The sequence below is a fragment of the Gastrolobium bilobum genome, unplaced genomic scaffold (genome assembly GCF_033153095.1).
Source record: "Gastrolobium bilobum isolate Gb01-03AN ecotype WA unplaced genomic scaffold, APGP_CSIRO_Gbil_v1 utg7436, whole genome shotgun sequence".
Lineage (NCBI taxonomy): Eukaryota > Viridiplantae > Streptophyta > Magnoliopsida > Fabales > Fabaceae > Gastrolobium > Gastrolobium bilobum.
Window position 1 is genome coordinate 318 of NW_026898850.1, and position 64,311 is coordinate 64,628.

A 64,311-nucleotide genomic window follows, 5' to 3' on the forward strand; every position below is an offset into this window, starting at 1 on the left:
GGTATGAATTATATGTGCGATTAATATGATATTTGCAATAATATGTCATATAGGATAGGAAGGTGCCATATTGTTTCATGATCACATGTCATACGTGCATATTTACTATTATGTCATTACCGACTAGTATGATAGTTTTTATGCACGTAGTTTTAGATTTTAAATATTCCGGTAAAATAAAATTATGATTATTATGATTTTAGAAACAAAATCTAGATTAATGGTTATATTAATTTCGAAAATTAATTAGTTATTATGATTTTGGAAAAATCTAGAATAATCAAATTGATTATTTTTGGAGTTTAAAATCAAGACAAATTGGCAAGATAATTTCCTAAGAGAAAATTGTTTGACGAAAATAAATTTTTTGTGGGTTTTCTGAAATGGTCATGGAATAACACACGCTACATACAACATTCATGTATCATGATTGTGTGAAGCACACGCTGACGTAAAGTGACAGGATTTCAGGACCTTAATGCTTTCAAAATTATGTTAAGTTAAGTGCCCGTTTACCAGCGCACTTACTTACATAGTTTTGAAATCAAACAAAATAAATTTCGAATGAATTATTTCTTGGAAATTGGAAAATTCTAAAATTTTAAAATATTGAATGGGTGAAAGTTTTTTTTAAAATTAAGTTTCAAAAACCTAAGGGCTCCAATTGTGAGTTTATTAGTGAATGGTTATCGCTGAAGCCCCATCGGATAAGGATAATCAGATTTCACTAGATTAAACCTTAATATTTTCAAAATTTTAGTAAAGTTTTGTACGGCCCATCGTCGGCAACACTTAGACACTAAAAATAATTTTGAAAGTAAATAATGGTTAAATACATTCAACTTAGGTAAAGTTGTTAACCCTCCCATCGAGGCTCTGGCAATGGAACTAAAGGCCCAAATAACAATGTTAGTTTTACAAGTATCTTGCCCATCGTAAGCCTTGTAAAGATAACTAATGGATTGTTAAACAATAAACGATTAGTAGTTATTAGAATCTACTAGCGATATTGTTTTGTTGTTGTTAATACTAGTTTGTAATTAGTGTGCTTTGATTGTTTTTTCAGAAAAATGTCTTCATTCAATCCTTTAGCAACTATTTTGAGCCAAAAACCTATGGATGGTACCAATTACAAACAATGGAAAACTAATCTTGATATTGTCTACAATATGAAAAGCTTAACTTTGTACTGACTACCCCTATACCAGCGCAGCCTGCTGAAGATGCGCCTGAGGCAACAAAGGCCCAATTTCAGCAGGAGAAGGAGAAATGGGAGAAGGCAAATGTGGCAGTTCCCTGTTACATTTTAGCCAGTCTTGCCAATCACCTTCAGGAGCAGGTAAGCATAGTTGAGAGTGGAGCAGCTATGCTCCAGACTCTTTATGACGTGTTTGCTATGTCTAGCAGCTCTGCTAGGCAGATTGCGTTGAATGCTGTCACTAAGACAGTAATGTCTGGAGGAAGTGTGCAGGATCATTGTTTGTCAATGATTGCAAACTTCAAGAAGGTTGAGGATCATGGGGTTAGGTTTGAACAAGAAGTAAAAGTTGACCTTCTCTTACAATCACTCCCTGATTACTTCAATCACTTCAAGATGAACTATAATATGAACAAGTTGAATCTTGATCTCACTCAGCTGATGCACGAGCTTGAGAGTGCTGAGCAGTCTCTGGTCAAGTAGGGCAGTGCATTTTTTGTTGTGAGAGTTCTGGTAAACCTAAGGGGAAACCTAAGGGTAAGAAAAAGAAGAAATCAGGGATTCCAGTAGCCAGGCCTGTTGCAATGAGGCAGCCGAAAGGCAAGTGCTTCAAATGCGGACAAAAGGGGCATTGGAAGAAAAATTGCCCTCGTGTGAATCAGCAAGGTATAGGTAATTTATTTGTGATTAAGGCTTGTTCAGTGGAGAATTACAATAATATATGGATCATTGATTCAGGAGCCACTAACCATGTTTGTTGCTCTTTGCAGTTGTTCAAACATAGCTTGCCGATCAGTGAAGGACAAAGAGTGTTGAAGCTTGGCAATGGGGAACTTGTGTCTACACTAGCAGTAAGACAAGTTATTTTATCTTTTAATAATTGCAGAACTTTGGTTTTGAAAGACTGTTTGTTTATTCCGGATTTTAAGAGGAATTTGATTTATGTTAGTTGTTTGTTTAAACATGGTTTGACAGTTCAATTTAATTCCTCAGTTACTATTAGAAGTTCATCTTCTCTTATCTGTTCCGGTGAATTGTCAAATGGCCTGTATTTCCTTAGTCTTGCACCCTGTGAAATTAATCATGTTGAATTAGAGGATGATGAGCATACTCATTCTTCAAAGAAAATAAAAGTTTCCAATGAAACTTACCTTTGGCATTTGAGATTGGGTCATATTAATTTTAATAGGATACAAGGTTTGGTGAAAAGTGGGATTTTAAAATCCCTGGACTTTGAACCTATGCCAGTATGTGAGTATTGTTTAGAAGGAAAAATGACTATGCGGTCCTTCAAAACCAAAGGGAATTTTGCCAGACTTCAGCTGGAATTGGTATATACTGATGTATGTGGACCAATGAATGTCCAGGCCAGAGGCGAGTATCAGTACTTCATCACATTTACTGATGATTACTCTAGATTTGGACATATATACCTGATGCGTCATAAGTCTGAGGCTTTTGGTAAATTCCAAGAGTTCCAGGCTGAGGCAGAAAAACATCTTGGTGTTCAAATTAAGACTCTTCAGTCTGACCGAGGGGGTGAATACCTATCTGGCGAGTTCAGATCTTACTTGACCAAAGAGGGGATAGTTTCACAATTATCTTCTCCTGGGACACCCCAGCAGAATGGAGTCGCTGAAAGGAGAAATAGAACCCTTTAGAGATGGCAAGATCGATGCTCAGTTATTCACCTTTGCCTGATTCATTCTGGGGATATGCCTTAGAAACTGCTATGTACCTTTTGAACTTGGCTCCATCAAAATCTGTTTTAAAGACACCAATAGAATTATGGAAAGGGTGTAAGCCCAGCTTGAACTATATTCGGATTTGGGGTGGTCCGACACATATCTTACAACAGAAGCCAAATAAGATGGACTCTCGTACAGAAGTGTGCATATTTATAGGCTATCCTAAAGGAACCAGAGGCTGGTTATTTTATAGTCCGAAAGAAAAGAAGGTCTTAGTGAGTACACATGCGACTTTCTTAGAGGAGGACTACATGGAAAATCACAAGCCGAGGAGTACGATAATACTTGATGAGCTAGACTCGGATCAAGTTTTGCCTCAACCTCAAGGGGTTCCAGCTTTTATTCCTGTATTTGTTCAAAGAGGGGAAATATGCCTGAAGTTGAACATACACAGGAACCAGAAACAGAACCAGAAATTCAGCATGATGAACAACAAGTGGAGTTACCGCTTGTGTAAGAACAAAATCAAATAGTTAATCCAGAAATAAATTAGGGTCCTCCTCCTAAAATTGTTAACCCACCAGACTTGGATCATCCTGTAGATGCTCAACAACAAGTACATCAGAGTCGTAGTGGGAGATTGATTCGTAAACCAACAAGATATCTCTTGTTGGGTGAATCGAGTCAGGATGTCGTCATTGAGAAAGATGATGATCCCACTAGTTATGACAAGGCACTAGAAGATGTTGATGCTTAGGAATGGCTTGAGGCTATGGATCATGAGATGGGATCTATCTATTCTAACTCAGTTTGGACTCTTGTAGAAGCACCTAAAAGGGCAAGACACATTGGATGCAAGTGGATCTACAAGAGAAAGAAAGGATCAGACGGAAAGGTTCAAACCTTTAAAGCTAGATTTGTGGCGAAAGGGTACACCTAAATAGAAGGTGTGGATTATGAAGAAACTTTTTCGCCGGTTGCCATGCTCAAGTCCATCCGGATTCTCTTAGCTCTTGCAGCAAATCTTGATTATGAGATTTGGCAAATGGATGTCAAAACTGCTTTTCTAAATAGAAATTTGGAAGAGGATATCTATATGGAGCAGCCAAAAGGGTTCATAGCCAAAGGGCAAGAAAATATGGTATGCAAGTTGCAAAGGTCCATCTATGGACTTAAGCAAGCATCCAGAGCATGGAACATCAGATTTGATCAAGCTATTAAGTCTTATGTTTATTTTGAAAAGTCCTGATGAGCCGTGTGTGTATAAAAGGATCCAAGGTAATGCAGTATCTTTTCTAGTGCTTTATGTGGATGATATTCTCCTCATCGGAAATGATGCAGAGGTATTGTCAGGCATAAAGACCTGGCTGAGCAAGCATTTTGATATGAAGGACTTGGGAGAGGCCAATTATATTCTTGGTATTAAACTCTTGCGAGACCGTAAGAATAAGGTATTGGCATTATCCCAAGCTAACTACATTGACAAAATACTTGCCAGGTTCAGCATGGAGAATTCCAAGAGGGGAATTCTACCCTTCAGGCATGTGATTCATCTCTCTAAGGAGTAGTCTCCTAAGACTCCTGAGCAGAAAGAACGCATGAGTAGGATACCTTACGCTTCAGCGGTAGGTAGTCTCGTGTATGCTATGTTGTGCACCAGACCAGATATCTGTTATGTAGTGGGAGTAGTAAGCCGGTACCAATCTAATCCTGGAGAGGAACATTGGATAGCAGTTAAACATATACTCAAGTACCTATGGAGAACGAGAGATTATATGTTGGTGTATTCTAGTGGGAGTCTTAAAACCGTTGGTTACACGGACTCAGATTTCCAAGGAGATATTGACTCAAGAAAGTCAACCTCAGGATATGTGTTTACCCTTAATGGCAGGGCCATTTGTTGGAGGAGTGTCAAATAGTCATGTGTGGCGGACTCTACAATAGAGGCTGAGTATGTAGCTGCTTTTGAGGCAGCAAAAGAAACCGCATGGTTAAAGAAGTTTCTAACGGATCTTCAAGTGATACCAGGTGTTACTCGTCCCATTGTACTTTACTGTGATAACAGTGGGGCAGTAGCACAGTCCAAGGAACCAAGGTGTCACAAAAGGAAAAAACACATAGAGAGGAAGTACCACTTGATCCGAGATATCATTGAAAGAGGAGACACAGTGGTTGCCAAGATAACATCAGATAAGAACCTTGCTGACCTTTTTACTAAGAGTTTGCCTGAACGTGTGTTCGAGAGGCATGTTACATCTATGGGTCTTAGGAGGATTCCAGATTTGCTATAGCTTTATGAGTTAATTTTTTACTTTGTTATTTTGTGCATTTTGAGCAAGACATTATGGCATTGTTATTTTTCTGGATGTTATAAATGAGATATTTTTCATTTATTTCGCACACTATTTACAAACACTAAGGTCCGGATCAATTGTGGAGTATATGACCATATGAATACGTTCATGGACGACATGGTCATTGGTTCTCACAATTGATGAATAAGTTCACAGCCGTTGATAAAGTTGGGCATTTTATTTAGGGTGCAATATTTCACGAAATGGTTTTGTCCGAATCATTGTAAAATATTGATGTGAATTAATAGTCACATTGAAAGGATCAAGGAGAGATTTGATTAAAGTTGTTTTCTGTCATAAGGAATCAAGTCTCCAGTTAAGTGTAGTTATGTAATTGCTCTAAATCCTGAGTTTATTTTAAATAGGTAATTAAATAGTGTTCATTCTTTGATTTACCAACGGGTGAGGTTCGATCAATTGACGGCCAATAGCTCGGTATTTTGGGATTAGGATTATCTGGTTATCATTATTTATGAGATAAACAACAAGAAGTTTATAGGAAATGTCTTTTTGATATGTTTCAGTACTTGGATATTAAAGACACTGGCCAGTGCAATTAATCCATTAGAGAAACTATCATAGTCAAGTGAATAAATAATTGATCGGGTTACCGAAAATTAATCAATCAATTATAGACATTCTGTAAAGGGGCAATGCATATTCATGTTATAAAGGTCATTAATATTGGAGTTCACGTTCGAGCTTTTAGTGGAGTAGCGCTGAATTAGATAATCTTTCAAAGCTTATCAGGAGCCTTGATGAGTGACAAATGGTAGATCCTCAGGCTAGCTTAAGATAAGGGATGAGTTGTATAATCAGATGTGATGGCTTATAGGCTATATAGTCTTGGGTCTATGAACTCAAGTTTGTGTCCAAAAAAGCAAGTGAGAGATTGTTGGGTTTAGTATGCTCTTTTCACTTAAGCCCGATAACTTTAGTGAGAGTGAGCCCAAAGTCTAATTTTAACCCATGAAGCTTAGGGTTAGTTTTGGATTGGACAGGGTATATAAACTCTCTTTTCTCTCTAGTGCCTAATAGGATTACAGACATCAGAAACACACAAAAGAGGCAGGCGTTTATCATCTGAACGGTTGCCCACACGACCCCCTGATCCCCTTGAGTCATAGCCTGGAAGATCAACCGTAGAGCGGAATTGTGACCGTTCGTGGAGCGTAGCTGCAGATCGTGAGGCTTGAGAAGGAGAACTGAACGTGAGAAATTGTCACGCTCACTACTTCACCCCAGGTAATCAAAACGGTGTCTCTCTTCTTCATCGCGTCGGTACGATGCGCTTCCGCGTTTCTGATGATATACCTTTACATCTTATAATGATCTCAAAAAGTTAAGTGGGGATAAATACTAATGGTCTCATCTCAACTGTGGACACTTTATCCTTTGTGTATATTTTATGCCTGTCACTTGTTTTCATGATTTAGTTTATTTGTGTTATGTCAAGGCACAAAAGGTGCATTTAGCTTACAGTGTAACTTTAATCCAATGTTAGGATATGGTCTAGAGCTAAAAGTCTAGAAGTATATAATATTTGCTATCATTAAGAACCAATTTATTTTTTGAAGCTCATTGATAGTTTTTTTATGTGAATTTTTAATATAAGTAATAATGTGGACAGTAAATCTGATTGAACCCGGTTGATCTAATGACCCAATGACCTAGTACCTTGACAGAGCCGATGACCGATCCGAATTTTAAACCACTGCTTATTGGGTTACGCAGTTTAAGCAGTAACACTGGTTAAACTAGTGGTCCAGTACCTTGACTGGATCAATAATCGGGTCAAGTTTAATAACATTAAGTGTAACTCCTTTTCCCATTTATATTGAAGTCTTATAAAAAAAACAAAAGGATATAATTAGTTCGTGAAGAACTAGACTCTTAGAATCCAAATTTCAATTGTCTTCCCCTCTTTCTTTATATTTTCTCATCATATTTACGTAATCTTTTCCTGTAAATGAATACTTTTCAACTTTGTTTTATATGTATTTTTTTTTTTGGGGGGGGGGGGGGGGGGCGTTGTAAAAGTATATTATTGGCTAGTTTTTATATAAATTATATTGAAAAAAATAGGATTATTATTTAGGAAGATCAATTACCATAAAAAATAAACTCAATTAATTAAAGTTAGAAACACCTCCTTAGAACAATTCATTAGATTTTATTTTACTACCGTACCATTTCATAAGTAGTTTATTTATTAAGTTTTGTGGATTAGGGTTCATTGGATGCCCTTTAAAAGGACACAAGTTAATTACCAAAAAAAAGAACACAAGTTTGCATCCTTTGAGTGACTTATTTATTAAATTTAAGAAGTTTTTTTTTTCACTTTACACGTCAGCAATGTGACTGAGGAGACAAGAAAAAAAAAACTTTTCATATTTATACAAAGTCTAATTGATAAAACTTTGTGTAAGTCACTGAAAATACGCAAGCTTATATCCTTTAAAAGGATACTTCTTTTTCCCTTTTATTAAGTTTTGTGGATTATAACAATAACAATACAATTCATTTCATCATTTTATATGATTGGCTAAATGATTTTTTTATGGTTTGATCAGCTATATCCTAATCGATAATAGAATCACCATATAATATATTTGAACACATTGTTACAAAAAAAAAATCTGATCAGATATATTATTATATTTTTGTTCATTTTGATGACAAAAGTTTCAATGTACATAATGAGGTAAATAATTCAACAAATATATACAATAAAAACTTAAAACAGTAGTTACACATTTCATGGACTTTTTTTTCTTGCCACTAATCTTTATATCTGACATTTGTATATTTTAATTGTTTAAAGGAAAAATAAAAGTAAAACTCAGTTGTAATTTAGTAATTTTTCATTCTTTTGAAGATAAATAAATATGCACAGTTATGTATTCTAAGAAAAATAAGTGGAATTGTATTAGAATTATTATTTTGATGGAAAAGAATCATTTGCAGTTACAAAAATAACAGCATGAGGTACAAATATACATCTAATGGTTGATGTTCGGTCCTAGAGAATCGTAAATCTATATTGTATGGTATGCGTTTAGAGATATCTTTGAGATAGATATCTTGATTGACTTATAATCAATACTTCAATCACTCCGCATAAGCAATAGGCTTATAACCAAGAGGGTGTGTGCATAGTATTGGGAGTAATAGTAAATAGGTAGTATTGGGAGTAATAGTAAATAGGTTAAAAATATATACTGAGGATCTTTAGCCTCTTATTTATAAGAATTACTTTCATAAGCTTAGACTTTTGAGATCTTCCAATTGATATGAAATCTGTCTTGATTGATGAGGATATGGATCTTATTCCTTAATCCTCTCTAGATTATATGATTGTAATATTTTTATCCAATCTTGCTAGTAATAAGATTATTAAGATATAGATCCGGTTGATATTTTGTTATCAAGTTTAAATGTATCAGATTGTATGGAGTTATTTTTTAAATGAAGGAGATCGCCATCCTTATTTGGATTGTTCTGATTTGATGTTGTTGGAAAAGTAAATATGGTGCGTAGAGTAGAGTATGTGATCTTGCTTTGAACGAGAAGAATAACATGGAGTCATAATAATTGTTTGTTTCCTTCAGAATAAGATATGTCTTAATTTACACTATTAATTTTTGGAAAAAGTATTTATTCTTTTAAATGATATAACTTATATCATTTTGCTCTCACAAAGAGGTGGAACCTACATTTTTTTTTTTTTTTTTGTCAAATCTCTCTCCTCCTTTATCTATATCTTTCTCTCTCTTAAAATAACACAATTTTACATCCTTTAAAATGACACATATTTTTCTCTTAATGGTTTAATGCATCAATTTTATATGTTATTAATATCTCTTACTTAAATCTTATTTTTAATGTTATAATAAAAGTAATACTCAATTAATTATACAGGAGTAGAAATTTCAAAAACACCTTAGAATTTCAATTTAGAAGAAGAATATACCAAATCCAATTGTGGCTGGAGTAGTGCAATGAAATGAAAGAGACCGTTGGACCTGTAAAGCAGCTAATGACGTATTAATTGGTGCCCCTTACGGATACGTTGAGGAATCTGTCTGCGAAAATGCATAGCATAATATATGTGAGACAATTTTCTTCATTATTATATGGTTGATGTGAGCCTTGTAGCTGATATTTTTTTTTATCTTTTGTCAATGATTAATATTAAAATTATATATATATAATAAATGGTAATGAAAACAATATAGTTAAAGTGACATATACTAAGTGGGATTAAGGAAAGAAATTATTATATTTGGTGCACCAAAAATTTATAGATAAGAGAGAGATTGATTTTGAAATATATAAAATCAGTGTATATAAGTGTGTGTGGGGCTTAACATCGTGTGAGTCTTCTACTATATTTGTTGTAATTAAAAATTAAACAAAGTATTTCATGTCTTTCATGTTAAAAAAATAAAATTATCTTTTATATACATATAAAAGGCTTTTTGACCCTTATAACCCTTAATTAATAACTAATTACCAAATTGCCCTTCATTCAAAACTATTTCGAAAATTTACCCTCCCCAACAAACATAACACCAATCTGCCCCTGTTTGACCGTTGACCACGAAGCCTACCCGGGTATACCTACCCGGGTAAATTTTGAAACTTTTTATCTACCCGAGTATGTAGGGGTGTACCCGGGTAGAGTTCTTGAATCTGGGAAAATGGTTGAATTATTTACCCGGGTAAGGAGCAGTGTACCCGGGTAAACATCGACGGTAGGGTTTTAAAATACCCCAGCAGCCCCATTTCGAAAACCCACAAAAGGGGTACCCGAGTAGAGCTGCTGGAGGAGTGTCTTCTTGAGCGATTTCAGGCATAATCTTGCACCAATTCGTCTTGTTTCTGATCATCATTCGCGGACCTTGCAACCTCTCTGCCTTCTACCGATTGAAATCGATCAAAGGTGCATTTTTTTTTCAGTTTTTTCAATTATGTTATGATTTCTGTTCTGATTCATTGTATTTTCGCTTATATCATTTGATTCTGTCCGAATTATTTTATCAATTTGTATATCATACGCTTACCCTAACCCTAACCCTAACCCTGAATCTAACCCTAACCCTAACCCTAACATGTATCTAATTTCTGATTTTGGTTATTTTTTCAGTTTAATAGTGTGACACAATGACCTCTCGACGCGTTTCAAAGCTGCCAGTGACCCATTCCGAGAGAAGAACCAAGAGTCGTCACGATGGGTCGTCATCCTCTCAGCCCCAGGCTGCTTCGAGTCAGGCTCCGGACTTGACGTTCGGATATTTGTTTGAGGATGACATACCTTCACACGAGAAGTTCGTGAAGTTTTTCATGACCCGGAAGATCTGCGAACCAAAATCACTGGATTCGGCATTCTTCAACCTAGAGCGTTTTGACATTGTGCCGCTTCTTGAGCAGACACATTTACTTCACCTGGCGGAGATGCGGTGCCCATACTCGGAGGTTATGGTAAGAGCCTTCTACCAGAACCTTGGCTACTCGCAAGGCGAGCTGACTTCCCGTGTCTGCGGGATTGATATCATCACGACTGCTCCTATCTGGACGGAGCTACTGGGGTTCGATTTTGATGGTGTCACAGGAGCAGCACTATATGATGGAGACAGCCATCATATATTTGGTGATTATAACCGGGAGACCATTGTTACAGAGACTAGGAGGGCAGACGCTGAGCCCGGTCATTTTGCTCATTATCCTGTTAGCAACTTGTCAGTTTCTGCTCGCATTCTTCATTATGTGGTGACACATATTATTTTCCAGCGCCCGCATAATCACTCAAAGGTGCTGGAAGGGGACTTTGTCATCCTGTGGGCCCTCCTTCACAGTCAGCAGGTGAACTGGAGGCATTACATATGCATACTGATGTGGAAGGCAGCCAAGTCAAAGAAGGCTGAATTGCCTTTTGCATTTCTGGTGCAGAAGATTCTGCATAGATTTGGAGTGCCTATGGCAACAGAGACCTTGAAGACCGCCAGAGGCTGGAATGCTATATTTGGTGAGAGGCTCCTGAAGCAGTGTGGGATCCTACCGAACAGAGCGGGTATCTGGACGTGGAAGAAGGCACCAGAACCACCTGAGATCCCATTCCACCACGATGCTGAGATGGAGGATGCACTTGCAGGTGATGTGTTGGTCTTTATGAGTTTATGCAATTTTGTGTTGTTTAATTTTTAATGTGGTATTTATAAGATGTGTTTTTCATGGTTTATGATGTAGGCCTTGATGATGATGACGATGATGATGGCGTTGCTGAGGTTGATGTCAGACCGACACGTCCCACCCGCAGTCGGCGACCACCAGCTCCTCCTGAGGGTGGATGGACACTTGATCATGTCATGACATCCATATATGATCTGACTACTGACTTTAGAGGATATAGACAGAGCACGAGCAAGTGGCGAAACCAGATGGACACAAGGGTTGCACGGTTGGACACAAGGGTATTGAAGTTGCTTCCGATGTGACGTAGACAAAATACATGATAAGCATATGGAGGCTGCCACCCTCCGTGATCTTTCACCGCCCTTATGATGCTTCGATGACGATCGGATATTAGACAAATACCATGCCTATGTGTGACATGAAAACGTAAAAGGCTAAGAAACCATGACCAATCATCCAACCTCTCACCTGGAGGAACAACAACAAAGTCAATAGGGATGAGCTCAGAAATTATTTACAGTATGAAGTGGCAAAGAAGGGTCACATGCTTTCACATACCCCAAAGCAAAATTATTTACTCACCTGGAGGAACAACAGCAAAGGCAATAGGGAGCAGAAATCCATCTCCATCCTGAGATGTTGCAATCAATAGAGTACCTCTGTACTTCCCATACAGATGAGTGCCGTCAATTTGAATTATAGGCTTGCAGTGTTTGAATGCTTCAATGCATTGGTGAAATGTCCAAAAAACCCTTTGAAATACGGCCCTGTCTGTATAAACCCGACGTTCATCAAAACATTGATTTGTATCAAGCTTGAACACAAAATCCACATTCACCTTCGTCATATACTTCAGCCAATTTGGCAAGAATGCGTACGATTTCTCCCAGTCACCAAACAACTTAACGATGGCCTTCATTTTTGCCTTCCAGGCCTTCCTGTACGTTATGTTGTATCCATATGTTCCCTGTATCCTCTCCTGTATCAGAGCTGGTCTTGTGGATGGATCTTCCTTTAACATATCTGGAAAAAAAAATAACTTTACCATATTCTCAATTAATCTGAATCATTAAATACACAGTAGAATACATACTCATTATAGCCGCACAAATGACATTTGAATCCAACTGTCTATGATCCTGTGCTAGGCCTTGATTTAGGCATGTGTGAGCTTGACCCCATTTACGGACCACCCAATTAGCTCCCTTCTTCGGCTTAATTGCCCTCATATACCAGGGACAACCGTCAGCATGGTTTTTACACTTCATAACAAATCTTGACTCGTCGCTTTTTTCAACTATGGCTGTCCTGCGCCCCTTCATACAATGTATCTTCACAGCATGTTGCAATTCTGGTTTGGACCCAAATTCTTGTTGCACAAATAACGGATCTCCTAACTTCCAACCTCCGTGCAAGTCATCATCGCCATATAGGATCTCCAACTCGTCATTAGGGTGCGCCCAGTTAATGAATGAATAATGTTGGCTTTCATTCCAGAATGGCTCCTCAGACCCTGCATCTAAAGATCAACTCTCATTTGTCTAAATGAATACCACCACAAATAATAAATTGTCTAAAGCAAATGTTCAAATTTAATAACTTACCACTACTGACTGGGTCGACATGAAGTGGTGACAAGGCTGAGGTACCGAGACTTACGGCGCTCATGTCAGCATCAAAATTACCGTCCACGTCAGTGTCTGACGAATCACCTTCTGGAATAGCACTTTCAGGTTCTCCCTCATCTTCGCTGTCCACATAGTCCTCGACTTCATCCTCTTCATCCTCATCCAATGCTACCTGAGGAGGTGCAGAAGATTTTACAACTGTATCTTCTTGACCGGTACAGTGTGCAGTAGTGGTTGTATGCACCGGTAAAGATGAAGATTGTCCAACATCAACTTCAACATATATCTCAATATATTTTAATACTTTCCATTCAACAAACGCATCTGTTACGAACTCCACATCTTCATCATCATTTATATCGTTTCCAATGTAGTATATTGTATCCATATCCACTACAGTCTCTAACCTGGCTATCATGCGGTGGATGGAATGTATGCCTTCTGACCCCATTTTTTGAAGAATTCTCTCCTTCAGTTCATTGCATGTAGTGCCCACTTTGATTTTCATCGTTTTTGTTTTTCCTTCAAATCGGACACCGTTCGGACCTTCAAAATGCCTCCCATTGTAGTAAATAACTATAGGAACCATGTTTGGACTTGAACTCATCTTTCACACAAAAATTAGATCTAGGTTTTGGGTTTGGAGGTTGGTTCGGATTTTTGAGCACAAAATGGGAGTGTGGAGATGTAATCTCAATGTCCCACCAAGATTCAGCTTTCTGAAATGATGAGATGAAATATGTGTGATGTTTCGGATTAGAGAGGGTAAGAGAGAGAGATTTGGGGTTTCAAAAACCCTATACCTCGCAACAATGGCCGAAACCCATACATATTGGGGTTTCTGGACGCGATTTACCCGGGTACACTGATCCATACCCGGGTAAATAATTCAACTATTTTCCCAGATTCAAGAACTCTACCCGGGTACACTCCTACATACTCGGGTAGATAAAAAATTTTCAAAATTTACCCGGGTAGGTAATGGTGTACCCGGGTAGGCTTCGTGGTCAACGGTCAAACAGGGGCAGATTGGTGTTATGTTTGTTGGGGAGGGTAAATTTTCGAAATAGTTTTGAATGAAGGGCAATTTGGTAATTAATTATTAATTAAGGGTCATAAGGGTCAAAAAGCCCATATAAAAGTATATAAGATCTATATTATTTCTTTTCTCTTTTCATACGATGTTATATGAGCCTTATACACTTTTATGTATATAAGGAATAAAATTATCTCTTATACTTTGAGAAACATTAAACCCTTAAACGGAAGTATCATTCTAAAGTCAAAACACATTACAAAATCTTTACAAGATTTTGTAATTGTATATCAACAAATGATGATTAACAAAAATCAATTTCGAAATCTATAAACAAATTTTATGAAAAAAATTGTGTATACTCTAAGTGAAAGAAAATTCTTTCTAGGTAAGCATATTCCAACCATTTAGTATAAAGAAATGAAAAGGAAGAAAAAGACACACAGCCCATCCATTCAGTACATGGAAATGGATATGAAAAGGAGAAAGAAAGATAAGAAATTAATAACTCATATCACTTTTGAAATAAGCATATTCCAATCTTATTTTTTTGCGAGTGTCTGCCTCCCACATTTTTATATTGTAATGTTAATGCAGTACAACGTTGGATGTGGATGACGTGGTGATGAGGATTGGGTGAGGTTCAAGCTTATCCACAAGAACAAAAGTACGGTGGGAGTGGGACCCTACCCACAATTTTATCATTCAACGCTCGCCTTCCCATAACATGAATATCTTTGTCTAATTCTTGCTCTTTGATGCTTCCTATTCTCCTACTCTTTAATCACGTCCCATCAACTCCTACTAGGAATCCAATAAATAACTATCATGTATATGTTCCTCAGATTAAGGAGTGGTGCATTTCATGTATCAGTAAAATAAAACTTTTTCATGTTTAAAGAGTATTTAAGTCTTTAAATAAGAGTTTAAATTTAATATATAATGTAAATGTAAAGTTAAATAATCTATTATTCAATTATATATTATCACTTTCTTAAAGTAGCTTGAGATAATTATTATGTAAGTTAAATTATTTTATGAAAAAGCAAATTAGTTAAATTATTATCACCATGCCTTGTCCTAAAAAAAAAAAAAATTATCACTACGCCTTTACTTACGTCGTACTCTAGTTTTGCAAGGACCACATTACAACTGTCTTTTTTTTTTCCCGAATTATATAATCTTTTTATGAGCATAGGGAAGAAGTAGGACATGATAGGAACGTGGATTGAAACACTTCAACTTATCGCATTACACGTTTTTTGATTTTTACATCACGAGGTGGGGGTGGTGGTGGGGGAGTCGCGACCACCATTTCACTATCAGCTACCACCTTTCTTGTTGGTGGATAACCTACACGCACTGTTTCAAGCCTTCAACCTTCGAATATATTTGAAAGATTACAAGAAAATTAGAAAATTTTGTTTCCTATACATTCATAAAATTTCAATTAAAAATATGTTCCCTTTCATTCTCCTCAATCTAAAGACACTTTTACTGTTAAATTTTAGGGATTAATGTTTAGAAGATAAAATTATCTTCTACACATATAAAAGTATGTATGACTTATATATATTTTTTCTCTCTTCCTTTCACATGGCTTCACTTGAGCTCCACTCACTTTTATGTGTGTATATAAGAAATAAAATTATATCCTACCTCCACCGAACTTTTTTTTTTTATCTGCACAAACTAATAAAATTTGGGTTCAACCGTTAACCTAATTATATCTACAAATTAAATTCTAGCCCGAACCCAGCCCAAGTGAGTTTACACATTGAAGTCCGAACATAGCCCACCTTAAGTTTTAGAAGCCCGAGCCCATATTTTAACCTTTATTCACCGTAATTCTCAAGTTTAATATAGTACATAATTAGATCTATGCATATGAAACAAGGGTTTTATTTCTCTTATGTCATATAAGAGAAATTTTATCTCTTATTCTCACTTCAATTTCCGTGCTCTATTTTTTTCTCTTTTCTTTTTTTAAAAATAAAATGGGTTCCACCATTTGTTGTGAGAGTAGGAGAAAAGATTTATCTTATGTGACATAAGAAAAATCAAACCCATAAAACAAACATACTTATACAACCATTATTTATTTTTTGGTTGAAAATACATCAATTATTTTATATCTATATATTTTTATCATTTGATTAAAAATTAATCACACCTTATTACATGAACACTTAATTTATAAAAGAATAAAGCTAATCATGTATCCTTAACACCAAATATTTTTACTCCTTTATAATTTTCAACATATTTTTATATTTTTTATATTTCAACTTAATTTTATATCCCTCACACATTTTTACTCCTTTATAATTTTCAACATATTTTGAGAATATTATTTAGCGTAATTCAAATATTTTATATAATAAGAGTATTTTGAAAAGGAGAAGGATATACTTAACACCAAAAAAATTTACAACATTTACAACTAACCTAATCACCGCTGATTTCCATCAATCTAACAGTTATAATTTATTGAAAATTATTGGGTCACATTTATTAATTAATTATTAATTCCAATAAATTATAGCCATTAGATTGACGGAAATCAATGGTGATTAAGTTAGTTATAAATGTGATAAATTTTTTTGGTGATAAGTATATCCTTTCCTTCCCCAAATGAAAATTATCACATAAAAATGCCAAAAATATTTTTAAGATATTCCCAAGAACTCAGAAGAAAAAAATCCAAAATTTTTTAAATGCTAACCAAAGAGATTGTTCTAAAATACTCAAATAACACTCATGGTTATAGTCTTACAGAATTAACAAGTTCATGTGCACCGTACTGGTCATCTTTGCACAGGAATGGTGGTGGGAACGCAGTGTCCCAGCCGTTGCTACTTACCAATAACTTAAATATCAATACAACAGATTTATATTGCAAGAAAAATATTATCTCACCCAAAATGTCCATAGAATCAAACTTGATTTATAAACCCTATACCTATTTTGATGATAAGAATTGAAGCACAGAACCAATACTTGTCTGCATTTTTTATTTTTATTTTCCTTTCATTATCTAAGTAAATATGATTATACATCTATCAGGGACAGAGGCATCAAAGCGATGCATATCTCAATAGGAACAGAAAGAATTTTCCAACGAGAATCCAAATTGAGATATCCTAATAACTTTTATGATTCAAAGGACAAACCTTGAGAAGTAATGCTGAGAATGATTTTCAAGACAGATTGAAATCAATTTCATGAAACCACTGCTTTGTGCTATAAGCTAGGGGTATATGCTATGCGGGTATATGCCATGCCACCCATGCCCAATTGTCCATTCTAAAAGCAGGACAATTGGGACAGAAAACGAACCGTTTTAACACCTCCTAATAATATTTGCAACGTTCCTGCCAATCTCTTTTTTAGTTTGTTCGCACACAGGAACATCTCCAATGTACATGTCAAAGAAAGCCCCTGCAAATTAAAATATTAGAACCTGAATTCAGTTTAATACCAGACAAAAGAAATACAGAAATTCAAATTGGTATGATACAAGTACATAAGTTTGAATATGACTTACGACACAAATCTTTGCTGTGGACACATCCAATCTGATTGCCACTAACTGTACGATTAAAACTAACAGTTTTAGTTGTCAACACAAAATTCTCGATAATCCACGTTAAATACAGAGGCACCATTAAGAAAAACGCATGCCTTCGGAGAAAACAGACCAAAAGGATGAGGGTTTTTTTTCTTCTTCTTCTGGTCTACCCTAAGGCCAACAATATAAACTTAGTTTCAAAAGTCAATTAAGTGCAGGCAAACATTACTCACTTTCAGTAATTAGACGTCCATCAACTGTTCGTCGGAACTCAATTACTGTTCCCTGCAACGGGGCAATACAGCTAATGTAACTCTTAAGACATCATTAGTAATTTAGTATGACAGAGAAGAAACATATTGATAGATTATTTACCAAAGGTATCGGGAAATTCTCTGTGAAGTATGAACCGAATGTCTTTAGGCAATGAAAGTCTGTGGACGGATTTGTCTGACCAAAAGTGGGGTTCGGGGGAAGTTAGAACTAATCCAGGGTAGAAACCACAAAAAATGATTTTCCAAGAGGTAGAGTACCTTAACTAATCGAGCTCGGAGTGATTTCTCAAAAGCACTGCATCAAAGTAGACAAATGAAAAAAAATAAAAAAAAATCATCAGTATCCTTTTGCCTTGCCACCTTAATTTCAAAATCAATTATATGCCAAACATCTTTATATTGAGGCTGCACCACTGCATTAAAAGAGCAGACATGCCCTTTTCATAGTCTACTTGGTTGAGGATATATAAATTTGAACGGATGGTTAATTACTCAAATCTAAATCAACCAAATCATATTCTAAATCAAACAGGGTTCAGCGAATTCTTAGTGGCAAAAATCAAACTTCTCATATTGGTACATCAAGATGTGTACAACGGCAAGATGGAAAGTAGAGCAAAATTATTTGGACTTCAGAAACATGCCAAAATATTGTTTAAAGACTTAATACCCGCAGATAAGACTTAATATATTTTTATAGAGAAAAGGAATAAAGCACAACAACGAGGTGTCTTCTGAAAACATGTGAAGGACTGCCAATTCTAATTTTAAAAGTTAAATTTAAAAATCAAGCACACATTTACACAACTTAGAAAAGAAAATTATTACTTACTCTTTCACGCTGTTAATTCTCAATCCCTTGCAATTTACAACAAGCCTAACAGTCATATTAACATCCTCCCTGCAACGGTAAAAAAAAAACCAAAGAAATGAATATCTTCTAATAGCATAACCATGAAATCAACCAAATAGCTTCTTTAAGTTTGCAAATCTCAGAAGTAGATAATATTTAGCCAAATCATGTATTAGGACATCCAATTGATTAACTTAACCTGGTGTTTTATACTACCTATAAATGTTCATAGAACTCCACAAATTTTCCCATGTACTTTTCAATGTATAATTAATTATCATCACCGAGAAGAGAACTCTTACATTCAATAAAATTTTATGCATATATAAAAAAAGAGCACATATGATGTTTTCAGACCTGAGAAGATCCTGGTAGAAATCATGACGGTTATTCAGTTCATCAGCAGAAATTGATGCATATTTTGGGCCCAACTTCTCACAGAGGGAGTATGGATGAACATCTGTTAAATAAAAACCAAGAGTGACTCGATTAACGGGGGAACTTTTGCCAACAACATACACAACAAGTATCGATAATATTTCATTTTCTTCACAAAAGGAAGGGAAAAAAAATCAAGTATTCAAGAAAACTTACAAAACCCAAATGCATAGACCTTCAGTGACTTGATTTTAACTATTGTCAGGGTTCTGGATCCTGTTCCAACCAGGACCTGAAGTAAATTTAAATGATTAGTTCATGTAAAAAAGCAAGGTAAATATAGAATCTCAAACACAGCATGTGGTGACCAGATCACGCAACTGATGTTGCATGGTTTGCAACATATCGAGCAAGGAATTGATAAATAATTCTAATATTCTCTTCCAGCCTATTACCTATACCATAAGTCATTGTTTAATAGCTACTTATTACAACATATGGTTCATGGTTGAGTTTGACTTACTGGTAATTCATTCGTTAGATGATTGTGATTAGTTACTTCTCTACTAGTATATAAGTCACTTTGTGACTCAGTAAATTTCATTTTCTTCTCTCAATTTTCTTTCCTCCCTACATGTTGAAAAACATGGCACAGCTGCGTCTTCTTCTCCTTTTTCTTTTCTTCTTTCCTCATCTTTTTCTTTTCCAGATTATCACTGTTTCATTTCTCAGAAAATCAATCCAAAATTTTCCTTCATTTTCCCTCATTATCTTCAATCAGTTCTATATCAATCATTCCCAAAATTCCAGATTGGGACTAATGTAGCTGATTTCCACCCACCCTCCAAGATTTCTACTTTGTTCCTTGCATCAATCAGCTTCTAGAACACACTTTTTCCCATTCCACAAAACTCATTTTCTCTAAAATTTTCTCTTCATCTTAAGTAAGATTTTCTCATCGTTCCATTTCTGTTTCTTCTTCCCATTTTCAGAGTGTCGGCATTTTTTTGGTTTAGATATATGAGTAATTTTCTGGTTTTCTCTCCTTGGTTTGTTGATCCCATTCTGCTCCTTCAAACCAAGGTATGCTTTGACGGTTCATAGATTTTCATCTCTTTTTTTCCCTCCTTTGATTTTCCCTGATTTGTAAGCTTATAGTCCTATGTTTGTTGATCCCATTCTGCTCCTTCAAACCAAGGTTTGTTGATTTGTAATATTTCTATGTTCCAGATGGTCTTTTTTTAGTCCTTTTTCCTTTTCATCTCCCCCCTCTTCTTCTTTTCCCCTTCTTTTATCACTTTTATATATATTGTAAAGAACCAATTCAACCCAAAAGCTTAAGCTGTTGGGTGAGGTTACATTAATGATTTTATATATCTCAACACGCCTCCTCACACGAGAACTCACTGGACTTGAAGGGTGGACAATGCACAGGCCCACCTACCTGTGCGAAGAAAGAAATTCTACTAGAAAGAAAGTGGGGGGCGGTAAGGATTGAACCCGGTACATCGAGGCTTTGATACCATGTAAAGAACCAATTCAACCCAAAAGCTTAAGCTATTGGGTGAGGTTACATTAATGATTTTATATATCTCAACATATATATATATATATATATTATTACTATTTTATTTATTTATTTTTATTTTTTATCTTTTATCTTTTTTCAACTCTTTCGTATCTTTTATTTGAGTTCATCTACCACCGACCCCAATTAATTTGGGATAAAGGTGTTGTTGTTGATGTTGATGTAAGCTTATAGCAAGCTTCAGAGATCTGACCATGGCTCTGTGGCTGTCATCTACCTTGCAATCATTGGTTATGCACCAGTAAGGTTTTTTGTTTTTGCTTTATTCAATCTTTTTTTAGTTTTTGGTAATCTGCAATTTGTGGTGTTTCTGGCATGAAGTTCCAGTATGTTTTTCTTGCAACTCTTTGTAGGCCATGGTGTTTTTTGGCACACATTGATATGAGCCAAAAGAACCTTTGAAAGTTAGGGATTCCAAGAATGCAGTTAGTGATTTCAATTCAATTTCGTTGTGATATTTCTAAAGCGATTCTTTTTGCTTGGGACATGAGCCGTGGAGATGATGCAATAAGAATGATGTGGCCTAAAGAAAGTTTGACGGCTTCTTGGAGCTACAAACCTTAACCAGTACAAAAAATTCACCATTCAATTTTAGATTTTCTTTCTTGTTAGCCGATGTGATTACAGCATAATTTGTTGTCTTTTGTAATTAGGGTTTGTTGTTGATTGATATGAGCCATATTGTCACCCCAAGTTGGATACTAAGAACACATCCTCCAGCTGGAGGGGCACTACCACATGTGGTTTATGGGTAGAGTTTCATCAGTCAGATGATTGTGATTAGTTATTTCTCTACCAGAACATAAGTCGCCTTGTGGCTCCATTGTAATCAATTTCCTCATTCAGTAAATTTGATTTTCTTCTCTCCTCACTCTTCTCTCAATTTTGTCTCCTATCTACCACGTTTCCAACACTACTAGCTATTTCAACATGAATTCCTCGTAGACCAGAACCTCTCTATACAAGTCAGAGAATTGTCAAGCCATCAACACAAGTACGTTCATGCAAGAAGTTCTGACACCCTAAAGCACCTTGACAATGAAGGTGTAAGATGCTGGACATTGCCTCATGCATTCCTCTTGGAACTACATTCTTAGAAGGCTTTTAGGTGGGGGACCACTCCACTGAGGCTTTAGGACCTTGGTATGGAGTCCCCGTTGGGAAATCAGGTATATGCAGCCTTGGGTTTCCTTTCACTTGGAAGTTGGACAATAGAGAAGAACCACCACACCTTTCTCTTTAACCCACTGAGATGTCACTTTCTCCTCATTTGATACCCCATGACTACAACCAAGGACATGTCATTTTCCTCTTCTCCCCACCATGCTAGGCTAAGAAGCCTAAACAAATAGACTTGGCTAGCACCACCTCGAGCATTATAACCCTCCGTCCTAGACTCCCCTATAAATATACAACCCTCTAAACACTTGAATCAACAATCCAACACCAAGAGAGAACCACGGACATATTGGTCCCCTGCACTCAAACCTTTCTTTCATACCTTTCTTTCATATCCTCTACTTACTTCATATCATACCATCTTATAATTTTTCCAGGAACTATGTAATTCTTTGTTAGCAGACCCCCCAATTAAAAAGGTCAAGGTTAAGAGGGTTAGCTGGGGATTAGGACCCAACTATATTAATAATAGAATAACTACTTATATTCAATGATAAAAAGGGATAGGGGAAGTTAGTTAGAGTCAGTTGAGAGTTGTGAGAAAGAAATTTGAAGGGAGAGAACCATGTCTCTTGAATACCTGGGCATTAGAGAGAGGAAGAGACTGATGGGCCCGAAATAATTAGTGATGGGCCTGAGATAATTAGTTAGTTAGTTTGAGAGTTATTCTAGAATATTCTCAAAGAATAGGATATAAGGAGGGGAGTGTGGGGTATGCATGTATTCAGAATTGGTTAGTGGGAAAATTGGGGATCTCTGGGAGTTGAGATTTCTGGGTTTATTTTGTTGCATTTTATCTTGTAAGGAGCTTGGCTCCATTTATATTTTCTGCAATTTCAGATTTATAAAAATAGGTTCCATCAGAGACTCCCAATTATATCATTATGGAAGAAATTGGAAGGGAGAGAACCAGGTCTCTTGAATACTAGGGCATTAGAGAGAGGAAGAGACTCCCAATTGTATCATTATGGAAGAAATTGGAAGGGAGAGAACCAAGTCTCTTAAGTATCAGGGCATTAGAGAGAGGAAGAGACTCCCAATTGTATCATTACGGAACTTCGGTTTCTTATCACATTGATAGTGATCAGAGTAGTTCTCTACAATAAAGATGCATTGCTCTACCTATTTCTGATCCAGTTTTATCACAATCTTTTCACGGATGATATGTTTATATATGTTTGGTTGATTGAAATTAGAAGCAATAAGCAATGCTGCTTGATTATCGCAAATTAGAATCGTAGGCCATACATATCTCACAAAACTTCAATTCGTGAAGAAGTTGTTTTAACCATACGAGCTCACACATGGTGAGAGTCATAACTTGATACTCTGCTTCAGCACTGAATCTAGTGACTACATTCTTCTTTTTGCTTTTCCATGAGATAAGATTTCCTCCATTAAGAACACAACATCAAGAGGTTGAACTATCACTGGGATATCCAACCCAGTTAGCTTCTGTCTAAGCTACCATATTTGCATGGCCCCTACCTGCATATACCAAGTTACCAACCACTGCAGGAGAGCCCTAGTTATGGTGAGATAATACAGTTTTCCTACTAGTCTTAAATCCTTTCCCTGGTGTGGTAGAAGTTTAACATTCAGATCCATAGCAGTATCAACTAGTTTATAGTCAAGCACTCCATATTCTTCCAAAATGACAAGGGCATACTTCCTTTGTGAGATAGCAATACCATCCTTTGATTGGACAATCTCAATTCCAAGAAAATATTGTAATCAACCTAAGTGTTGTTTCAAATCTTGAATACCATCATCATGATTATTTTCCAAAGCTACACTAACTATTGTAACTAATTCTAAAAAAACAGTAGGCTAATTCCAACACCAGCTTTAGCCATTATCAATAGTATCTTAACTAAAATTCAAAACAGTTGCATGGAGCACAGAAACTAATCATACAAAGTGAAAAAGGGCCAAAAGAACCAGAAAAAAAAAATGTAAACCGAATATTAACCTCAGAGTTGAAGCTGGAGTTCTGTTCTCCAGCTGATATATTGTCCAGAACCACAGGAAATTCAATGCCGGTTTTGGGCTCCACTGCAGGTTTTGCCTGGTTCAAATCGGGAAAGGATAGGCGAGGACATCCTTGTTGTTCAACCTCCCTAGGCATTTGGTTCATGCCTCCATTCATTTGCACATCAGGATTCTGCAATGGGCCAGCTAGTACATTTGATGACCTAGAGGCAAAAATAAAAAACATTAAAAAAAAAGATTTAATTGTTATAAAACCAAGAAAGAGAATGGCATAAACAAAGACTACGCTGGGATATGTAAAACGGAATGGAATGTCATGAGTTATCATTGTTTGTATTTCTTAAAATTGGAAGGAATGGAATGGAACATGATGTAGTCTATTGCATCCCATTCCATCCAATAGTCTCATTTTTCCTCCCACCATTTTGGAAGTATGGGAAGGAACCATTCTAATAAAGTTATAATAACTCTTATCATTCCTTCCATTTCCCATACAATGAAACGGAACAATGATATGGTAATTTTATTCCATCCCATCCCTTTTCATTCTATTCCACCCATCATTAAATATCCAAACATAGCTAGAAAAAAAAAAATTCACTACCAATTAAACCCGACTAGCGAGTATAGCTAGAAAAACAAATAAAATCAATATCATTTTTTTATTTTTGGGATGTGACATACAAGTTTTGAATTGGGGGTACCAATGCTGCAGCTAATGAGAGAACAGGGTATGATTGAAGCCTTTTGGCTTCCCTCCAGAGCAACCTCATGGCAAAACTTGAAATCTTGGCCAAAGTTACAGGGGCAGAAGATTTCCTTCTTGATCGAAAAGGAAAACCAAACCCAGCCACATTAGACATAGGCTTAACCTGCACGGTGGTAGCGTTTCCAAATCCAGGAAGAGGACCATTCAAGGAACGTGCTATGCCCTGAGCCACATTCGAACTCGACCCACTAGACAACCATAACAACAACGCACCAGCGAGTCTTGACACGTGCCCGAATGCTTCTTGAAGTGCATAACTTCCGGGAACGTACGAGTTTCTAGAATTATCCACCAACGAATGCAGCAAATTAGACCCCAAAAAATTGTTAAACGCAAAGGGATCCAGAGAAAATAATATATCAGGATCCGAATTCATCGAAAATAGCCAATCGTTCTTCTTCATCTCTCAGCAAACCACAAAATCACTCGATAGATTGAACAACCTGCAAAGAATGATTTTAATATATATTTTTTTTTTTTTTCTGAAATTTTCAACCAACGAAAAATGAGAAGAAAGTAAAAAACAGAAACGAAAACAAAAGGTGGAAGAAAGTGTTGTTTATTTTCACTTTTTTATTTTTTGATTTTTGGAGGATTAGGGAAATTGTAAACGAACCTGAAATAAAAGAGAAAGAGAGTTTAGGGGAGCGTTTGAATCGGGGATTAGTTAGCATGAGAATCGATTTGGCTTTCCGCGACATAAAGACACACAGAAATAAAGAGAACGAGAAAGAAGCGAATATGTTTTGAGCATAAAAGGGGAACAAGTCACGTGGATTCTAAAACGATCTTTTCTGGACAAAAATGGAAAAAAGTAGTAAAAAAAATTTGAACCCACACTTTCTGGTCAAATCAGATTTTCATTCAAAATAAAATTATAAATTATACGAGATAGAAAGATTATACTTATCCCTTCTTGTAATTATATTTTAATTTTCGTTAGTTATTATTTATTTTGAATTAACAATTAATTTATGAGTTTGATTTGAAAAAATAATAACTGTTGATTGACAGAAATCAACGATTAAAATATGGTTATAAAAATTGTAAAAAAAAAAATAGATTATAAATATAACCTTCGTCAAATTATATATTTCGAAGAATGAAAAATTATTTTCTCATGAAATAGTTTTTTTATATGGGTTCATTTTTTCTGCAGTTATTGCAGATAAGTTATCTGCTGTAAGTCAATACGACGTCGTTTTGAGACGGAAATCATGGTATTTTGTAGTTTTAATTTATTTAGGGTTATAATAGTCTTTATATTTATAATTTTTTGAGATTTCAATACCAAAACGACGTCTTTTTGTGAATAAATACAGATAACTTATCTGCATTAACTGCAGAAACATTTTTCCCTTCTTATATTGTAAAATATCAAAATTTGTGCTATCTTTTTTATTTTATTTTTAACAAGTGATGGACATCATCATTTATTGTGTTTTTAGCATAAAAAATATTATCTCATATTATAATATGAAAAAAGAGAATATTTTCGAGTAATATATAAATTAATTTCTCTTTTGAAGAAAAATATCAATACTTATTTTTATTAAGCGAACGTAAATACAACAGTAGTAGTACATTAAAAATTTCTCGTTTGAATGGCCCCACCATTTTGGACACGAAATGACCCTTTGAGGAGTCTTAAATGACGTTTATGTCCTTCCGAATCTGGTACCATCCTTTTCCATCACGTGACAGCTATGAGCGACGTTGGTTGCCTTGGCGCGGCGCCGTGTGTAACCTTCGCTTTTCTTGCGCTTCAGAATAGTTAAGTTAACCGAATCTAACTATGATTTACCGCAAAACATGAGTAGCACAAGAAAAATCGTACTCTATTACTTACAATCCCTTATCCCACTTCGTGGTTCGTGCTTTTTCATTCCCGTCGCGTTATGTCTGCGTTTTGATTTTTTATTTTTTATTTCTTTTTTCCCTTTATAATGGATTATTTTGCTTTTCTCTCTTTAATTATACAATATTCTCTAGTTATCCTCTAAAGTAAACAATGTACTCAAAAAATACGAAATTATAATTATAAATTAAAAATCAATTGAATAAATTTTAATCTGACACTAAATGAATATTTATTTTATATTTATTTAAAATGAGTTAAATTATATCCTATTATGATATAGTGTTAAAATCAATTGACAGATCATTTTGATTAGTTAAAACTAGTCAAAACACTGACTCAAAATTAATATTTATTATCATCAAGTACATGAAACAACTAATGGGATATTGTTCAAATTTAACCAATAATTTGAGTTTAAGTTCTGCATATGCAATTATATTATAACTTTGAGAATGAATCAAATTAAATGGTTCTATTTCTCAATCTTTTCGACCTCGATTCCGTAGGAGCAAATCATAAAAATTGAAAAAGAATTGATCATTCACAATCACCGGTGAAGGATTCCTCAAAAAGTTAAGGATTAGTAATCCTTTTGAAAATTCAAAATCCAATAGATTTGATCTTATACATATGCGAGACTGGCCTAACTTAGATGGGATATGATTGTTTCTTTCTGAAAAATTGTGAAAATTTTTGCCGATCTTATGATGCTTCTTAGCTCGAATCCGAATTAGTTAAATAATTTATATAAAAAAATATTACCTGTTATGTTCTTTAATTCCAAATTTTTTTATATTTTATATTATTATATGTATTATATAAACAATTGAACCTGGTAGAAAAGATCTATATCGGGCCCCACATATAATTCAATTCTTTCGTTCTCACATCAATTGCTGCCATACATGCTTAGAGAATTTTCACTCTTAAATATGAACGTAACCTTAATAACGATGATAGCCCAATACGTAACAACCATTACCAATAACTTACTTGGAGAAGCTTTGCAACCGTATAATAAAAGAGAGACAGAGATCATGGTTCATTAACCGACAATTGACTAATGCTTCCGTAATAGTTGGACAATGCTGGCAATGGTCAATGATGTGCAGTTGCGATAACCAAGAACACTTGGTAGTTGGTAATGCCCCAGAATTTAAAGTAGGAAAGACTCCTAATTCTAACTAGATGTCTTCTATAATTTTAATCCTTTTTTTACCTTAGAAATTAACATATCAAATGCGCTTGAAAATAAGGGTTCACTTTTTTCTGCCGTATCTGCAATAAGTCCAATACGACGTCGTTTTGGAACGAAAATCATGGTATTTTTGTAATTTTAAGTTATTTCAGGATTATAATAATCTTTATACTTATAATTTTTTAAGATTTCAATATCAAAACGATGTCGTTTTGGAAATAAATGCAGATAGCTTATCTGCAGAAACATTTTTCCCTTATATATAAAACACAAAGAAATAAAATATAAAACATAAACTACAGGAGAAAAAATGTTTAATCGAATAGCCACACAAAAAATGTAAAAATGTTGGAAAAAAACGTTTGTCATTTTAAAATATATAACTTTGTATCATTTTAGATCTTAACCGTTGATTTTCAACAGTTAGAATTTATTAAGTCAAATTTATTAATTAATTAGTAATTCATAACAAAATCAAATAAATCATAATCGTTGATCGACGAAAATCAACAGTTAGAATCTAAAATGACATAAAGTTATATCCTTTAAAATATAAAAATATTTTTCCCAAAAATGTTTTATCTAATAACCACAAAAAATTGCTATATCTAATAACCTAAAAAAAATCAATTTAATTTTAATAAATTCCAAACATAAGTGATTTGGTTTTTATAATAAACAAGTAATTCGGACGTGACTTGTGCCTCAACTGAGGGCTGACGATCAAAGGAAGCCCTAAATTTGAAAATTCTTGTTTTGAAGACCCTTTCTAGCAGAGTACATTGATTCTTCCACTAGGATTTTTTTATATTTGGATATTAGTTTATTACTATAAGTTTGCTCCAGTCAAGTATGGAGAATTAGTCAAATAGTTGGCTGCCCAAGTTTCAATAGGTTTTCACAAATTTTGATAAAATCCGACCTATTTATTGTTTATAAGAAGAGATATAGACATAATATTTTAAAAGAATCTATTTCCTTGCATATGGAATATATAAAGGATATCCTTCGCTGGCGATCTTCAATGCTATTTCTCATATTGACTTAGTATATTTTAAAAAAAATATCTTTAATGCAGGCCAATATTAGAAGTAGAACCAAGTAGTAAAAGCAAAAGAATATACGTATGAATTCAAAACTTAATATAGCAGGCACATGGCACTCAACGGAAATTTTTTTAATATTACGGATACACCTGTTTACTAAAATGAGTAATTTATTTTTCATTTTAACTCTTGTTTTTTTTTTTTTATATTCCTTTTCAAGTCCCAAAAACTTTTCTTATTTAGTCAGGATGCAAGTACATCCGTTGTACCAAAAGTTTGTACATGTCTCTAAATTAGTATCATAACTAATAAAGTAATAATCATGAATAATAGATCATATCATTAGTTAACTTTCAATCTATAAAAACATAATCACAAATCATGATATCAAATCTTGAAACTTCAACGCAACAAATTTGCGCTTTTAACATGGACGTGGAGATCAACTATTTAGAATGGCCTTTCTCCATCCACTCTTTCAACAAGATTTACTTGAAACAAAATCAACAAATCGATTTAATATTTAGTATACCTGACCTCTAGTATACCCAAAATCTTTATCACCTCTTCAATGTAAAAATATATTTCATCCCTCTTATAACATATGGTTCACTGGTCATAACAAGCCAGCCTCAAAGAGATTCCTCCGCCTCAGACTCTCATCAACAAGCTTGAAGGTTTTCTTAACAACCTTCTGATCAAGAGCAGTGGTCCGGTAGATCTTAAAGACGCGGTCCACGCGATCAGGAGCAGTGCTCTGGAAATATGATTCCTCAAATTTTTTCTTCACAAACCTGAAAAAATGAGGTTTTTCCAAGTCAATTAATTGTGTTGGTTATGAAAAAAATTAATGTGAGCAATAATAACCTTGTTTACTATATTATATACAAGCATCAAAATGAGTATATTCCCTATGTATAGTTCTGGTGGAAACACAACCAAGATTCTTCAGGCTTGTCATGCAATAGAAAGCACGTTATAGAACAATGTAAGAATTTATGAATTTTGAAGGCCTCCATTGGCCAGGATCAACTACTTTGCTTTCAGCAACATCCTTTGTAAATAACCAACTCAGCCCAAAAGCTTAAACTAGTGGGTAAGGGCTTTTTAATGGTTTTATATATCTTAACACACCCTCACACGAGAGCCCACTGGGCTTGAAGGGTGGATAATGCACAGGCTCACCTACCTGTGCGAAGAAAGAAATTCCAAGCGGAAAGAAAGTGGGAGCAGTGAGGATCGAACCCGGTACACCGAGGCTCTGATACCATGCAAATAACCAACTCAACCCAAAAACTTAAGTTAGTCGGTAAAGGTTTTTTAATGGTTTTATATATCTCAACATCCTTTATTCTAAATGCCTAAGGTGTAAAGAAGTTTCTTACTCATATGCATGTTCAATCTCTTGTTTCCCTGTTGAAACTGGCTGGTAATCTTTGAACCAGTCACATACATTAAGTGGGACCTGCACAATGCAACACATTAGACTGAAATGATAATAGCCTCCATCAATGACAAAGTGTACAACTTTCAGATAGTTCTTACATTCAGGATCTTCTTCTCAAATATGTCAAACTTGTTTAAAAATAACATGAAGGATGTTTTCTGCATAGAAAAGAGAAGGATATCATTATTTTCTGACATTGGTAGAAATCTTAAACTGTCAAAGTATAAAGCTCTCAATGGCAAGTATCATATAAAGGAAACAGAGAAAGAAAAAGTTGGCATAAGAAAGTTCCACCCAATTGTAATAGATGTTAAAAGTTAAAAAAGACTATAAAAGGAAACCTCAAAACATTGTTGCTTCAGAACCCACTCAAAAAGTTCCTTAGTCTCCATCATTCTGTTCTTGTTCTCATCCTCAAAAAGTGTTTGATCATACCTGGAAGGCAAATGTGATGTCAACACTTGTTGAGCTTTACACATTTCATAATTATGATGCTCTTGCCAACAATATTGAAAGGATATACGAATTAATTTGGCACAAAGTATTTCATGCATACCAACATTTTTTTAATTAGTAACTAACACCAGACGTATTCAGCTGCAGGACTACAATGAGCTTACCCTTCAATTTCAAGTAAAATATGTGTTTGGTAGTTGGCAACTACTGAAAAAGTGTCAAAGCAATATCATATTAAAACAAAACCTTTCGATTTGGTGTCAAGCAACATCATTTACATACAAGAGCCTGATATATGTTTCTGACATTTCAAAACATCATATTAAAATAAAAAATCAAATGGTAGACCATACTCGCTAATTGCAGCACAGAATATTACAGCTGAAACTCCTTCAAATAGATGGATCCATTTTCTCCTCTCATTTCTCTGGCCGCCAACATCAAAGAGTCTGTAAACTTCACCACTTTTCTTATTTTCTCCAACAGGGCTGTCAAAATACCAAAGACATTATATCGTTGAGTTGTTCTATTCAGTATGCCATATTACGATCAAGAAAAAGGCAAGGGAACAGTACAAATGTTGAGTAACACGAGAACACCCTGCTTCATGTATTAAATGTGGCTTGATATACATAGTCAATCAGTCACACACAAAGACAAGCAAGATTTGTCCTTCCTACCAGAATAGATGGCAAAGATCATTTGGAAAAACATACATACAAAACTAAGCAAGCATATGCAACCAGTTTTAGGCCACTTATGACTATTTAGATGATATGAGAAGGTGGAAATGGATGAGATGCAATCAGGATAACAGCAGAGATTTAGAAGAAACCATGAGCAACAAAGACTGATTACGGCAATCAAAAGTGAGGGAAATACAGGAATGAAAACTGTTAAAGAATAATAGGTTTAGGGTGTGGAAAGAAGGACAAGAGAAAGATGGCTCAAAGAAAGAAACTGAAAATATAATTACAGACAAGAGAACACTATTAGTAGAACCCCAAGTCCACTAACAATAAGACAAACCTAGACTAATCAAAAAAGATATTCTAAGATATCTACAGATATTCTTAATACTCTCTAACAAAAACAAGCAGATGAATATGAAAGATAACACGTGTAGTATTATTTTTAAGCTCTAGCCACAAAAACCAAAATTAAGGACCATCGTTCTCCAAGTAATACTTCACAATCAAGGCAATTGCACTCAGTAAATACAGAAATCTAATCTAGTTTCTTATGTCACCTTTAGAGGCTGTCATTCATATTTTGAGAAAGAGTACAACAACAACAAAAGCGATTTCCCACTAGGTAGGATTGGCTACAAGGATCAAACAAGGCCCTTGAGTTCTTTTATAAACCAAGTCTTCAGAAAGGTCATTTAAATCTAAGTCCTTTTTAATGGTTTCACAGTTTTTCTTAGTCTCCCTCTACCTCCTATAATTATTGGGCTATCCTCATCTGATGAACTCTTGTTACTGGAGCATCTATTAGTCTTCTTTTCACATGGCCAGTTTTGGGCAAGATTCTACTACCATCTTTTCCTCAATATGCGCTACCGTACTTTCTCCCTAATGCATTACATGAACTTATCTTGTATTGCATTCATATATAGAGAAAGAACATGACTATAAATAATGCAGTTGTTCAAGACTACATCAAAAAGTCAGTTTCTTGTTTCTAGTTACCTCTTTCAACTAGCAATACTCCTTATAGTTAGCCATCCCCACCCCACCCCAGAAAAGGCCATATGTCTTCATTCTGAAAGGGTTGCAACTAAAAATTTCTAGATTAAGCATATCAGGAAGAGAAGAACAAAACAGTGACAGTAACAAGAATCTCTACGTATCATTTCAATATGGCAAATCAAGTCTATCAGCATGTTTACCTGAACTGGATCTCTACAACACCAGTGGTACGCACTCTTGCATACAAAACATCCTCCTGCAGTTGTTAAACAGAGTGAGAAATTAAGTAAGATTCATGATCTTACAACCATTTTAAAATTTAAGGGTCCTTCACCAAAAAAAAAAAAAAATCTAAGGGTCTATCACTGCAGAGAGAAATTAAAACTTAAGTGAGCTTCTTCCATGATACGTCCTGTATTTGGTCTGCTGAATTGGCTATATAGGAAACTTTGCAGAATCTAGTATCACGACAATAATATACCAACATCAACATCAACAACACCTTTATCCCATACTAGTTGGGGTCGGTAGAGGATGAACCCAAACGACTATAGTATACCAATAAAAGAAAACAGAAAATAAGTTGATGTAAGGACAAAAAGAAGTTAAGCAAAATAAGGCCATTTAAGACAGAATTATACACCACCACCACTATTTACTTTTTGAGATCAAGAACGCTGCATTTGAGCTGGATTTTTTTCAAACATGAACCAAATATACTTCTTCAGACCTTTTAATTCATTTTTTTATCAATAACAAAATAGAAGTGTCATGGGTTGTAATCCGCGCATGTTAAAATTGTACACAAACAAAAGTCAAGAAGAGAGAAAAAGAAAAGAAAATAATTTGGGCCCTCAAACTTGAGGAATCTAGAAAATAAAGAGTACCACACTCGCAAATAAGAAATAAATCAGATCCGCAATGGGCTAGGGAAGATAAAAATGAAATTAGGAATTAGCCTTAAAATATATGTAAACAACAAAAATATGATAGGTTTTGGATACCTTTGTTGGAACATAATTTGCATCAGACAGCCTCTCCAAATTTTCCATGAAATAATGAGTACAATCTGGAACTTGGAACTCATTACCACGGGCATATGTTTCCTAGAGAAAGTAAAATATGTGGTACATAATACCAATTAAATGATGCCAAAAAATAACTATGTAGCTGGATTAAAGTAAAACCAATAAAGTATGCCATCTAGCTACCTGAATTGCAGTATCCTTCCATAGATTCTCTATGTCCTGTGCAAGTTCCTTGGTGAGACATGGGTAATCCAGCCTGCCTCCAATTTCTGATAATTTTTCCCCAATGTACTGCCAAAAAAATTAAGAAAGCTCCATTTGAATTTAGAAGAAAATTCTTTGGCATAAAAGTTTCACAAAGTAACAGATTCCTCCCAAAAGAAGAAGAAGAAGAAGCCTACGTACAATTGCTCACTCTGTAGTTCTTTTTAAATCAAATTTTGTTTAACAAAATACCACACCATAAAACTCTTCATAATTATTAACCAACCATAGTAGCAGATACAAGAGGTAACAGTGAACTACCTTATTTTCATCGGATACAACGTACTTTGAAAAATCACTATCATTCTGAGCTAACTCCTTTGATCCATCATGCAGTAACTGTTTAAACACATCAAGTACATATTAAGGATTACAGTTTATTCAGCTATCTCCAATAAAACTCAATTCACAGAAAACTTTTTTCAAACTATAAACAGTGGACACTGCTAACTCTGTATTTCTAAGAGAAAATTAATCAACACACCCTTTCGAGTATTGCGTACTTTTATTGTCTGATACACGTTAGCATGAATGACTGGTAGGTAGCTTTTTAGCTCTGCTTCATCAAAGCCAGTTTGAAATAAAAGTTTTATCTGCATATTATAGAAAAATATATAAATATAACAATCTAGCAACTATATTCAATGTTAAAACATAGAGAACAATGTATTTTCTTGCCTGCTTAAAGATTGTGGATTTCCCTGACTCTCCAGCTCCTAAGCAAGAGGGGCAATGACACATTTAAATATGTCCGAAAGAAAAATAACAAAAGCAAGCTATTAAGACATTATTGCATATATAATGCACAGGAACAGGATAGACCACTTAACTAACAGAATAAGTCATCCAAGACTATAAGGAAAACCTTATATCCTGTTTGATCAATTATTCCAAATCCTAAAGGTATGAATATACAAATTATCAATTAGTTTCCTGAAACACCGAGACTATACTTTCTGCTACAAATCTTACTTAGACGAATGGGGGCAACATGGATCAAACTCATAATAACTTGGTCATAGAGGCTCTGATACCATGTTAATCACCAATTATTCCAAAAGCATAAGTTATTAGGTGAAGTCTTATGAGTGGTTTTATATCTATCATACTTAGTGAGTTATGAACTAAGTACAGCTCAATCAGATGTTAAGTTTACAGTAAAAGACCTTATACTGCAGAGTTGGTAGTTTTCTCAATAAAAAAATTCAAATAAATAACAGGGTCACATCAAGGCACTGAGCGTTTTTTAGAAACATTTCAATTGCCAGCAGAAACTACATATAAACGATATTTGTTATTCCTTCAAAATCTCGGGAGCATCATCACCACTTATACAATGCTAGATTCCAAATGCTTTTATAAAACACTAAAACTGACAAATTTTAACTATAAAATGTATAAGTGAAGCATATACAACTGAGATAAAAGTAAACAGGCCAAGTGAAATGTACCAAGTAGTAGAAGTTTCTGAATATGCTTTTCAGCCTTTGTTTCTAACTCTATTCTTCTTTCAATTTCTGCAGCCTGCAAATGCATGTACATTTATCAAATTAAAGGCCACGTAACACTTTAAGATTATTAAGAACTTAAAAAGCAATTTATCAAATACAAAGGACCTGTGCATTTTCTTCAGCATCAGCATCATTATAACGACGATTTCTGCTACAGAGTAAGCCCATATTTTCTGTTACAAAAGACAGCATAGAAGACGACTAGTCAAGCTCCACCAGAAATCAGTGTGTTTCAATGCCCTTCTCTAATGCGTACATACATTAATGGGCTTGATTTCACCTAACAAAAGAACTAGGATAGTGTCAGGAGCCAAAAAAATAAAGAAAGCAGGAACCCTCCATGGCTCCACCCCTCAAAGGAAGATCTTAAAGTCATTTCATAAGCTGATATTCCGCTCAACTTGCAAGAGCATGAACCACTTATACATTCTCATTCCACACTCCACAGAATAAGACAGTTGAATAAAGTAAAACAGACTCAGGCACAGCTGAATAGCAGGTCGAATTATAGGCCAAAATATTTGCCACATTGCATTTGAAGTTGAGAATTATCCTCAATAAGTTATTTTGTCAAAATGCTATATTAAATGGACAAGAAAAGATTGTTCCCTCTTTCACGTCTGGGGAACAACTTAGTGATCACATATGAACAAAGTATGAGTGACTCGACGGTCCAAGGCACACAAAAATGAACCCATTGCTCCAGTTCCTGCAACTTAAGTTTCACCTTATATGGCTAAGCCCATCATCAGATACAAGCAACCCCATGTTGAGGACAGAGTTCTGAGGATAATTAAGATGCCCAGGACTGTGATAGAACTTTACATAGGCCATTATTTTGGCTGTGTCTTAGAGTAAGTTTTTTGGCCATTCCCCATAATCATCAAGTTATTAATCTCTTATGCGCTTTAACACCCCCATCCATAGCCATAGAAAGACAGTAATCTAATTGAAGTTTAATTGTTTTGGACATACTCCTTTTTCTTTCTTTCATTCATTAATGTTATTGGTCAGCTAGGCATCATACCTAAACAAAAACTAATCATTTGAAGCTCTGAATTCTAATTCTCTCCACACTGAGCATGAAAAATCAGCAGTTCAAATACCATAAAAGCATGAGCATGCAAAGTCTAATCAGCCCATGAAAATTAACACAGAAAAGAGAATAACACAGTCCAAAAATTACACACCAAAAAAATCAAAAAAGAAAGAAAGAAAAAGAAAAGGACAACATGTCCGAATCTCGATCTGCATATGCAAGTACAACATCAATAACAGAGATCTCCTGGCCAAAAAAATTCTAACCCATATTAAATTATTAAGAAAATAGAGGATCTTGAAAGAGAGAGAAAATAAGTATGCAACATGTAAAAAACAAAATAAAAATAAAAGGAGGTTACCTGAAAAGAATTGAGTAAAGGGTGGAAGATATGCCGCTAGATTTGGTTGATGAGTTGAGAGTGAGAAGATAGAAAGCAAGTTCGGTTGTGTTGGTGGTTCATAGTGGAGGAAGAAGATTATATCATTCTACTATAATAACACAACACAACATAAAAAGTAAAAAAAAATAATTTTTGTTTAGTTTAAGGTAATAATGGATTATAATATAAATTGATTTGGAGCAGTGTAGGTAATAATGGGTACACAAAACACAAAACAACATGTACTAATGTATCATACGGAGAGAAACATAGACATATATAGTATAGAAGAGAAGAAGATGATGGTTAATTGATTTGAGACTATATAAAAAAAAAAAAAAAAAACAGAATAAGAAAGGGAAAAGAAAGAGAGAATAGAGATTAAAGAAAAAAGAGCGCCGAAAGCTGCTGCTATGAGGCTTGTTCGTTCTTGTTTGGGTTCGGTCAAAGTTTAGAAAAGACAGACACAGACAAGCAGCCAGCAAAGCCAGTGTGATAACACTTTTCTATGTCTTCTTGGGAAAATACACACACACTACGCTGTTATACTATGCATAACACACACTCTATATCTAAAAGCCTCGAATATGTTGTTTAATTGGAAACAAGATAAGACTAGGTAAGGAGAAAATTAGGTTTAATTCTTATTAAATATAATTTTGGATAATTTTAAAGGTTTTAATGTTTATATAAATAGATAAGTTATTTATATTACTCACTTTCAAAATAACATTATTTTAGAACAAAAAATTAAAACGAAAAAAATTATTATAACTCTCAAATAAATTATAATTATAAGAATACTTTAATTTTTGTTCTAAAATAATATTATTTTGAGTTTAATATATATAAATTATTTACTTTGACTGCTTTAAAAAAGTGAAACTTGTGAATATATCCAAACCCACTCGTCTCAAAAAATAATTGGGGTAAAAAAAATACTCAAATAATTGGGCCAAAATAACTTCACTGCACCTTACGACCAAACGACGGGTATTCAAACTTCAAAGGAAGAAGTTTGTGGTCTTCTTCTTGTTTTTTTCTTTTCTTTTCTTCTTCTCTTTTGTCTCTCTTTCAACTGGCATTTTGCTTTCTTAATTATTTAATGTTGAATTATTAAGTCAAAATTGGACTCAATTATGATTAGTAGAAGTTTATACTTTTGCAAACTCAATTTATGTGAATCGTAATAAAATATGGTAATAGTAATATCTAAATTGAATTTATAAATAATTTATGTAAAATCATTTTCTAAGTAAAGTTATTATTTTATGGGATAGGATATTAATACTACCAAATAATGTTATTACCAATATTACTACCATATCTTAACCGTTGATTTCCGTCAATCAACGGTTATTATTTTTACAAATTAAACTCATTAATTAATTATTAATTCACAATAAATGATAACCGTTGATTGACGAAAATTAACGGTTAAGATATGATAGTAATATTATTTGGTAGTAATAATATCTCATCCCTTATTTTATTACATAAATTAATGCAACTGTTTAATATAAATGGTAGTGAATATATCGTTTATTTATTTAATCGATATAATTTGTGTAAGCTAAATTTCCATTGGAAGTTCTCAATTGTTAAAGACTTCGAACAGTCAAAGCAATTAAAGAAATCTTTACTTTTTTACCAAAAAGAAAAAGAAAGAAATCTTTACTTAAATAAGGATTAGCCATTGTTGTGCGGGAGTAGTTTTCCTATTAGTTTGCAATTCCTAATAAATATTCTGATAAGTATTGAAGAGAGAGTCTAACGGGGAGGATTGAAAAGTAATTTACTTTTCTAAAAGAATAATTGTTAAAGCTTGAACTAGGTGTGCAAGTAAAAAATAATGGAAAAACTTAAAAAATAAAGTTAACAGAGTTATTTTTATTTGAAAAATACCTTTAAAATAAAAGAAAAACTTCATTTTCAGTAGTTTTGTGAGTTATTATTTGACCTCTGTGGTTTAAACTTATCAGTTAGATCCACTGTGTTGAGATATTTTGTTCTGTAAACCTCTATAGTTTCAAATTTTCACTTAGACCCATTGTGGTTACAAAAAATTTTACTTAGACACCTTATGGTTTAAAAAATAAATATTTTAAAAAATAAATTTTTAAAATAAAGTTTCTCTCTTTGTAATTTTATATCCTCATGTAATGAATTTATGGTTTAAAAAATATTTCAAGTTATTTATTCTGAAATTAATTTATAAATTATCTTAATTTCAAATATATATTTGAAATTAAAAAATATTATTTAAGATAAATTAAATATGTATTATCAAAATAAGATATTTATTTTTTTTAGATAATTTTATAACGATATCGGGTAAAAAGTAGATAAAATAAAATAATATTTGATTTGAATTTATTTTCTTGATAAAAATAAGTCAATTTTTTAAAAATTTATTTTTATTTCTTAAACCCTAAATGCATTAGATGAGGATATAAAATAAAAAAGAAAGAACATTTATTTTAAATATTTATTTTTTAAATTTTTTATATTTGTAACCACAAGGAGTCTAAGTGAAATTTTTTCTAATCAAAGGTGATAAGTGAAAGTTTTAAACCACGAGAGGTTAAATGATAAACTATTTAAGCACAATGGATCTAAGTGATAAATTTAAAATCACAGGAGGGTCAAATATTAAATTACAAAATCACAATGGGCAAAAATGAAGTTTTTCCTAAAATAAAAGAAAAAACAACAACTTAGAGGAAGCCTTGATGTTTTGTGGCTGCGAAAAAGAAAAAACTTCAAAACCACCCACAATGTTAGCATCACATGTGTAGGTTGGATAATAGTTAATGGAATGAACTTTTTTGAGTGAAAACAAATTCCGACACTTCCACATCTGTAGGTTGAAAATCTTTTATACAAACACCCAATGTTAGCTTCTTCTCTATTTTTTTTTGTTTTAAGGGTAGTTTTGGTATTTTAAAAAAGTTTAACTTTAATTTTGGATGAAAAATCGAGGTAGGGAGAGTAAGTGATAATGAAACTTTAACTAGAGGTGTAAATGATTAAAATTTTTGAGAGGAAGTAAGTGATTCTAAGGAAACTTACTGGAGATTTATGAAGTTTTCCCAAAAATAATTTGTAGAGTGGGAAAGTAAATTGGCTTTTTCACCCTTTTGTCCCTTATTAATTAATTAATAATCATTTTGCTCCTGATTCGAAACTATCTACCAATCTGCCCATCTTTAATCGACTACCTTGCATTTTTAATCGACTAAATGGCCACAACAGGCAAAATGGCTGTTGGGAGATTTAATCGACTAAATCTCCCTATTTAGTCGACTAAATCTCTCAACAGACAACAAAGGAAAACAAGTCAGTATGTTTTTTTAATCGATTAAGTAGGGAGATTTAGTCGATTAAATCTCCCAACAACCATTTAGTCGATTAAAAATGCAAGGGAGTCGATTAAAGATGGGCAGATTGGTAGATAGTTTCGAATCAGGGGCAAAATAGTTATTAATTAATTAATGAGGGGTAAAATGATCAAATAGCCAAAGTAAATTATATATTGATATTTAATTTTATAAAAGATAAAAATACTTCAAAAGTTCCTGTGATATTATCACACGAAATGTTAAAATTAATTTGAATTTGTTTCAAACTAAATTGTGATCAGAAGAAACCAAGCGTATTATCATTAACTTCCAAATATGATTCGAGGAAACAAGAACACATATTTGAATAGAAATTATAATGTGTGGATCATATGACTTTTGACTCACATGAATACAAATATTTATTAAGCTCGGACAATAGCGATGTAATTGTTACTAAATTTTTCTTTGCCTATTGAATAACCACTCCTACTTAGGATGTTCTTCTAAGTAATGAAGTGAGAGTCTATAAGAAATAAAGGAGGATTGGAAGTGAAATTATAGAAGTGAAAACTAGTTTTGAAGTTTGAACTAGGTGTGTAAATAGAAAACAAATTGTAGAGTGACAAAACTAATTAGTTATTGATCCTTAGTTTTATAAAAGGGAGAAAAACTTGGGAAGTTTTGTGGTCCATTACTTTTACATTAAATGTTAATATTAATTTGAATTTGTTTAAGGTAATTGTGATGAGAATAAGGCAGACATATATTATCATATTATTTAATTTTATCGTTTAAATGTAATTCAAGTAGACGGGAATTTCTATTGGAATAGAAATTATAACATTTCTTCATTGTATAGTATGTGGATCATATGACCTTTGATTAACATGACAACAAATATTTATCAAACTCGAATAAGATTGCGGCAATTGTTGCGAGACTGTTCTTTGCTTATTGGATAACTCGTACATAAGATGCTCTTCTAAGTAATGAAGTGATAGTTTAAAAGAAATAAAGTGGGAATTAATGAAAACTAATTTTGAAGTTTGAACTAGGTTTGCAAGTAGAAAACAAATTATAGAGTGAGGAAGCAAATTACTTTTTGATACTTAGTTTTATAAAAATGTGAAAATTAATTTGAATTTGTTTGAAGGTAATTGTGATGAGAAGAAGCCAAACATATTATCTCATCATTTGATAGAAGTTTTAACTTTTAAATGTGATTCAAGTAAATGGGAATGACTATCTAACCATAAATGGTATTGTTACTGTGAAACCAATGCACTTAAAATGAAGAGTTTATTTATACAAGAGTTTTGATGACAACAAACAAGCTTAGAAGCGACGTCAAAGATAATACAACCTACAACAATCAAAAGTCAAAGGAAGCAATTCAACAACAAGACAATAAGAGCAAATCATTCAACACACATGATCAAGATCGCAGCATATCCTTGAAAGCTTAGATCTATATGTAAAGGTAATTGATTAATGATGCATAAATGAGCTCAAAGGATATTTAACTCTATGCATGCATTATCTATGACACCAATCACTTGAAAGCTTTAATATTTATGAAAAAGGCCCTTGACATATTTTGTAACCTCAAAATATTTTTTACAAGTCAGGGAATTACATTAAAAGTGATTAGAGGCTAGTAGGAATGTTTTACAATTCAAAAAACTGCATTATTTATTCTGTCAAGAAAGTATTCGAATACTTTCTTTACTGTATTCGAATACTTATGCTGTGAACAAAGTATTTGAATACCTTAAGAAAAGTATTCGAATACTTACTAGGCAGTAAGCATTCTAATGGCTATAAACGACTAGTTTCGTGCCAACACCTATATAAACTCATTTATTGCGATTCAGAAAGCCAAGAATTACTGTTCCATTGATTTTGTAATCATTATTGATTATTCTCATTGAATCAAATTCATTCATTACTTGTTCTTACTCATACTGATCATGAAATTCCTTTGAGCTTCATTCTTGTGTCATTGATCAATATCCATAAGCTTCAACTTGTATAATCTGTACTTCAAGAGTACAAGTAGGTGATGTAACATTATCTTCTGGTGAAGTTGATATGATCTTTCTGGTAAATATTTTTAACGGTTGAGGACCTCTAATGTTTCAGACCATATCAAATATGCTCATTTCATTGCCCAATATGATCTCCTGTGAATTTTGCTTAGATTGAGCTGACAAGCATTAGACATGCACACACTTGCATCCAAAATGATAAGAAAGAATGAAAGACAAGTAGGTGATGCTGATTTCTTCAAGAGATATGGTATTATAGTCACAGAAGGATTGAGAAGAGCATTTTTTTGAAGAATGAAAATCTCTTATTAATGCCTCTTATCAATTTAAGTCTTTTCATAATTCTTATGGGTTGTTGTTTCCTTACAAGCCAGCCCCTTTCTCATAGTCCAGGTGTCACGCTTCCTGTTGGTAGAATTAGGGTTTTCAATGATTGGTAGATAGACAGCTGCTCACTTTGGGCTTTTGCTTCAACAAATAAATAATTATTAGCTCTGATCTGTAGTGAGTAATGACTGTTGTTTATCTGATGAACTGAATTTATATGTTGGTTTAGAATATTTTTTAGTTAACCTTAGAAGACTTCCGGAGACTTTCCTGATGTGGTGAAATAAACTATAATGATGTAAACTATTCTATATAGTGGCATGTTAAACCTTTAGGCCATGGATATGCACATTGAGAGTGCAATGGGAAATGTTGAGACCAAAGTTCATATTAATAGAATTAAAAATAAATAAATCTTTCTAGACATTTATATAGTATTTGCTAACAACACAGATTTCAATGTATCTATCAACTTGTGTCAAGATATCTAATTTTGTTTCATACACCATTCCTTATGCTTTCATTTCTGGGAAGTAGAATCCTTACACTTTGATATGTATATATATTGATGGTTACAGTTGAGGGGTGCCATTGATCCCAAGCGTCACTACAAGAAGGGTGATTCAAAATCAAAGACATTTCCCAAGTATTTTCAGGCAAGTTCAGGGTTGTTACTTGTTCCATCAAAATTCAATTTCTGTTCAACAGGTCTAATTTTTGGGGATCATTTGAAAATACTCAGGTGGGAACAATTGTAGATTCTCCTTTGGACTTCTTCTCAGGCATATTAACAAAGATGGAGAGAAAAGTATCGCTTGCAGATATGCTTTCTGATCAAAACCTTGCAGCTTACAGGTAAGATTGGCAGTAGAAGGCATAGGTGCCTGGTCAAGTTTAAATTAGCACGTTATTCATTCATTTTATATATGCATGTCCTAGTCAGCTTGGATGTGATGACCTTAGAGAATGAATGCCAGAAATGGTTAAATCTTTAACCAAATAACATTCAAATCAAATCAAAACACATTTTAAGGGGAAATGGTATTTATTGTCCTTGTTTTTCCTGAAATTCTGCTACTAAATATATGATGTGAAAACAAGCACGAAACGGTATGGTATATCGGTATTTAGTACCCCACTTGTGGGTTGGAAGTTGGAATATTGAAGGTGGAACTGATAAGCCATTTTAAGTTACTCAACCACTTTGTTAGGTTATGTTGTTTGGTAAAAAAGCACCGTACAATTAGCTAAAGTAGCATGCTTGTTCCTTTACGTTCCCTCCTTGTTTATCAACATTTTTAGGAAGCGGAAGGTTTGAGAAATTGAAGAATAGAATCGACCAGCTGGGAATGAAAAGTGGAAGATTAAAGGTCGGAATTCTCAGAAGCGTGCAAAGGAAATGAGGAATTACTAAGTTTTCCACCCTTTTGGAGCTCATCCATGTCATTTTCTCTGGTTTTGGATAATCACATTCAATGTTGTCAACAAGCAAATTAGTTCAATGCTACGAAACAGTTTAGAATTTTGATGTAATTTAAAACTCTCTTATCTTAAATTAATTAACTATAAAACCTACTAATTGCTATGTTTTGTGTGTTTATTTTAGTCTGTCAGTGTTTTCAGTATTATTTTTTGTAGTATGGAAATTCACTTTCTTTAAAATGAAGTAAAAAACTAGTGGCTGAGTACATTAGGGATGTTCATGGAACATGTTTGTTTTGGTGTAAAAAAGTTCGGAGTAAGAAAATTAAAATCCATCAAATTCAAAACCTGGAAGGGAAAATTACCAAAAAAACAAACTCATGAAGGAAAACATTTGTATCACATTTATGTAGGCAATAATCACATTTCATGCAATCATTGTTCATATTTTTAGTGGGAGTTCACTTTTTTGGTAATTTTTTCTAGATAAGAAAATAATTAATATTTTTGAAGCCTATCACGTGCATAACTGGAGATAACAGATAATGGCTACAATCAAATATGCAGAATAAAGGGTATTTATAATTTGAGTAATGAAATTCAAGTACAATATGCAGAAATCGATAAGACAAAAAATGTTAAATTGTCATGTTAGAACATAAAACAAATAATCATTTGCAACAATAAGAAATTGGAGGAAAGGAACATGGTGTACCTTATCACTTGTAAATGAAACTCTTCTCGGCTAGTATCACTTCTATACTAGCTCTCGGTAATGATATATAATTACTTCCACTCCATTCAGTGGAGGAGTCATGGAGAGGCTAAAAAGGATTGTCGCGCCCTCAAGTTCACTAAACATTTATCTGAAACTATATTCAAACTTGAAATATAATGTAATATAAATTCGCTCCCCTTCATCTATATTATTTCTCATGTATAAAGAAAATTTGGAGAGTTCTTCAAATCTGACTATATATTGACCTATTGCAGTGCTGTCCCACTTAAGTTAGTATGAATTTTGAATTTATCACCCCCTCTCATAAAATTTTCTGACTCTATCATTGACTCCACTCACTCACAATCTTGTTAATTTGAGTATTGAAGTCCTTGCACGTACATCGCCCATTCTTAAGTCTTTAGGTCACGTTTGGTACGTGGAATATATTTTGGTTCCCGGGAAATGATGGTAGTACTATTACAAATGCTGCGTTTGGTAACTAACAATCACCAACTTTCCAGACACACAAACTTGCCCGGAATTTAGTTTTGTTACAAAAAAGTTGTACGTCCACCGTGTGAAAAATTCCATACGTTATATGAAAAAATTTGCTGCCCGGGCAAGTAAAGAAGAAGCGTGAAATTTTTTATCAATTTATCCTTGTTAAAATAATAATAAAACTTGTTTTAAAACTTGTTTTTATCAATTTTTTAAAACTTGTTTTCTTACTCAATAATAATAATAAAATTCTTGAGCTCAAATAACTTCAAAGGTTAAAATAATGTCTAAAAATCTAAATAATTTATTTAAAATGCTTAAAAAGATGATAAACGCCAAGTAACTGACATGTGAATTAATGGGTTGGTTTTAAGTTGACCCTTTTGGTAACCTATGCAAAATGTGTGTTCACTTAAGGCTGTGTTTGGTATAGATTTTTATTTGAGTTTGATGGAAAAGTGTGGGTGACAATTGAAAAAGATCATGTTTGAAAAAAAAAAGCTGGTAAATAGGAAGCCTAGGAAACGAGTTTTGTGTTGCTTTTTTGGTGAAATTAACTATTCCAAAATGCCACTTCAGATGTGACATTTTAGGATAGATGAGGAAGTGAAAAAAGGGGCACCAAGTTGTGGACCGAAATGACCTCACTTGTATGCAGTAGTTCTTTTAAAAAAATTTAATGACGGAGGTGTTTTGGTCAATTCAACCTATTTTCCCATCACTATTTTACATTTAACCAAAAATAGACTTTGCAAATTTAAATAAATTTTTTCAGTAATATTTCAGTGAACTAAACACCTTTTTTTAAACTTTTCATCAAACTTACTTTCCTATCATTTTTTCATTAATTATGTTTTCCCGATAAAAAAAATATCTCCTCTACTAAACACCTCCATTGTTAGGGCTAAAGTACTCAACTAACTTCTAGTTAAATATTTGGACAACTATCAATGAATTAAGTTAAACGAGCCACATGAAATCGATTTTAATTTTATAGATTCTCGTACTTATATGAACTTCACTTAATCTATCCATTACCAATTAATATGAGACTACATCGCATTTGAATATCTCAACATTAATCTTATACATTTATTATCAAAATGTTGCGCATACCTACCTCTAAATTAAGATTTTTTTTTTCCATAGGACGATTAGCTTTTAAAGGACATACAAACACAAAACAAGTTAATCTCAGCTGATTTAACGTTAAACCATGGCCATGGGTATGGCACTAGCCGATTGTAAAGCCAGAACAAGTTCATCCCAACGAATTTTGGAAGAAAAAAATAGCACGGTACGGGGAGAATAATAATAATAAAAATAAACAAAATTAAACATCTCACGGTAGAATTCGAAAATGACATCTGAGATCCTGCTTGCCAATAAGTGTGAAACCCACTTAGTTTTTTTAACCTTTTTTGAAGTAACGAAAAGAAAGCTACAAGAAGTGTAAAGAACCATTTCAATCAAAAAACTTAAGCGATTGGATGTACATACTCATCTATTTGTGTTAAGAAACTTCACAAAATTTAATTATTTATTAATTAAATTGGGTGGTGAGAATTGACCTCATGACATGAAGCTTTGATATTATATAAACAACCATTTTAACCCAAAAGTTGAAGTTATTGGGTGATACTATATTAATGATTTTATATATCTCTAACAAGAATTAGGAAGGTACATTACTAAACCCCTTCAAATGGTATATGTTTGATTTCGCTTAAGTAAAATTTTAAATTCAAATTTTTCTAAATGCAAACAATTTTATTTGGAAGAGTTAGCTCCATCATGATGTAAATGTTCACGGCTCAAATAGAACTGCCTCTCGTGAATAATACATGTAGTTTAAAAAAAAAAAAACTCCTACTATAAGCTGATCATGGTAGAGCTGTTATTCTCTGCATCTATTTTTTTTTTTATACATCTCTCTACATCTATTTATCACCAAGAGTTATTTATTTATTGTTAATTCAAGACAGCGTGTTTTTTGCCATTGGCAGTAATAATCTGTTTATCAGCTTTTTTCTATGATTCTTACAGCTTTATTTTTTTAATAAATATTATAAAGTTTGTTAACATGCCAAGTGAATCTGTGTATCATATATCCTTAAAATCCATAAATAGATTTTTATGTAAGGTGGCATATAAGATTAGGGGTGTGGAAAATAACTGAAAAATTAAATTGAATCACGAACCGAACCGAATCGCCCTTAAAATAACTTGTTTTTAAAAACTAGTTCATGAACCGAACCAATTTTTAGAACCAGTTTAAGAACCGAACCATTTTGAATCGAACCGTTTCCGAACCGAACCGAACCGTTTTCAAACCGAATCAAGTTGATTTTTATAACTTTATTTTTAAAAATTTTATTTTTCTTTTCAAAAGAGGGTCGACTCGAACCGGTTTCGAACCGAACCGAACCGTTTCCAATCGAACCGAACCACTTCCGAACCGAACCACTTCTGAACTGAACTATTTAAATCAATTCGGTTCGACTTTTAAAAATATCCGTTTCGGTTCGACTCATGCATATCCCTAAGATATATCCACTGCCACAATATTTACTGGCCTGCTTAATGTCAGATTTACTCCTCTCAAAAAACCCATAGATGTGTGGCCAGTAGGAATATATAAATGAGACGGATTTGGTGGGAATTTCATCTATATCCAAATTTCAAACTTAAATAATAATTTACAAAATTACATCCACTTGAATCTATATCCAAATATTATATAAACAATTCAAATTTGATAAAATATTTAAATATGGACAATTTCATACGGTGAAACAAATTAAAATGACATAATTTTTTTGTTATAACTGATGTGAGTATTCGGATTAATGATGAAACCATGCACCACACCAACTTTAACTGAACTTCGAAAAAACATAAAATGCATTACACATACTGGAATCATTATACAATTCTATATTATATATCTGATTTTTTCCCCCTCTGAAGCATATATTGTAACCTCTGAGAGATCTAAGAAGGAGAGAAAGGAGATGAGGGTAAGGGACGGGAGAGAGGAAGAGAGAGAATATTCACTTCAAACGTACTCATTCATTCATTCCTCGTGACCTATAATAGTCACAATTGTAAAGTGGCACCAGATGGGCCTTAACAATACTGAAAATATATTCTTAACAATACTGAAAGTAAAGCATTAAACGGGCTTAAGGAATTCCTAGCCCACTATGTAATCAGCAAGCTTCTGGGGCTGCAATAAATGTGACCTATCTCTTAGCCCTATTCCCATTGTAACGTTGGAGTCCGTAACAAGTTCCTCATCTGCAAGAGCAGACTCGTCCTCGAGGCTGGTGTGTTTGGAGCCAACGTGGACCACTCGTGGAGCAGCAGCTGGGTTGGTTGGTGGATGCATTAAACGATGGACGGTGGAATCCAATGATGGAGAATGCGTTAGGTTGATCGGAGTGGAAGCAACCGTTGGAAGAAATTGGGAAGTGGAAGTAGGCTGGCATGCAATAAGTGGAGTAGGTGGCTTTTGAGACCCACTAAGATCAGTCCCTTGGATAGTCGTAGCCACAAACGTTTCTTCTCTATCTTGTAGTCTCCGAGTCACAGGACTCCTGTGTCCATTGTTGTCTTCGGTATTGGCTGGTCTTCCATCACAAGCACGTTGGTCATGGTCGAGTGCGTGGACGTTGGGTGCCCAACGCGGGTTCCCGTGGAGCAAGGTCGCCTGGTCCTCCCAGGTCGAGTCCTCTGGTGGTAGTCTGAGCCACTGCATAAGGACTTGTGGTGTCAAGGTACCCCTTCGCTAGATGGATCGTGTAGCTATCACTCCGCACGGTGTCAGAGCGAGAGGAGATGCTGCTGGTGTGTCCAGAAGTTGGTGGATTTGTTAGTGGTGACCTGGTTTGAAAGGACGAAGCAGGGACACGTGGAAAACATCATAGATCCGTAAAGAAGGTGGAAGCTTGAGGCGGTATGTGTAACAACCCATTGTACACCGGTATTTTTAACATTGAATATGATATTAAGCGCAGTTACAATCACATAAGTTATTTGAATTTACGGGAAAACTTTTTCCTTTTTAACATCGTTTACACCATTAAAATAACTGTGATCATAACCCAACACTTTATGCGGAATCATTAATACCAGAGCCTAATACCATACACTTTTTTTGTTTAAAGGTTGCTGAGTGGTTCCCATAAACCAACAAAGCTTAAAACTCGTTCTATCCATTTTTAACACTAAATGTCTTAACCATTTTATTTACTCCGACAATCTTAAACCTATAAAATGCTTCTCCTTTCTTAGTATGTTATAGATTTTCTCTTTAGCTTCACGTGGCTTCGAACCGCGCTCAATTCGGAGTACCGTAGCCCAAATTATAACATTTCAAAGAAAATAGGTGCTGAAACAGCAGGACCCCCGCGCTGACAGCGCCAGCAGACAGTGACAACGGCGCCCACAACGCCAGATTGGCGCCAACAGCGTCAAGGTACAGGGGTTGTATGCCTAAAACATAAAATCTGACCTTTCTATGGTGTTCTGCCCATAACTTGAGTTATACAACTCCAATTTACACAATCTTGGTCTCACTGGAAAGCTAATAGAAAGATCTCTAACTTCCAAGAAGGTCAAGGGGTCCGATTCCTTCATATGGGAGACGAAAATTGGCCAGCACTCTATTTGTATTTCCAACAGTTCCCGAAAATTTGCCAGAGTTCTCTTTGTTTTTACAAAAATCCCCAATTTTGCCAACAAATCCTAATACCTCAAGGTGCATAAAATCACATGGGTGGCACACACAAGGACCAACAATGCCTTGGGGCACTTACAACCCATCACAGTTTATCTTACATATACAATACTTATTATGTTTCAACCATCAAGTTCAATTACATGCATTTGTTAATCGTACCTATAATCAATTCTATAATAAGCCTAAAGCCCTTCCTTCATATTATACATGCTTCAAATACATCATAGGTGGCTATGGACAAATCTCATACTCACACAGAATATACATATAAATCCAAGGCATAGTTATACATCCATTTTTTGAAAGACTTACATATAGTCATGAATATACAAAAGCATGGCAATATCAACATGCACAAGCTCATAACCTAAATCCAAAGTATTAAACACTATACTAGGTGTATTCGATAAAATCCTTTAACATGTTATGCCCTCCATATGCACCTCATGCTCCACTCCTCCAGGCTCAACTTAACCTGAAATGATATCCCCAAATGCGGGGTGAGATATACAAATATATCTCAGTAAACCAAGGGTACTAGAGGATCACTCCATCCCATCGCTCACTCAATGTGCAACAAATAACATAGTATGAAATGCATGGCATACAATATCACAAACAACTCGGGACAAATCCAAGAACATCCACATCAGGATTCCGTTCAAGGACCCCATCATATAACTCCTGGAATCTTCCTGGTGCCTCTCCCATGGTTGAGACGACCCCCTGGAAAAACCCAAATGGAACTCCTCATGAGCCCTATCCAGCGGAAGTCCCACGTTTGGATCATCCTGGTACCGCTCCCAGAGTCAGCCCCACAGCAACAACCCGACCGGAATCCCCAAAGGATATCTCCAGCGGAAGTCCAAACCAACACACATCTACTGGCCAGAGATCAAACAATTCACACACAACATGCTCCAAGCATGTCACACAATCAAGCAATAATGCATGAACATACATATTCACACAATGTTCAAAGACACAAAATCCAACCACAACCTTCCACTAGGTGTGGTGGAGCATACAAGGGACTAAACCCAAGTTCCAAAGGTTTACCTCAACTCCGAGAGTCTTGTTCCAACACGTACGCTCCAAGTCAATCTTCCACAATCACTTCTGTGTGAGGCACCCTACATTGATCCACACCATGATCAACAAGCAATTCACACACAATCCATCAATCCATATATCATAATTACTCATAGCCACTAAGCCTAATGACCAACATCCTTAAATTCCAATTTCCACAATCATCTTCATCAATCCATCTCATTTACCAATTCAACACTCATACTCATCACATGATCATATTATACCACATTCTACAACAACTCACCACACCATTCTCACACAACTCAAATTCCCAATTTCATGACACTTCAATTTTTTCTAAGTTATAAATCATCATTTTCACCTAAAATTTTCATGGCATTTCTAGCTCAAACACGTCATTCTAAGACATTATCCTCTAATACAATTTTTCCATTTGAGTTCCCTATCATCACATATCAACAATTAAAGACTTAGGGTTCATACTTTTTGATCTACAAAATCAACCGTAAAAATGATGCAAATATACTCACAATCAAAGCTTGACACTCCTTCAAGGCTTATCGAAGCAATGAGAGGTCCAATGCCTCCATGAACACCATTTTCCCCAAATTTTTGAAACTGACCTCGGCCAAATACTCCTCCAAGAGGCGATTTCAAGGCTTGGGAATATTACCAATGGCTTTAGGATGGGTTTTTCAATGAATTTCAACACAAATCTCAATGGATTTGGTGGAGAAAGTGATGAGTTGAGAAGAGAGGAAGTGAAGGTTCATCAATGGGGGAGAGGAGGGCTGCAACGTGAAGAAGAGGGGAAGAGAGAGAGAGAGGTCGTGTGATTGTGAGGGGAGGGAAAGGAACTTAAGTGGAGCGGGTCCTACACGCGATTTAACTTTAATCCAATCATCAATTCCAACTATAAATTCATAATCTACTTATTTTTCTGGTTAATGGCATTTTTTTGTTTCCTAAAAATATTGATAAAAATTTCACGCTTATCGGTACAATTATATCGCAGTATTTTTACACCGGGAAAATCAATATTCATCAAATTTTTTAAAACTTGCCTATCCCCTCGATTTTTCATCCTGAATCAATTTTCGGCATTATTTTTATCATTTGAGATCTCCTACTCAATTTTTCATGCCCCGGGTTACGTGTTTGGTAATTTACCGTTTTGCCATTTTCACACAGTTTGGCCTTAATTTCCGGATTTTCACTAATCCTTCCCTTTTAACCCACAATATAGCATATAATTTCATATTTAGATTTACAAGGTGTTATAGTATGCAACCTCACCTATCCTTTGCAAGACTTCAAAGGGGACGTAATATCGCAAGCTCAGCTTTTCGGAGGAGCGACGGTGAACAGAAACTTGACAATATGGTTGCAGGCGAAGCAAGACCAGATCTCCGATGGTAAAGCTCCAATCTTTACGTTTCTTGTCGGCTTGGGCCTTTGATGGGACATAAATTCGTCCCATCTAAGCCCATTTTGATGGCAAAATACCATACGTTCCCTCATCTGATGAGCAACTTCAGCATGAAAATCACTTATTTTACACATTTGTGACAAAAACACAGTGGGGGAACGGATGGTAACGTATTCCTTTAAAATATATTAAAAGGGGAACAGACTGAGACGCGTTTAATGCACCTGCTCCATTCATTTAATGCCTCTGTACACTTTGCAGGTGACGTAGGGTTAAAGACTTCTAAAAAGCAAAGCGGTGCACCAACTGAGCAGCTGGAAACGTGAAGAGCAAGGAATCAAGAGTTCTCATTGGCTAAAAACAGAAGCAAAACATGGGAAGGCCTGCAAACTACGGCTAATCATCACCAAACCTTGTTCCATCCAGCAAATTGCGCAGCTTCCATACTCTGCTGCCACCGTCCCGTCCCCTCATTCAAGCAACTTTCTCCAAAGGATTTACAAGCTTGCCACTCTCCTTCCATCTATAAATAGGACCACCCTCATACAAAAATATCATCGGATTCTGGAAGGATTAAAGTCCAGAAGGAAGAAGATCACCTAGTAGTAGTAGTAGTAGTCAGTAACTTAGTTTAATTTTAAGTTGTAACTATAGTTAAGTGACAACCCCTTTTCTCTTCTCTGTAAACAACCATCAAGACTCCTCACGAGCAAATACCCATCTTTCTCCATTTTCTGTTTCTTTTTGTAAACTGTCTTTTAAATTAATATAAGTGTTTTTCTCTTCGTTCCAATCGTTATCTCTTGACTGAATCTCGGGTCTATGTGATCTCAGTTGAGAATAATTATTTTTAAGCTATCAACCATGAGCTGAACTATCTGTGGAACGGGTAAACTGTGAAACTCTTATAGAACTGTTTTCAAAACTCTTGACCGAAGCTTTTTGTATTTCTTTGGCTAAGTAAGCTATATTCATTGTGCGCCAATGGAAATTGGGTACATACTGAGAAATGAACTTCCATAAGGAAGGGATTTCAGACAGCTTAGCCATTGGGGGAAGGTAGATGTCATGGCAAAAACGCTACTGGTCACCTTAGGAATAAGGGGCCAACTCGTCCATTTTAAGGTTCTGAACTAAGTACCTATTGGAGTCAAGGGAGCCATAGGAATATGGAAAATTGTGAGCCATCTAGACCATGAGCTGAGGAATCAGAGCTGGCAGGCAAAGAAACTGGGACAAAGCCAAAAGGTGTTAAGTCTTGAGCAGAGAAAACAACCCCTTTAAGAGTGAAGCAGTGAATCCGTTCCTTCTGTTAAACTGTTTTAACCACCACCCTGTTGTCTCTTGATTATAATTATTTCTGTTTTAGTAGTGTTATTTTATTTTATTTAGTACTTGTAAAAACTCCAATGATTGTTATCTCACCTTCTTCTAAACAGGAAGGATCACATACATAACGCAGCGAGCAACTGTTTGTCATCAGATTGAACCTACTGTTCCTGAGGAACGTTGTCAAGACAGTAGGGAACGTTTGACCCGACAATTCATTTACTAACTTCTTCTCATTTTCACTCTTTATAAGCAGTGATAAAACAATAATTAGCACTCTATCCTCGTGGGAACGATAATTTGGGCATTAATACTCCCTTTATTACTTGATGCGTGCACTTGCGCACATGGATTGGAACTAAGGGACGAATCTGTGTTCTGCAAGAACAGAGGAACGTCTCCTATAAGAACTTATTTTTTCCACCATCAGCAAACCACCCAACAAGTTTTTGTCATTATTTGCTGGGATTTCTTGAGATTTTCTTTTAATGTTTGCGATATTGTGTGTCGAGCTGCCAGGGTAGAACCGACGACCTCATTAGGGGAAGAGCCCAGACAATATGTTACTAAGTCCGATGGGAGCTTGTCGTACATAACCTCGTATGGAGAGAAACCCGTGGAATGGTGATAGCTGGTGTTATAGTGGTATTCGGCCCAACTGAGGAAGCGCGACCATGTATGAGGGTGTGAATGCGCGAAAGCCCTGAGGTAAGATTCTAAGCACCTGTTAACTCTTTCGGTTTGCCCGTCCGTCTGTGGATGGTATGAAGAACTAAATTTTAGTGTTGTTCCTTGCAGCCGAAAGAGGTTTTTCCAGAAATCACTGAGGAAGACGGGGTCCCTGTAAGAGACAATAGAGTGGGGAAGGCCATGCAGCTTACCAACACTATCCCAAAAAGCCGAGGCTACTTTGGAGGCCGAGTGATGGGCTGGAAGGGGAATGAAGTGAGCTGCCTTTGAAAACCTGTCGACGACGACGAGTATGGAGCTAGAACCAGATGACATGGGTAAGTGGGTTATAAAGTCCATAGTGATATCTGTCCATAGGGAATCTGGGGTGGGCAAGGGTTGGAGGAGTCCAAACAGGGCATAGGTAGATGGTTTGAGTTTTTGACAGATCTCATATTTGGAGATGTAATCTTTGACAGTTTTGTGCATTCCCTTCCAGGTAAAATTGCAGTTCAGGCGATGGACAGTGGCCTTAACACCCGAGTGACCTCCTTACTTGGCATTATGGACTTCGTGAAGCAGATGAGGAATTATGGCAGAGGCAAAGGGCAAATAGATGCGAGGTTTGTAGAATAGCAAGTGATTTTTGTACTGCCAATCTGGCCATAGGCTCAGATCTTGCTGTAATTCTTGTATGATGTTGGTAGTGTAGGGGTCTGTAACTAATTCGGACTTTAACACTGTAGTGAAGTTTAACCTTGGGCCAGTGATGGCCGCTAAGTAAGGGACCTGGGTGTCAAGAATGCCGTCTATTTGTCTGGACAATCCGTCGGCAACTATGTTAGCTTTGCCGAATTTATAGACAATAGTATAATCGTACCCCCAACAACTTAGAGAGGAACTGTTGTTGCTCAGGGGTCTGTATAACTTGTTGCATCAATTGTTGAGGCTCTTGTGATCTGTGTGAATCACAAAGGGCGAACCTAACAAATATTGACGCCACTTAGAAACCGCCGTTGTAATTGCAAGCATTTCGCGAGCATACGTTGACTTACCCTGCATCATGAGGGCTAACTTGCGGCTGTAAAAAGCCAGTGGTTTATCATTTTGGAGTAGTACAGCTCCAATGCCCACACCTGAAGCGTCTGTTTCCACCACAAAGGGTTGAGTGAAATTAGGGAGGCCCAAAATGGGGGCAGAAGTTAATAGTAACTTTAGGTCCCTAAAAGCACAATCAACTTTGAAATTCCAATGAAAACCGAACTTAGAGAGGAGATCGGTCAGGGGGGCAGCAATGGAGGCATAGTGGTGGATAAACTTTCTATAATAGCTTGATAAGCCCAAAAATGCCCTGAGTTGTGTAACTGTAGAAGGAGTGGGCCAATCTGAAATCGCTTGCAGTTTCTTGGGTTTGGTTGTACACCTGAACCCGAAATAATGTGGCCCAAAAAATTGATAGAAGGCTGAGCAAACAGGCATTTAAAGAGTTTAGCATATAAAGAATGAGCCCTTAGAGTAGCCAAAATTGTTGTGAGGTCATCCCAATGGAGAGAAGCTGATGGGCTATAGACTAGGATATCATCAAAGAACACCACAACGAACTTACGCAACTAAGCTGAAAAAACCTGATTCATAGTAGCTTGGAAGGTAGAGGAGGCATTGCTTAAGCCAAAGGGCATTACTAAGAACTCGTAGTGACCATGATGTGTTCGAAAGGCTGTTTTATGTATATCAGGAGAGTGCATGCGGATCTGGTGGAAGCCGGATCTGAGATCAAGTCTGGAGAAAATAGTGGCCCCATGTAGCTCATCGATTAACTCATCAATGGTAGGGATAGGGAACTTGTCTTTAATAGTAATAGCGTTTAAGGCCCTGTAGTCCACACAAAACCTCCATGTACCGTCCTTTTTCTTGACGAGGAGAACTGGGGAGCTATATTCAGATTGGCTATGGCGAATTAACCCCGATGCCAGCATTTCAGAAATCATTTTTTCAATCTCATTTTTCTGGTAGTGTGGGTAGCGGTAAGGTTTGACCTGGACGGGTTTAGCATCTTGGGCTAGGGAAATGTGGTGGTTAAGATGGCGATCTGGTGGCAAAGTGGTGGGTACAGCAAAAACATCAGAATAGTCATGAAGTAGAGTGGATAAGGGCGATGGTATGGTTAATGTAGTGGTGTGAGTTGAGGCTGTGGGGGGTGGAAAAGGTGTGGACGTTAGGCACATGACACAAGAAGAAATAAAATCATGGGTGATCAGCTTGTGTAACTGGACTGAGGTAATAGGGGTAGGCCCAATGAAGTGGTTGCCATGTAATAATATCTGATTTCCTGAATGTGTGAAGGCCATAGTCAATGCTGCATAGTCAGTAATAATGGGTCCAAGTGTAGCTAACCATTGGACACCCAAAACAATATCTGCACCCTTAAGGTCTAAAACAAACAGGTCAACAACAAATGAATTGGATTGCATAAGCAAAGTAATGGCCGAACAAGATGCTAAGCATGTAAGGATATCACCATTACCAACATGCACATTAAAAGGAGAAATGGCATGCATAACAAGGTTAAGATAAGAGGCCATTCTCGGTGTAATGAAATTGTGGGTACTACCTCCATCAATTAAGATTTGGACAACTGTACCAAGGACGATACCCATAAGCCGGAATGAATTAGAAGTTCTGACCAAACAAAGCATTCAGGCTACTCTCTGGTGTTAATTCCTCCTATGGAGGAGGATCCCCATCCGGTGGAATAGTACCATCGTCGTCCTCAGAACCATCCAGATATAAAAGGGAGGCTCGCCCTTTACAGCGATGCCCAGCTGTGAATTTTTGTCACAATTATAACACAGGTTTTTCTCTCGTCGGGCTTGTCGTTCGGCTAGGGATAAGTGGCGGATAGGTAATGATGACATAGGGATAAGATGTTTAACAGGTGGTAACGAGGGTGAGGGCTGAGTCGGTTGGGAAGGTGGATGGAAAGGGTGATTGGGAAGGGAGGTGGTGCGTGGGACCCAGGTTTTCAGTGATTTTTCAGTACTGAGCTTCTCCTCATAAACTTTGGCATAAGCAAGGGCATCGTGAACGTCTTGGGGTCGGTGGACCAAAACCGAACAACGAATTATTGATTTTAATCCTGCTAAGAAGAGTCCCTTCTTAACAGTGACGGATAATCCAGGAATTTTTCTGGACAGCTGTTCGAACGCGACATAGTATTCAGTAACAGTGTCGGTTTGCTGAAGTTTAGCGATTGCCACGGCTGGATCTTCAAATTTCGTCGGGCCAAAACGCCTATGTAAGGCAATGATGAAGGAGGTCCAATCTGGAATCAAACCATCCTGATCTAAGGAATGAAACCATGATGAGGCGGGTGGATCCATGTTGAAAGAAACCAGCAGAAGATGTTCATGGTTAGGAATATTATAGAAACAAAAATAACGTTCTATAGCAAATAACCAATCAGTAGGTTCACCGCAAGCAAATCTGATGAAGTCTAATTTCATTTGGCGTTGACGGTGAGGCTCATTTGTGTGGCTGGAGGATGAGTGGGAAGGACCAGAGCCTAAGACTCCAGCATTTGGATCTATGAAAGACGGTGAAGAATGGAGAACAGTGAGAACTTCCTGCAACTGTTTTTGTAGGGTATCCATGCGTTGAGTATGGGACAGCTCCATAGCAGTAAAACGACGGTCCTGGGCGAGTTCCAGGTTGGAGAGGTGTTCCTGAAGTGCCAGGCGCGATTATTGGAGTTCCTGAACCTCTGAAGCATATTCATGGAGATATTGAATATTGTATATTATATATCTGATTTATACAATTCTATATACAATTCTATATTATATATCTGATTTCCCGAAGCATATACCTAAACTTAAACTTTGTTTAAATTTAGTGTATAGTATATACGGCATGGATAGTTGCATGGAGATACGTATTTCTGGTATTCCTAATAAAATCTTTTTCTATTTATTAAGATTACGACATGTCTACAGTCTTCACATCATTTTGTTGTTGTTGATAGAAACGAATAAAAAAAAAGTAAATTGTGTACGGGAAAAGAAAATGAAAGTTAATTGGATTGGATTGCAGTGCATGCACTTGAGTTTGTTGCCTATTAATTGAATTTGATTTAATGCAAGAGAAATGAAACAGATCTACAAAGAAACAAAAGAAAATGCATTCTCTCTAGTCACTATTGTTTTGTTCAGTTTGCTTAAAGCGATGGATCGATCCCAGGCTGCCTTGGAAGTTTGTTTGTGTACCTGTGAACTAGATGCTAGCTGTAGGGACTAAGAGAGTACCGAATAGGATTGTGAACAACAGAGTAAAAATAGCTTGTAGTTGTAACTGACCCCCCCCCCTTTTTTAACAAATTATTACACTCACTTTAATTTGCACCCAAAAAACCACCCGTGATCTATGATCTGTGATATCTCTTTCTGAAGATATTTCAATTCCATACAGTTTCTGACTGTGTTACTAAAAGTTAAATTGACCTTGAAGGCCGAAGCATGTGAGAGGGAAAAACAAAATTTTTCATGCGGAATCACACATGCAATCAAGACTCATGCTTTAAGACAGCATGATGTTACCTTTGTTTGTGATTCAAACACCAAGGAGATCAGTGTAATATTTGAAGGGTTCAAACCCTCTAATGTTGATCCACACCACCCACATCAAGATGCAAGAACTCTTCTTGAAAAGCCACAAATTGACCACCACAAAAGCTTGTTAGGCGTCCAATGTGTGAAGAAGAAGGCTAGGTTAAGGTGTTTAGAAGAGTGAAATTTTCAGCTTAAAACTCCACAAAAGTGGCGCATGGATTTGATGATATATGGCTAGGTTATTTTCAAAACCTCTTAAGAAAAACCTAACAAAAGGATGACCAAAGGAGATGAGAGAACTATCAAAATTGGATCAGATTTTTCTCTAAAAATCTGACCGTAAGTAGCGCACAATAGAGAGGAAAAGGAGTTGTTGCAAAATCAAATCTTGCCAACAACCTCCTATCATATCCTCATGATATCAAGTCAATATCTTAACAAAAATCTGACTTAACAAACATCATATGGAAGGCCATATGGTGCGCCCAATTCAGCCCCAAAACCAGTCCAGATACGTTGTGTAGTTGCATTCAAATTTAAACCAACTAGCTCACTGATTCTCTCAACAAACCAAATCTGATTTGGAGCTTATTTGGTTGACAAGATGACACTCACAACAACCAAAGTGGCGCCCCAAATTCAGCCTTGGATGTGATCAAAGATCTCCTCTTGATACTAGGGATTTGTTCCAACAAGATCTTATCTTATCCTTTTGTTATGAAACAACTTTTCATAGCCAATTCAAATTCGAATTCAAACATTTAAATTCAAACGTTCAAACATTTAAATTCAAATTTCAAAATTCAAAATTCAAATTAAAATTTCAAATTTCAAATTCAAAATTCAAATTTCAAAATTCAAATTTCAAACTTCAAAATTCAAACTTCAAAATTCAAACTTCAAAATTCAAAATTTAAATATTTGATAATTAATTTAACTAATTAAATTAATTAATAATGTCTTGGACCATCCAAGCCCATTACATGATCCATGCGCCCTTTTTCCCTTTTATGTGGGCTTCCAAACTTCTTTTTGAGCTAACAACCATTATTAGGCCCAATACCTTTAATGTTATATCATCATGACAATAAGGTGTTAGTGTGTGACCCATTAGGCCCAACATAGCCACTGACATAAATGGGTTTAGGTCCAACAAGCCCACAACCCATCTAATGACAACACAGAGCACTAGCAATGCTTTGTTGCCCCAGAGCTAGTTAGGTTAATGACATAATCATCCTATTATACATATTTGGTTATCGTATGTATTTCCTTTCGTCTCGGTTACCTTCCCATTAAACTTAGGGCAAGGAAACGTATCAACCCTTGCGGTTTAGGGTAAGCTTTATTCAAAATAGGGAATCTTCAATTTACTGACTCTAAAGGCAGATCATCTCATGATCTCTTTTACTATGCATAGATTCCCGAGTCCTGTAAATGTCATCTCGATTTCTCCGGTTTACAGATAACCTAATCCCTTACAGAGATTTGACGAATTCCTTCAGCTTATCACCCTAGGCCTGTGCTCTTTCAAGACATGCCCAAAAGTATACTATGAGTCTCCATGTTTCATGCAGACGAGGTATACAATCAAAACATGCCTCCTAGAACATAGTCTATGTGACAACTTATGGTCTAAGGAAAGATATACCCAAATATTAAGAGACTGTTCTAATGATACTTTTGTAAGATTTCCTCATAGAGTCTCTTTGTGGGTCTGTTCAGTGCGAGTTATACCCTTATAAGTCCACCCACAACATTAGCTAAGATATCTCCATATCTGTAGCTCATGAGGTCTTTACCTTGCATCCAAATACAAGTAGATAAGTCGTGCTAGTCTTACCCGAGATCACTGATCCCTATTCTCAGTGTCTCTAGACTAGGAATATAAAATTAGGAATAAACATCAAGTATCCTTGAATCCTCATGATCGTGATCTCTTCACAGATACTCAAGAGATACCTATTTTATTCCAAGGGGTTCATCTAGTTACTCATATAAAATATTAACTATAATATTGAGACAAAATATGAAACAGGATAAAGAGTGCTTTTTATTTATTTGCGACAATATAAAAGGTCCACATATGTCCTAATCTAATCAAAAGATTTTTTCTAGGACATCCATATACTAACAAGCTCCCACTTGGCCTAGAGCCAATCTGACCTAAGTCGTATACCTAAAGCCTCATAATGACTATCATGTTTTCTCTGAGAAACAGCCTTTGTCAGAGAATCGGCTAGGTTATTATCTGTGGGAACATAATCCATCTTTACATCTATCCTTTCAATGATTACTCTAATCAGGTGATATCTGCGGAGCACGTGTTTAGATCTTTGATGAGGCCTAGGTTCCTTTGACTACGCAATGGCTCCAGTGTTGTCACAAAACAACTGTATGGGCTCATCCACGCTTGGAACCACCCTTAGTTCATATATGAACTTCTTGATCCACACGACCTCCTTAGCCGCTTCTGAAGCAGCTATGTATTCAGCTTCTGTCGTTGAATCTGCTGTTGTCTTATGCTTGGAACTCTTCCAAGATACTGCCCCACCATCTAAGGTGAATACGAACCCTTATTGTGACTTGCAGTCATCTTTGTCACTTTGAAAGCTGGCATCAGTGAATCCTTTAACTGAAAGCTCATCAACCCCACCATAGACTAGAAACGCATCCTTAGTTCTTCTCAAGTACTTAAGGATGGTCTTGACTGCTGTCCAGTGACCCTCTCCAGGGTCATACTAGTATCTACTCGTAATGCTTAAAGCATATGAGACATCTGGTCTCGTACATATCATGGCATACATGATGGATCCAATAGCCGAAGCGTATGGTATTCCACTCATACAATCCTTCTCAGGCTGTGACTTAGGACACATAGCCTTGGAAAGATGTACCCCATGACTGACAAGAAGAAAACCCTTTTTCAACCCTTCCATGTTAAACCTCTTTAGCATCTTGTCAACATACGTGGCTTGAGATAAACCCAGCAGCCTCTTGGACCTATCTCTATAGATCTTTATACCAAGTATAAACGCTGCTTCTCCCAAATCCTTCGTGGTGAAGCTTTTTGAAAGCCAGTCTTTCGTTGTTTGTAATGTGGGGATGTCATTTCCTATAAGTAATATGTCATCTACATAAAGTACCAAGAAAACAACATTACTCCCACTAACCTTCTTGTAAACACAAGGTTCATCCTCGTTCTTGATGAAATCGTTACTCCTAACGACTTCATCAAAACGAATATTCGAACTCCTTGACTTTGACGATATCCTTTCGCAACCAACCTATCTTTGTAGGTTTGAACGTTGCCATTTGCATCAGTCTTTCTTTTAAAGACCCATTTATTACCGATAGGAACTATTCCTTGCGGCTTAGGAACCAAGGTCCATACCTTGTTTTGATGCATCGAATCTATTTCAGATTCCATGGCTTCAACCCATTTAGAGGAGTCAACATCCTTGACCGCCTCCTCATAGTTACTAGGTTCATCATCCTCGACGGTTTTTTGATTCTCAATCACAAGCTCATACCTCTCAGGTGGATAGATGACCCTAGTAGACCTACAGAGTTGTCTGTTTACTTCTCCATTGGAGAACGTCGCTTGTGGAGCAGACTCGGGTTCCTCAATCTGTTCTTGTGGTCCTTGAACTTCTTCAAGATCAATCTTACTCCCACTGGCTCCTTGAGAGATCAAATCCTTCTCAAGGAACTCAGAATTCTTGGACACAAACACCTTGTGTTCATCGATGGAGTAAAAGTAGTATCCCTTAGTACCTTTGGGATACCCCACAAATAGATATTTAGTACTCTTAACACTAAGGTTGTCTGATGCCAACGCTTTGACATATGCTGGCGATCCCCATACCCTGAGGTAACTCAGGTTGGGTCTCTTACCATTCCATATCTCATATGGTGTGGTTTGAACAGATTTAGACGGTACCCTATTTAGAAGGTTTGCAGTCGTGTCTAAGGCATATCCCCTAAACGATTTTGGAAGTTGAGTCTCACTCATCATAGACTTGACCATGTCTAACAAGGTCATGTTTCTCCTTTCTGAGACATCATTTTGGTGTGGTGTGTAAGGTGCAGTAAACTGCGAGAGAATTCCATTTTCTCTCAGATAATCCTGAAACTCATGCCTCAGATATTCACCACCACGATCTGATCGCAATGTCTTAATCATCTTGCCACGCTGTTTCTCTACTTCATTCCTAAACTCTTTGAATTTTTCAAAGCCTTCGGATTTATATCTCATTAGGTACACATACCCAAATCTTGATTTATCATCTGTAAAGGTAATGAAATAGGAGTATCCTCCTCTAGCCTCTATAGACATTGGGCCACATACATCAGAGTGAATGAGTTCTATTAACTCACTAGCCCTATGACTCTCAAGCCCTTTGAGCTTGTAACGAGTCATTTTCCTAGCTAGACAAGATTCACATTGTCCATAGGATTCCAAATCTATGGAATCTAGGTATCCATTTGCATGCATCCTAGACAATCTTGTTTCGTTTATGTGCCCTAGTCTACATTGGCAAAGATAAGATTGATTATCTGTCTTAGGTCATTTCACATCTACATTGAGCACTTTAGTTCCCATTTCCAAAACATATAAGCCATTTATTAAAGAAGCATTACAAAAAACAATATCATTCAAAATGATAGAAAATGTACCATCCCTAATAGTGAAAGCAAAACCATCTTGTTCTAAACAAGAAATAGAAATAATGTTTTTAGAAATGCTAGGAACATAAAGACAATTATTCAAATGCAATAAGAGGCCCGCAGGCAAAATGAGGTCGGTATCTCCAACAGCATGAGCAGCAACTCTTGCTCCATCACCAACGCGGAGGTCCACCTCGTTCTTCTCCAATCTTCTAGGGCTCCTAAGCACCTGCAACACATTGCAGATAATGAGAACCACAACCAGTATCCAATACCCATGAAGTCGGATTAGCACAAGAATAATTTATCTCAATCATGTAAATACCTGAGGTAGAAGCATCATTATGCTTCTTGTCCTTCACACTCTTCAGGTAGTCTGGACAATTCCTCTTCCAATGGTCATTCTTGCCACAATGAAGCACACAACATCGCTTTTGTCCTTGGGTGCACTCTTACCTTTCTTTTTGCCTTTCTTTTATTGGGTTTTCCTTTGGGCTTAAGGGAGTCGCCTTTCGCAGGCTCCTTGCCCTTACCCTTGGCCTTGCTAGGCCAACCAATCAGAATAGCTTATGTCATATCCTTCTTGATAGACACTTCAACAGTTGTTAATATACTTAACAACTCTGGCAAGCTCATAAGCATCCCATGCATATTGTAATTCATAATGAATTCACTGAAAGAAGGAGGAAGTGATGATAGAACTAAGTCATTAATTAATTCAGCATCCATTATGAAGCCTAGACCCTCTAGCTTCTTAATAAGCGCTATCATCTTCAGGACATGGCGGTTAAAGGACATGCCTTCAGTCATCTTGCATAGGAA

General features: G+C 35.6%; 4 protein-coding genes across 6 annotated transcripts; 1 reads left to right on the forward strand and 3 right to left on the reverse strand.

Annotated features, from left to right (window-relative positions):
• The first annotated feature begins 1,070 nt into the window (after positions 1-1,070).
• LOC133284718 (uncharacterized) lies at positions 1,071-1,681 on the forward strand. The gene is made up of 2 exons (XM_061481791.1): positions 1,071-1,122; positions 1,209-1,681. Exons 1-2 carry the CDS (start codon positions 1,071-1,073, stop codon positions 1,679-1,681), a joined length of 525 nt encoding a protein of 174 aa, XP_061337775.1.
• Positions 1,682-17,067: 15,386 nt separating this feature from the next.
• LOC133284715 (fatty-acid-binding protein 2) lies at positions 17,068-25,409 on the reverse strand. The gene is made up of 11 exons (XM_061481787.1): positions 25,321-25,409; positions 24,620-25,147; positions 23,916-24,138; positions 19,393-19,468; positions 19,156-19,258; positions 18,778-18,846; positions 18,204-18,240; positions 18,046-18,120; positions 17,904-17,955; positions 17,647-17,691; positions 17,068-17,540 (listed from the first exon to the last, which is right to left on the reverse strand). Exons 2-11 carry the CDS (start codon positions 25,105-25,107, stop codon positions 17,443-17,445), a joined length of 1,266 nt encoding a protein of 421 aa, XP_061337771.1. The 5' UTR covers positions 25,108-25,147; positions 25,321-25,409; the 3' UTR covers positions 17,068-17,442.
• Positions 25,410-29,195: 3,786 nt separating this feature from the next.
• On the reverse strand, positions 29,196-37,071 carry LOC133284716 (guanine nucleotide-binding protein alpha-1 subunit). Of its 3 annotated transcripts, none has more exons than XM_061481790.1 (14): positions 36,607-37,071; positions 35,312-35,379; positions 35,147-35,219; positions 34,374-34,411; positions 34,199-34,288; positions 33,957-34,034; positions 33,615-33,722; positions 33,408-33,509; positions 32,604-32,659; positions 31,066-31,200; positions 30,598-30,691; positions 30,355-30,414; positions 30,195-30,274; positions 29,196-29,603 (listed from the first exon to the last, which is right to left on the reverse strand). In XM_061481790.1, exons 2-14 carry the CDS (start codon positions 35,372-35,374, stop codon positions 29,426-29,428), a joined length of 1,155 nt encoding a protein of 384 aa, XP_061337774.1. In that variant the 5' UTR covers positions 35,375-35,379; positions 36,607-37,071; the 3' UTR covers positions 29,196-29,425. The 3 variants fall into 3 exon arrangements, with proteins under 3 accessions (XP_061337774.1, XP_061337773.1, XP_061337772.1); XM_061481789.1 differs by having other exon boundaries at positions 35,312-35,486; XM_061481788.1 differs by having other exon boundaries at positions 35,312-35,498.
• A 19,867-nt stretch (positions 37,072-56,938) lies between these two features.
• On the reverse strand, positions 56,939-57,888 carry LOC133284719 (uncharacterized). The gene is made up of 2 exons (XM_061481792.1): positions 57,255-57,888; positions 56,939-57,036 (listed from the first exon to the last, which is right to left on the reverse strand). Exons 1-2 carry the CDS (start codon positions 57,886-57,888, stop codon positions 56,939-56,941), a joined length of 732 nt encoding a protein of 243 aa, XP_061337776.1.
• Positions 57,889-64,311: the final 6,423 nt, after the last annotated feature.

What these genes read in the sequence shown, in the direction of transcription:
- LOC133284718 (XM_061481791.1), top strand. Translation starts at nt 1,071, where the DNA reads ATGTCTTCATTCAATCCTTTAGCAACTATTTTGAGCCAAAAACCTATG. An exon ending in GAGCCAAAAACCTATGGATG is followed by an intron (nt 1,123 to 1,208) that starts GTACCAATTACA and finishes CCCCTATACCAG; the next exon opens with CGCAGCCTGCTGAAGATGCG.
- LOC133284715 (XM_061481787.1), bottom strand. Translation starts at nt 25,107, where the DNA reads ATGAAGAAGAACGATTGGCTATTTTCGATGAATTCGGATCCTGATATA. An exon ending in ACTCCAGCTTCAACTCTGAG is followed by an intron (nt 19,469 to 23,915) that starts GTTAATATTCGG and finishes AATTTACTTCAG; the next exon opens with GTCCTGGTTGGAACAGGATC. An exon ending in CCACAGCAAAGATTTGTGTC is followed by an intron (nt 17,541 to 17,646) that starts GTAAGTCATATT and finishes TTTAATTTGCAG; the next exon opens with GGGCTTTCTTTGACATGTAC.
- LOC133284716 (XM_061481789.1), bottom strand. Translation starts at nt 35,398, where the DNA reads ATGCTGTCTTTTGTAACAGAAAATATGGGCTTACTCTGTAGCAGAAAT. An exon ending in CAAATTATGTTCCAACAAAG is followed by an intron (nt 32,660 to 33,407) that starts GTATCCAAAACC and finishes TAACAACTGCAG; the next exon opens with GAGGATGTTTTGTATGCAAG. An exon ending in GTTGTAGAGATCCAGTTCAG is followed by an intron (nt 31,201 to 32,603) that starts GTAAACATGCTG and finishes GTATTTTGACAG; the next exon opens with CCCTGTTGGAGAAAATAAGA.
- LOC133284719 (XM_061481792.1), bottom strand. Translation starts at nt 57,888, where the DNA reads ATGGAGCTGTCCCATACTCAACGCATGGATACCCTACAAAAACAGTTG. An exon ending in AGTTTATGAGGAGAAGCTCA is followed by an intron (nt 57,037 to 57,254) that starts GTACTGAAAAAT and finishes AAAAATTCACAG; the next exon opens with CTGGGCATCGCTGTAAAGGG.